The sequence below is a fragment of the Rana temporaria genome, chromosome 4 (genome assembly GCF_905171775.1).
Source record: "Rana temporaria chromosome 4, aRanTem1.1, whole genome shotgun sequence".
Classification (NCBI taxonomy): Eukaryota; Metazoa; Chordata; class Amphibia; order Anura; family Ranidae; genus Rana; species Rana temporaria.
The window spans coordinates 54,298,777-54,370,865 of record NC_053492.1 but is presented as its reverse complement, the minus strand read 5'-3'; the positions used below and the strand labels follow the sequence as shown (position 1 = coordinate 54,370,865).

General features: G+C 46.3%; 9 non-coding genes across 9 annotated transcripts; all 9 read right to left on the bottom strand.

Moving 5' to 3' along the window:
- Positions 1–2,675: 2,675 nt before the first annotated feature.
- Positions 2,676–2,858, bottom strand: LOC120938617. The gene has a single exon (XR_005749174.1). It is a non-coding gene; the product is annotated as a U2 spliceosomal RNA (small nuclear RNA).
- Positions 2,859–16,429: 13,571 nt separating this feature from the next.
- On the bottom strand, positions 16,430–16,623 carry LOC120938581. Its single transcript, XR_005749147.1, has one exon. It is a non-coding gene; the product is annotated as a U2 spliceosomal RNA (small nuclear RNA).
- Positions 16,624–22,956: 6,333 nt separating this feature from the next.
- On the bottom strand, positions 22,957–23,151 carry LOC120938606. Its single transcript, XR_005749166.1, has one exon. It is a non-coding gene; the product is annotated as a U2 spliceosomal RNA (small nuclear RNA).
- Positions 23,152–29,330: 6,179 nt separating this feature from the next.
- On the bottom strand, positions 29,331–29,516 carry LOC120938619. Its single transcript, XR_005749175.1, has one exon. It is a non-coding gene; the product is annotated as a U2 spliceosomal RNA (small nuclear RNA).
- A 6,036-nt stretch (positions 29,517–35,552) lies between these two features.
- Positions 35,553–35,745, bottom strand: LOC120938559. The gene has a single exon (XR_005749132.1). It is a non-coding gene; the product is annotated as a U2 spliceosomal RNA (small nuclear RNA).
- Positions 35,746–47,719: 11,974 nt separating this feature from the next.
- Positions 47,720–47,903, bottom strand: LOC120938583. Its single transcript, XR_005749148.1, has one exon. It is a non-coding gene; the product is annotated as a U2 spliceosomal RNA (small nuclear RNA).
- A 7,021-nt stretch (positions 47,904–54,924) lies between these two features.
- On the bottom strand, positions 54,925–55,121 carry LOC120938605. The gene has a single exon (XR_005749165.1). It is a non-coding gene; the product is annotated as a U2 spliceosomal RNA (small nuclear RNA).
- A 6,177-nt stretch (positions 55,122–61,298) lies between these two features.
- Positions 61,299–61,485, bottom strand: LOC120938602. Its single transcript, XR_005749163.1, has one exon. It is a non-coding gene; the product is annotated as a U2 spliceosomal RNA (small nuclear RNA).
- A 7,669-nt stretch (positions 61,486–69,154) lies between these two features.
- LOC120938577 lies at positions 69,155–69,340 on the bottom strand. The gene has a single exon (XR_005749144.1). It is a non-coding gene; the product is annotated as a U2 spliceosomal RNA (small nuclear RNA).
- Between the last annotated feature and the right edge of the window lie 2,749 nt (positions 69,341–72,089).

Sequence of the window (72,089 nt, the reverse complement as noted above, 5' to 3'; positions counted from 1 at the left end):
CAGCCTTGTCATGTAAGGCACCTTATTTATTATTGCATAAGGACAGGGTCGTTTTGCGGCCGCTTCCGTCCTTCCTGCCTAAGGTGGTATCAAATTTTCACCTTAATCAAGATGTGATTCTTCCATCATTTTTTCCAAAGCCTTCTTCTAAGGAAGAGAGGTTACTACATTCCTTGGATGTAGTTAGAGCTGTAAAGATTTACTTGGAAGCTACAGCCCAGATTCGTAAGACGGACGTCTTATTCATTCTGCCGGAAGGGCCCAAGAAGGGCCAGGCAGCGTCTAAGGCCACTATTGCTAAGTGGATTAGACAGACGATTATTCAGGCCTATGGCCTGAAGGGGAAGAGTCCACCCTTATCGGTTAAGGCTCATTCCACTAGAGCTATAAGTGCCTCTTGGGCAGCGTATCACCAGGTCCCTATGGCTCAGGTCTGCAGGGCAGCAACCTGGTCATCTGTCCACACATTTGCAAAATTTTATCAAATGGACGTTAGGAGGAACGCTGATTCAGCCTTTGGGCAGGCGGTACTGCGGGCCGCAGTTTAATCTCCTCTTGTCCGGTGGCACCTCTTGTTTGGTTTTTTCTGGTTGTCTCCCTCCCCTCATGGAGCATTGCTTGGGGACATCCCATATGTAATGGCTATGCTGCTCTGTGTCCCGTGATGTACGATAAAGAAAAAGGGATTTTTATTAACAGCTTACCTGTAAAATCCTTTTCTTGTAGTACATCACGGGACACAGAGCTCCCACCCCTCTTATGGGGAATTTTGGGATGCATATTGCTTGCTACAAAACTGAGGTACTCCCACTATGGGTGGGGGTTATATAGGGAGGGAACTTCCTGTCGGAGAGTGCCAGTGTCCATCACCTGAAGGTACACTATATAACCCATATGTAATGGCTATGCTGCTCTGTGTCCCGTGATGTACTACAAGAAAAGGATTTTACAGGTAAGCTGTTAATAAAAATCCCTTTTTTTCCCAACTTTGCAATCCGATGTCTTGTGCCCAGCCTTGTAACAGTTCCGGCATACCAGTCCTGCCTCGCAATGATCCCTTGTATGTCCAAAGGAAAAACAGTTGCGGCAATACTGCGGCTGTCCAGGGTACCACAAAACCCCACGATTGGGACCGATGGAGAAGGCCTGTGGTGGATGATCAACACCATCAACTGCACCAACTCTGAACTCCACATAGTACTTTCTTTGCCCATTAAATGTTCCGAAAACATTTTGTTGCTTAACTCCAGCAGACACAGTTAGGCAGTAGCGATGGAGAAAAGCCTGAATTTCTTCCTCTCCCACAAAGGGGTTGTACATCTGTACTGTTAGAGGGATCCTTTTCTTCGGTTCCGTGCTTTGCAAGAAATTGATTCCCAACAGGGATGGGTCCTCCGACTTCTCATATCTTCTCATAAGGCAGGTCTGCAAGTCGTTTTGTTTGAAGAAGGTCACATCAAAAAATCCACTGGTTGGAAAGGACTGGACACAAAAAATGCTCTCGATAGGCATCCCGAAAAGTTCCATGATGACTTTCTTCTGAACAAAATGAAGTCCGCACTCAGCCCTCCGGGGCTCGGGAATGACCACCCTGATGGTGTTTGGAGCACTAGGGGGCACCGCTGCCATCCCTCCAACAAAAGCAAACCAGGCTTCCACCAACCCCGAAGGGAAGGCTTAGCAAGGCGATCGCAACTCGCTAACGTCAGGTAGCGTCCCACCCAATAGCAGCAGGGGATGCACCAGTTAAGGAAACACCCCCAGGCCGAGTGGGACTGGTACCGTCTGAGACCTCAAGGCTCCGACCCGAAGATCTTTGCCAAAAGGCCGAGAAGCGATAACCCAATTATTCTCTGTTCCGAGCGAGCGGCTTTCTGGCCCCACCGGAGGGCTCGCTGAGAGTTGCCCGTTTGCCTGTACCCGGCAAGCGCCCTTCCCCCCAGTCTAGGCTGTCAGGAGGTGTGAATCCTCAGCCAGACGGGTGTCGCTGGTCTACAGGCCTGACCCCCTGTCTACTGGACAATCCACCCTTTTCTGACACCTGCCCAACACTGCTGGAGCCCAGTCATGACCCTCAGTCATCCCAAAATAAGAATTGCACACGTTCAGGTGCTTCTCGTTCACGTTCAACAAGGAAAATCATTTGCATGGGCCGGCCTCCTAGTTAGCATAACGTGGACTTAGTTAACATAACGTGGAAGAAAATCGAGGGCCACTAGAGGGAGTCAAAGACTAAGGGATCCTCCGGATAAAAATAAAAAACCCTTGCCACAGCAGACTTTTCTAGCTAGCTGCTGCATGCAGCAAGGCACACAGGAATGGAGCAAATTCAGCCCCCTGGTTTGTCAGCAGAGTAGTCACTGCTTATCGAAGGCTTCATTTTGGGCCTTTGGAAAGAGAGAGCGAGGAGCAGAACACTAGCTGACTTGTCGAAAATTGGATGCCCTGACTAAAATCTAGGTGTTGCTGTACAGGTAACTTGATAAAGTAGTGGCTATTGTCAAGAAAGTGACAAGAAGCAATGAAGACAAAGACACAAGGGTTAAATGCCAGTTTATTGGAGCACGGAACCGAGTTTAAGCAAGAAACATTGTCAGCAGCAAGCAACAAGAACACACAAGACAAACAAGTTGGATGATGTTCCAGTTAAATCTATTTTTTGACACTGCGTAAGAGAGGGGTGCACCGGTCCTGGAGGTACTGCAATACCAGGTCGATGCGTGGAGTGGACAGAGCAAGCTCTTCTTCCATCTCCCTGTTCTAAAAATCCATTTAATATATGGTCCCCAGATAGGGGACGTATCAGATATTAAACTGATAAGAACAGATTTTTTTTTTTTTTTTTTTTCCATACCTATCAGTTTACCTGCATGCAACTTTTCTTTCAAAAAGAACCGCACAAAGATTCTCTCGTGCATCATGCTTTACACATCATCTAGGTATATATTTTTTTTAAATTTTTTGCAAAAAAACAACACATACATATACACATCATAAAATACATTTCAACCCCACCCTCCCCCACCCGTCCGTCTCCCCCAACCCCAATACGTATCTGCCTCCACTTTCCCCATCCACCTCCTATCCACCAACAATACTACATAGAGTCTTGAAAAAAACAAATTGGTACAGTCCTCTACTGATAAGGTGCATTTTCGTCGCACCTCCCAACATCTGGCATCCCACAACACCTCTTTGAGGATGCTGACCATTATCCAAAGTTTTCTTTCCTTGGTTTTATCTCCTTCAAACAAACCAAAATACCAAATCAAAATGTTCACACCTTTAACCTCCACCACATTCTCCATAAAGGGTATCAGTTTCTGCCGAACTCTTTTGGCAAAAGAACAACTGAACAGGGCATGTTGGGCCACTTCTATTTCTTGGCATCCTTCTCTTGGACAGATTTCATCTCTTGCCAAGTCTCTTGCCTTCAAGAAGTTTTTAGTCAGCAACACACCATGAAATGCCATCCATGTTATTTCTTTTTGTCTATTAGACACACCTTTTATAAAAACCTTCTTCCAGCAGTTATCCGTGTGTCTAGGTCCCAGACCAAAGATATTGGCTCTGACCTCCTCCTTCCGTAGCCACTTGACCAGAATGACTTTTCCGACTGCACCAACACCCAACTCTGTCAACTTAAATTTTTTAAAAAACTCATTCAATTGGCGATAAAACAAGGGGGTCACTAGGGCTGTGGGTTTTAAAAGATCTCGCCCACACCATCCCCATTTCACCAGGGACCATCCAGCCAAATATCGCATCAGGTGCGCCTTCAAACCTCCAGCTACAAACACTTTGTAGTGTGTCAACCATAAGTGCATGGCCATAAATGTCCCTATATCTGGGAATCCATAGCCACCATGTTCCGGGCTCATCAGCACTATCTTCCGTTGTAATCTCTCCATCTTGGAGCCCCAAAAGAAAGTAAAAAGAACGCGTGTAATCTTCTGGGTCCATTTTACACCAGGGGGAAAACATGATCCAAAGTATAATAGTAACGGTAAAATAACAGATTTTACAATAAGGACTTTTCCTGTCAGTGTTAAGCGTCTGAGTTTCCAAAACTCCACTTTTTTTTGTACTTTCTCCAACATTTTTTCTGCATTCTTCTGGTTCAATAAATTTCTTTCAAAATGGGTACCCAAAATAACTAAGGACTCGGTTTGTTTCACCTTTACCTCTTCTAGATTACATGTCCCGCTCATGATACAAATTTGGCTCTTCTGCCAATTCACGTTTAGCCCTGACATGCTTCCAAATAGACTTAACTGTAATTCCGCCCTTTTTGCGTCTTTTACAGAGGAACACATAAAGGTTATGTCGTCCATATAACCAACAGATTTAGCATGACTCCCGTCACTTCCAGGCACAAATATTCCTTTAAAACATTTATCGTTCTGTACATGTTGTAACAAAGGTTCGATAGCAAAAACAAACATTAAAGGGGACAGAGGGCATCCCTGTCTTACCCCCGACAAAACAGAAAAGGTTTCCGACAAATTGCCATTCACCAGCACCTGGCTCTTAATTCCACAATATAGTCCCTTTAGGGTTTTCAAAAAGGGTTCAGGCAAGCCCATCTCGGTCAATACTCTAAACAAGTATGTATGAGAGACCTTGTCATAGGCCTTCTCAAGGTCTATGCCCATCAGGGCTAATGGCATATTGTTCATTTGACCATAACAGACCAGATCTCTGAGAAATACCAGAATATCGGATATTCTGCGTCCTGGTACCGCACAAACCTGTGAGTCCCCTATCATTTTACCAACCACCCTACTCAACCTGCTAGCCAACACTTTTGCCACTAGTTTATAATCTGCGTTCAGCAGGGTAATCGGGCGCCAGTTCTTGATATCTTTTCGGTCTCCTTTTTTGAAAATCAAAGTTATCACCCCCTCTCTCATAGAAGGGGAGACTGTCCCTTCATTGACGCAATATTTCACCACCTCCACCAAATGCTCCTTGAGTATAGGCCAAAGTTTAAGATACACCTCCACCGGGAGGCCATCCTTTCCGGGTGTTTTATTTTTCTGCATACACCCAAGGACATCCTCAATCTCTTTCTCAGACACTGGGTCACATAAGCATTTCATCTCTTCTTCGCTCACACCCTTACCGACCACCGCACAATATTCTTTCAATTCTTTCTTTGGTACCTCCTTCTGTGCACCATACAAATTTTTATAGAAATTAACCACCTCCTCCATCATTTTTCCACCTTCCACCTCCTCATCACCTGATATCACAGATCTCATCATTTTATTGTTGGAAAAAACTTTCTTGAAAAAAAACCGGGTACACTGTTCCCCCTCCTCCATCTCACGTACTTTAGCATTAAATATTATGCTTTTCCCTTTCTCTTTTAACATTTTAGTTCTCTCTTCCTTTACTTCCTCCAATTCTTTTGACACCTCCACTCCACACCTCTGGCACTTATAAAGAAAATGCAATCTTTGTATAAGCCTGTCATCGTTCCTTTTTTTTTCCGCTGCTCTGGCTCTGCAAGCTCTTTGACAAAAAGCAGTAATCCGTTCCTTTGCCCAGTCCCACCATAGTAATACATTGGGGAACTTTGACTTTCTTGCCACCACTTCCTCCCAATACATATACAATTGTTGAATCACCTCCTCCTCCTCCAGCACAGATACATTTAGTTTCCACACCCCGGGGCCAAACTTTACCCCTACCCCTAAATCCAGTTTGCAGGAAATCACCTTGTGGTCAGAAAAAAGAACCGGGGTCACCACATACTCCTCCACCTCCAAAAACTCAGATAAAAATAAAAAATCAATTCTTGAAGAGACAGTTCCTTTGTCTGAAAAAAAGGTATGTGTAATCCTACTTTTTTCTTTTTCCATCGCGGCGTCTTTCATTCTAAAGTCACTCACCAAATCGTTTAGTATTTTGGACGTTACGTCCACACTGCCCTCACCTCCAGCCCCTTGTCTTTCATTTCTCTTCCTTACACAATTGAAGTCACCTGCAACCACCGTCGCCATCCTCCCAGGCAAGTACAATCTTAAAACACTAAGGAATTCCTTTCTTGCGTTTTTGTCCGCAGGTGCGTAACAATTAATAATTCTCAATTGTTCGCCCAGATAGTCCAGTGTCACCAACAAGCATCTCCCAGGTACTATTTCTTCATAGGACACGATTTTCAAATTAGGGTTTTTTATTAGTACCCCCACCCCCTCGGATCTGGAGGTGCTACTTGGGGCCCACACTGCAACTCCCTTCTGCCATTCTTTAATACCGCTCACGTTTTCAATACCGCATTCTTGTAGACATATAATGTCTGCTTTAACGGAACACATGTGTTCCATGATTACTGCATTCCTGTGTCCAGATTTCATGCTTCTCACATTAAGTGAGCTGATGATCAGCGCCATCAAAAAATAGAAATACACTGCCATCGTAATTCTTAGTTGGTATTTTCCTTCAGCTCAGTCTCCTCTTGCATCCTCTGTTTCCTCCAGGTTACTGGTGAACTGGCAGATTCTTCAGAATCCCCAGGTATATCAATTTGTAATACTCCCTCATCATCGCCTTCGATGCGAGGTCGTTTCACACCTGTCTCTGATGATGGGAGCAGTTGTTGTCCATCTTCTATACTGCCAATGCTATCCACACTGTCCATTTCTTCTTCTCCGTCGCTTGACGACAAGTTGCCAATCAAGGCCTGTCTTGAGTACTGGCTAGGGTCAGCCTCCACACCGCCCATCTTGTGCCTACCCTCTTCCTCTTTCTCCGCTTCTCCTCCGGACTCTGGGAACTCCTCTTCCGATACGCCCACATCCATATTGTCCTCTTCACGGGGGGGACTTGCAACCATGTCAAGACCACCCGCGTGATCCGCCTTCTCGCCCTCTGCAGGTCCGGGGGTAACCGCGTCAGGGTCACCAAAGATGGCAGCTTCCGCCGCCTTCCTGCTGATGTCCCACACGCTATCACACTTCCCATCTGCGTCCTTGGGCTGGTCGCCAAATACCACTGCAGTGGGGAGCACGCCGTCTGAACGCCCCTTTTCAGGGGGTCCTCCAGCCCCCTCCCGCGTACCGCTGGTACCAGCTTCCTGTTGTTGCTCACCCCCCGACTTTGCCTTAGAGTTAGTACCCCAAAATTGTCTCTTCTGGGATGTGTAGAGCGGGCATTGGTTGGCCAGGTGGCCAGCTTCTTGACAAATGTCACATGTCCTAACGGCAGTGCAATCTTTGGCCTTATGTCCAATCTGTTTGCAGAAACGACATTTTTCTGTCATTTCGCATTCTGTTGCAATATGTCCGTAGGAAAAGCATTTGCGGCAGTATCTGGGTTGCCCTTGGTAGTATAAATACCCTCTTTCACCACCAATGGAAAACACCGCAGGTGGGCGTTTAACTCCCCCAACACAACTTTTGTCCAACTTAAATTTACCAAAAAAACGGTATTTCCCAGTCCAGATCTTAAATTTATTTAGAACCTTTTCTCCCCCCTTCAACTCCTCACAATAATTTTTTAAGAAGGCTCTTACCTTTAGGACATCCGAGAATGGACTATACATATGGACAATAATCATCTTGTCCTCCTCCATAAATAGAGGGATAACTCCTATACCTTTCAGGATACCGGTCTCAGCTTTCTCCTTTGCCAACTCAAAAACATTCCAGCAAACCTCGGTAGAAAGAAACGTAACATCATAAATTCCTTGTCCAGGAAAATCCTGCAGACACAATATCTGACTCACCGCCAGGTTGAAGGTATCAATCAGGACATCCACAACGATCGTCTTCAAGTTGATCTTCTCCTTCAAATCTGGTCGCACCAGAAATCGCAGGGAATCACGAAGCCCCCGATTCGCCATCTCCAAAAAGAACGTCCAAACCCGATTGGTTTGGACTGGATCCCAGCTCGTGAACGTCTGGCAGTTCCTTACCCAATAGCAGCAGGGGGTGTACCAATAAAGGAAACACCCCCAGGCCGAGTAAGGTTAGTGCCTTCTGATACCTCTTGGCTTAGACTTTTAAATCTTCGCCAAAAGGCCGAGAAGCGATAACCCAATTATTCTCTGTTCCGAGCGAGCGGCTTTCTGGCCCCACCGGAGGGCTCGCTGAGAGTTGCCCGTTTGCCTGTACCCGGCAAGCGCCCTTCCCCCCAGTCTAGGCTGTCCGGAGGTGTGAATCTTCAGCCAGACGGGTGTCGCTGGTCTACAGGCCTGACCCCCTGTCTACTGGACAATCCACCCTTTTCTGACACCTGCCCAACACTGCTGGAGCCCAGTCATGACCCTCAGTCATCCCAAAATAAGAATTGCACACGTTCAGGTGCTTCTCGTTGCTCCTCGTTCACGTTCAACAAGGAAAATCATTTGCATGGGCCGGCCTCCTAGTTAGCATAACGTGGACTTAGTTAACATAACGTGGAAGAAAATCGAGGGCCACTAGAGGGAGTCAAAGACTAAGGGATCCTCCGGATAAAAATAAAAAACCCTTGCCACAGCAGACTTTTCTTTTTTTTATAAATCTCTTTATTTAAATTTTCTCTCTTTTTTTTTCCATACAAAAAATAAAATCGTACACATACATTACATTCATATTTCACTTAGATTCCAATGGCATTGACATTGACCTTCCTCTATTTCTTCAAAGCATCCATACAATATCCTTCCATCCAATACCATACATTTCTCTTTCTCCCTCCCCCTCCTCCCCCAATGGTGTGATTAATTTCCCAATTCCCCCCTTTATCCTGATGCTGTTATAGGGTTCTCTATCCAATTTGCCCATACTCTACTATATTTCTCCCCATATCCTCTATTACAATATGTTTCTCTGTATAATATCAGATTGCTGTTTACTAGATTTTTCCACTGTGCTATTGAAGGAGCCTCTGTTTTTTTCCAATTTAGGACTATTACTTTCCTGGCATAGAACAGCAACAGGCCTATCTGCGTTTTCCTTTCTTTTGAAATAACATTACCCCCTATTAATCCTAAGAGACAAATCTCCACTTCTTGTTCCAACCTTACAGATGTCACTCTTGCTATCATTCTCAGAATCTCACTCCAGAACGCTGCTATTTTTGGACAAAGCCAGAATATATGCATAAAGTCTCCTGGAGCAACCACACACCTCCAGCAATTCTGCGAGTTGGTCGGTGAAATCCTATACAACTTGTATGGTGTATAATGGCTTCTATGTATAATTTTATATTGTATCAGTTTATCTCGGAGTGATACCAGTATCTGCAATGGGAACCTCCATACTTCCTCCCAGTTCTCCAAACCCGGAGCTTCTCTCTTCCAATTTTCTCTTAGTTTGCTTATATCATAAGGTGTAGTGTTTATCAAGTATCCATAGAAATTTGAGATTGTCCTCTTCCCGCTTTTTACCATTTGTTCTACATCTGATTCCATCAGTTGCGGGGTCCCCTCTGGGAACTGGGCTATTAAGGCATGGCTGAGCTGCCTATACCTGAACTCATAACTCTCGGGGATATTCCAAAGCTGTCTCATTTCCACATATGATAGAAACTTTCTTCCCTGTATCAACTGTGATAATTTCTTCACCCCATATTTAGTCCATGCTCCCGGGTCTTGGACCAAATCTATATGTGGTAATTCAGGGTTCCTCCACAGAGGGGTATTTGGAGATAAATTATTTTTTTTCCCCCTTCTCTTCCTATGACGGATTTCCATATTTTGACTGTTGTTCTCATCGCTGGTGTCAAATCTCTCCTTGTTTTAATACCCCTATACAGCAGTCCCTGTAGTGCTTCTACCGATTGGACCACTGTTGCTTCCAACATAGTGGCCGAATCGTATCCATCCGGGTCTAACCATCTCCCTGCTGTCACTAACTGTGCCGCTGTATAATATTTATGGAAGTCTGGGAATGCTAATCCCCCCTGCACTTCCGGTCTCATAAGTGTGCTTAATTTAATTCTAGCTGGTTTATTGGCCCATATAAATGCAGAGAGCATTCCATGTAGTTTTACAAAAAAACTTTTTGGGAGCCACTGTGGAGAGTTTCTGAAGACATATAAAAATTTAGGCAATACCTTCATCTTCACTAGGTTTATACGTCCCAGTAAAGACAGAGGCAGTGTCGCCCAGATCTTTATTTTCCTCCCAAGCTCCTGTACCTCCGGATCTAAATTTAATTTCCGAAAATCTTCAACCTGTCTAGATATTCTAATGCCTAAATATTTAAATTCCAGTACCCATTTCAACGGCGTATTTGGGGCAGCGGTTTCCTGTGCTCCTTGATCTATAGGGAATAATATTGACTTACCCCAGTTTACTTTAAGCCCTGTATATACCGAATAAACATTCAGCAATTCCAGAGCTCCTTCCAAAGATGGACCCGCATCTCTCAAAAATAGAAGCATGTCGTCGGCATACAGGGCTACTCTCTCTTCCAGCCCCCCCACCCGGAGTCCCTGAATATTGGGTGTGGTCCTAAGAGCCTCTGCCACTGGCTCTATTGCAATTGCAAAGAGCGCTGGAGAGAGAGGGCAGCCCTGCCTCGTGCCTCTATGTAATTGAAAAAAAGACGATAATCTTCCCCCTAATTTCACTGCAGACATTGGCCTTTCGTATATTGTTTGAATCCACTTAATAAATACTAGAGGGAATCCCATCCTCCTAAGTATTTCCCAGAGAAATGGCCATTCCACCGTATCGAAGGCTTTCTCAATATCTAAAGAGGCCACTGTCCTTGATCCCTCATGCATATGATGTGTATGTATGTTCGTGTAAAGCCTACGTAAATTAATATCTGTTGTCCTTTGTGGCATGAATCCTGTTTGATCTGAATCTATTATATTTCTAAGCAGGGGCTGTACTCTAAGTGTCAGTATTTTTGTCAATATTTTTACATCTATATTTAATAATGCAATTGGCCTATATGATGAACATAACTTTGGATCTTTTGTTTCCTTATATATTAGTGTTATGTGTGCCTCTCTCATAGATTCTGGCAGGGCTCCTTGCATTAACCCGCTTGTAAATACTTCTACTAATTTAGGGGCTATTAATGCTCCATACCTTTTATAAAATTCTACAGGAATTCCATCTGGGCCTGGTGCCTTTCCTCCCGAAAACGTACGTATAACCTCCATAATCTCTTCCACCCCAATGGGCCGAACCAATTCTCTCCTCTCCCCGTCTGACAGCCACCCCAAGGCTATCCGGTCCAAAAGGTCCGTCATATCCTCTGGGCAGGGGCCAGACGGGAGAGAGGAGGTATAAAGCAAACTATAATACTCTCTAAAGGCCTCCAATATTTCTTTGGGTTCTTTTACTATCTGTCCATTAAAGTCCTCAATCTCTGATATAATTGTGGCTTGATGTTCTTGTTGCGCCAGCCTTGCCAGAAATCTGCCCCCCCTATCTCCCTGTTCAAAAATATTCTGTCTATTTTTATGCATTTCCAATCTAGTTGTTTCTTCCATATGTAGGTGAAGATCTCTCTGTGCTGCCATCATTTCATCAAAATTAATGCTGCTGGAATCCTGCCCATACCTCTCCCTTTGTATTTCAATCTGTATTTTCAGCTCTTGTTCCTTCACCTTCTGTTTTTTGTTAACTGTTGAAATATTTGATATATATTGCCCTCGTGTGTAGGCTTTGAACGCATCCCATACCGTTTCTACCGAGGCTGATCCTGCGTTATTCTCCCAATATTCCATCATTATTGATTCCATTTTCTCTACTATTTCTGGGTGATCCACCCATTGCGGAGTTAATTTCCACAGAGACGCATTTTTAGGAGTTGGAATACGTACTGACAGATATAAAGGAGAATGATCTGAAAGACCACTCGGCAGATATTTGGCCTCCACGATATCTGCTAACATCGTGGAGTCAGTAAACGCTAAATCTATTCTAGATGCCGTCTTATAGGAAGTGGAAAAACATGAGTATCCCCTTTCTCCTGGATTCCTCCACCGCCAAACTTCCGTTACCCCCATTACCTGAGCCCAGTTATACAATTCTGTTGAATGTTGTTTAGGGGGTTTTGGTCTGTCCAACTCTGGTGATAAGACCGCATTAAAATCTCCTATTAATATCAATCTCGCTGGCATATACTGAATGATTTTTTCCATTATCTCATTCAGTACTGCCACCGAGAATGGAGGTGGAATATACACAGCAGCTATAACATATCTCTGTTTACCCATCCTATATACTAGAATAACATATTTTCCATTCGCATCTATATGAGCCTTTTCTATTTCTCCTGTAAAAGATTTATTCACCAAGATCGACACCCCTCTAGCATATGAAGAATACGTAGAGTGATATGTTTTCTGTATCCAGGCTTTTTTTAGTGTGATTAATTTTTTCCCCATTAAATGTGTCTCCTGTAGTATAATCAGTTGGGGAGAATATTTTTTTATATACTGAAACATTAATGCACGTTTAAACTTTGAATTCAATCCTCTAACATTCCAAGATAAAATCGAAAAACAATTATCCTTTCCGGGCATGATATCTAGAATATGTAAGGAATTTATACTTCGATTGTTCACTATACCACTCCATTCTTCTGGGTGGTATCTCTTGGGTACCTAAATCACACCATTGACTTCCCCATTCTCTCTTCACTCTCACACTCATTCCCCCTCCCCCCACCCTACCCGCCCTACCCCTCCCCACTCCCCTCTCTTGTATCTTCCCCCATCCATTCTGGGATGGGAGTGGAGAGGAATTTCTTCTACCCCCTATTTTACTGACCATAATCTCTTTTTTAGGTCTAGTATCTAACATAACCCACCCTTCTTTCCTAATCCCTAGAAAAAACGACCACCTATCTCCCATTCACTTATGCGGCAGGCTCCTCTACTCAGCTGCATATTTCACCTACACACCTGTATTTATATTGTTCCATATTTTAGGACCTTCCCCAAAAGAAGAAAAAAATAAATAAAAATAATAATAATAATAATAATAATAATAATTATAAATTAACCCCATCTCCACCCTTAAACAAACAGCAGAGTGAACGAAAGGAGAGAGAGAGCGAGAGAACAATTTCTCTCCGCTTCCCTCCCCCCCATCATTCACATGTTTTTAAACACCTAGGTGCCCACGTGCTTATTATTAATTAATTATAACCAATATACTTAATCATACTCATAATCCATCTCTTATTCATCATACATATCCCCTTCTTCCCTAGGGGAATAACAAACATTGTACCATATTATCCTATATATTCCCATTTATACCTTCCCCCCCCCCCAAAAAAAAAAAAAAAAAAAAAAAACTCAACCCCCTCCCCATCCCCCATTGTACCTCTTCTTCCCTCTTATTACATAGCTTTATATTACTTCATAACTACAAAATGAACCGTTAGTGTTTGTGTATTCCTTATTTAACTTTAGCTTAGTTTTAACATAATTTTGCAATTCCTTATATCTTCTATCCAAAAAAAAAAAAAAAAAAAAAAAAAAAAAAAAAAAAAAAAATAAAACATTTCCACCCTCAACCAGATAGCAGAGTGAGCGGAGGAAGAGAGGAACAATTTCTCTCCACCTCCCATCACTCATGTGTTAAGTGCCCAAGTGCTTATTGTTAATTAATTATACCCAATAGATCAATTTATACTCATGATCAATCACTCATTCAAAATACATATTCCCTTCTTCCCTAAGGGAATAAAATAACACTATATAATATTATCCTATACACTCCAATTTATACCTTCACCCTCCCCCCTATCCCTCCCCCCCCCCCCCCCCCAAAAAAAAAAAAAAAAAAAAAAAAAAAAATTATTATTATACGGAGAGGAAGTCTCATATATCAAATTTATACATTGGGTCAGTCCTGACCGTCCCCCTATCATGGGAAACATTCTCTACCACCAATCTGTCTATTTGGTATCTAACCACTCCACCGCTTGGGTAGGTGTTTCAAAAAAAAGGGTGCGTGCCCCGTCCGTCACTCGTAGTTTACTAGGGTATAAGATACTGTACTTTAACCCTTTCTCCCTCAGTCTTCTACGGATTTCTGTATATTCTCTTCTTTGCTGCTGAATCTCAATCGGGTAATCGGGAAAAAATAGTAGCTTAACATTTTCATATTTAATATCTGCCCTTTCCCTGGCTGTTGACAGAATTTGATCTCGATCTCTGTAGTTCAATAAACGTATCAAAAAAGGGCGGGGAGGTGCCCCTGGTTTAGGGAGGCGAAAAGAAATTCTGTGTGCCCTCTCCACCACAAACGTTGTAGATGCTTCCGTCAAATTCAATATTTCCGTTAATAATTTTCCTGCAAACTTGACTGGATTATCTCCCTCCGCTCGTTCTGGCAAACCCAGTATACGCACATTGTTTCTCCTTAGGCGGCTCTCTGTATCTACCGCCCTGTCCTGTAGCTCTTTTATTTGTTTTTTCAATATGTGCCATCCTTTATTATCCTTTTTTAGATCCTCTTCCAGTTTGGATACACGAATTTCGATTTCTGCCGTTTTTTTTTGTATTTTGTCAAACTCATGTTTTATTGAGCACACATCTACAGCCAGGGCATCAATTTTGTTTAACAACACCTCACTGCTTACTTTAATCGCCTCCAAGATATCTTTGCCAGATGGACCACACTCCACCTCCCCTCCTCTCCCAGTTTGAGTCTCTGCTGTTACCCCTTTTGTTGGGGATTTTTGAGGGGATTGTGAGGGTTTCGCTGCTGTCCCTGTTACCTTCACTGTTTTAGCTGCCATAGCTGTAGGGGAGGAGCTGGGGGTCACCTGTTGCGGTTTTACACGGGGTTTGGTCGGTGCCATTGACTTGTTGTTTCCCTCTGATTCTTCCCTTTGTATACCTTTATATTTCCCCTCCCTTGACAGTATTGCTCATACAAAGGCTTATGGGTCGTTGTACACACTTTATAATTACAGGGATTATCTCTCCAAATGTTGCAAGCAATTGTGGATCAGGTAACAGCGATTTATTCACCTTTTTCTCTGCTCAGTAAATTATTATCTCCCTGCTCAGCCTTTCTCCTCCTCCACACAGTTCTCTTTATCCAAAAAGAAATATTGACAATTTTAAAGCCTACCGTTCTCCAATGTAGGACTCTGCAGGTAGCTCTGCCAGGTGTTTCAGCTCGAGGTCTGTGGGGCTGTCAGCGTGTCAGGCTCTTGGCAGGGGTTTCTTGCTGTCTTCCTTCTTTTTTCCCCGCTGGAACAGTGCTCAAAAGAAGTTCATAAGAGCCACAAACAGTATTGGGACTCAGTGCTTCACAAGTTTACACCAGGAGGGTCTCATCCGAAGGTATGCAGCTTAGAAGAGTGCTCATAATAAAATTCAAAGAGACACAGAACGGGGATGCTGGGGATGCCGAACTTCTGTTTTCAGTAGCAGAGCTATGCAAGTGTGTAGATAAGCCGTATCCCATAGAAAAGAGACACGCTGGAGTCCAACTACTTCTCTCCTCTCTGCTCAACAGCTGCTGCCCACCAGAGATTGTTCACTGCAGCCTTGTAGCTGTCTGATCCGGAGCTTATCCGTGCCAGGTAAGAGTTCAAGCTGGAGATCCAGCTGACCGACCGTGTCCTTCGCCGGGGGCTAGGATTAATCTATCTGCACTGGCACAGTGAGTCGTCCGGTCCCTCAGCTGCGCTGTGCAGAGCAGGAAGGGGGAGAGATACACAAGCCGTCACCCGTCCACTGTCCGCATGTCAGCACTTTAGCAGAGGGGGAAGGAAAAGGCAAGCTCTCCACGCTGGAGAGAAAGGTTGTCAGCCCCTGTATCCACCTATATAAAAGGCAGGCTGTCCAGCGCTGGGGTAAAGAAATGGAAAGGGAGCCCTCCGTCCACACTTGAGGGGAGAATCAAGCCAGCTACGCCGTGGCTATGTTTTGCTGGTATAATCCGTCGGTTCTAGTGGGGGGGAAGGCCGGTCCATTATCAGACCTGGAGCTAGGCGTCCCTCGCTGTTAGCATAGTGAGATCAGAGCCCGCCCTCTCTCACACCTCACACGCTCTCACGCATCACCTCACAGCAGCCACATGGTTACTTTAGTGAAAGCACAGCAGACTTTTCTAGCTAGCTGCTGCATGCAGCAAGGCACACAGCAATGGAGCAAATTCAGCCAGCCCCCTGGTTTGTCAGCAGAGTAGTCACTGCTTATCGAAGGCTTCATTTTGGGCCTTTGGAAAGAGAGAGCGAGGAGCAGAACACTAGCTGACTTGTCGAAAATTGGATGCCCTGACTAAAATCTAGGTGTTGCTGTACAGGTAACTTGATAAAGTAGTGGCATTTGGCAAGAAAGTGACAAGAAGCAATGAAGACAAAGACACAAGGGTTAAATGCCAGTTTATTGGAGCACGGAACCGAGTTTAAGCAAGAAACATTGTCAGCAGCAAGCAACAAGAACACACAAGACAAACAAGTTGGATGATGTTCCAGTTAAATCTATTTTTTGACACTGCGTAAGAGAGGGGTGCACCGGTCCTGGAGGTACTGCAATACCAGGTCGATGCGTGGAGTGGACAGAGCAAGCTCTTCTTCCATCTCCCTGTTCTAAAAATCCATTTAATATATGGTCCCCAGATAGGGGACGTATCAGATATTAAACTGATAAGAACAGATTTTTTTTTAATTCTTTTATTTAAAATTTCATAAATAAAATACATAGTAAACATTGACAAAAACAACAAAAAATATGTACAACAACGTATTGTACATACTGTACAAGAATAAAAACAAGAAATACAAAAAAAACTTTTGACAAACATTTCACAATACAAAATACAATATTTACATACATATAACACCCACATTCCTCCCACGAAACCCTCCCTCAAAACCCTCCCACAAAACCCCAAAGGCAAACAACAAACAAAGTATACAACATCAAAATATCCAACAAATAAAAATGGCAAAAAAACAAAAAAAAACAAACAAAAAAAAACAGGAAAATATTTACAGCAAAACCCCTTCCACCCATCAAAAATAGTACAATAAAAAACTACCCCTACAATATTCTATCCCTCAACCCTATCCCTACACAAACAAAAAACACTCCTCAACACTTGCTCCACACTTTCCCTTCACCACCGTCTGCACTCACCCTGAAAGACAAAAATGAAAAAGTTAGATACATCAAAAACCAAAAACCATAACCCTGAACACAACTTACACCCAATATTTCCACTGCCTAAAGCACCAGGTTTCCTGTGCTCTCGGCAACCCAAGCTGCTTAACGTCACACAGCCCATAGAAATATAGCCTTCCACGGATCATGGCAGCACACTCCTTCACACTTACCACTTCACTCCTAAAAACTAAAATGTTCCTAACATCCCACAAACACTCCTTCACACAGTTAACCAACAACCAAAACAACCTCATTTTTTCATCCCCTAAATCACACAATCCATACACAACCATCTCATACGTTAAATCTTCCACTCCAGTCAAACCTTTAATTAAACCACCCATTTTCCTCCACACTTTTTTTGCAAACACACATCTCCACAATAAATGAACCACATCCTCACACCCAATACACCCTTCCCTCGGACACACCTCACTGTCTACCAACCTCCTTCTCCGCTGAAACACCCTTGTCGGCAAACACCCATGCACAATCATCCAAGCCACATCCTTCTGCCTATTGGTCAGATCACTGACACACACATTCCGCCACACTCTTTCACTCTTAGCCTCACTCAAACCACCTATTATTTCCAAATCCTCCCTTCCGTCCATCATCTTCAATACTTTCTTACATTCACACCAAGCTTCCTTACTTACACTCTCCAAACCATACCTCCTAATACCTCTCTCAATCCTCACATAAAACCACGGTGGGTTAAAACACACAGGCTTCCTCAAATCACACTCCGCCAACTTATATCTCTTCAACACACCACCTCCCACATACCTCAGAAAACACCCTGCCAAACTCTCAGACTTACCAAGCTTCACACACATACTTATATACCTCACAACCAGAAACCTCTCAATGCACACCAACCCCTTCCCACCATTCAACTTACCTTTCACAACTTTATCTCTTTTGAGTTTCTCCATTTTGGACGACCAAAAAAAAGTAAAACATAACTTGATAATTTTTTTTAACACCCTGTCTGGCGCTGGAAAAACATAAAATAAAAACATTAATATTGGCAACAACACAGATTTAACCACTAGGGCTTTACCCTCCAAAGACATGGATCTTAAAGACCAGAATTGGATCTTCCTCTCCAGCTTCCCTCTCACATCTTCCCAACTTTCTCTACCATACAAATCACAGCCAAACTTTACACCAAGCACCCTCAAACCACCAACACATTCTTTCCATCCACAAGATGCCACATCGCTCCACACTCCAAACACCTTACACTCGCTCTTCTCCATATTCACCCTAAAACCACTAGCCATACAGAACACATCCACTAACAATTTCACCCTCCTTAAACCTGCCACACTCCTACATAATACAGTCACGTCGTCCATATACCCAATCACACTCAGACACTTACCCCCCCCCACCAGGCACTTCCACACCCCTCACAATTTTATCCTTTTTCAACATACGCAACAAAGGCTCAATCACACAAACAAACAACACAGGGGACAACGGACACCCCTGCCTCACACCCGCCTTAATCTGCACCTCCCCTGTTAACCATCCATTCACAAGCACCCTACTAACCATACCCTTATACATACTCCTAATCCACCCAATCATCCTCTCCGGCACACCCATCCTAAACAATACCTTAAACATAAAATCATGCACCACCCGATCATACGCTTTCTCAAAGTCAACTGCTAGCACAGCCACCCCCTGACACCTACTCTTACACCACCACAAAGCATCCCTCAAACTCACCAAACTCTCAGCAATCTTTCTTCCAGGCACTGCACACACTTGCTCTTCACCCACCATCTTCCCAATCACCTCCCTCATTCTATCAGCCATAACTTTCGCAATCATCTTGTAGTCTACATTCAAAAGTGAAATAGGCCTCCAATTTTTTAGATCACTCCTATCTCCCTTTTTATGCAACAAAACAATAACACTCTCACGCATAGACTCAGACAAACTTCCACTCGCCAACACCTCCTTACATACATCAAAAACACACCCCCCAATCACTTCCCAAAAAACACAATAAAAATCCACCGGCAGCCCATCGCCACCTGGTGATTTCCCTTTTTTTAAACTCCTCATACATTTCTCCACTTCCTCTTTCGTTACATCCGCCATCAACAACTCTCTATCCTCCATACTCAAACACGCCTCAACCTCACCCAAAACCTCTTTCTCCGCACTCACATCAATCTTACCAGCCGTATATAATTCAGAATAGAAACTTCTCACCACCTCACTTATACCCTTATTTCCAACCACTACCGCACCACTCTCATCCACCACATCCTTCATTTCCATCCTCCCTCCAAACACCTTCTTAAAGAAAAATTTAGTACACCTTTCATCCTTCTCTTTCACCTCCATTTTTGCCTGAAACACAATCTTTCTCCCTTTCGCCTCCAAAAACTCATTCAACTTCTCTCTCGCCTCTCCAATCTCCACAGACACATCCTCTCCCAACTCCCTCATTTCCTCCAAATAGTCAAACCTCTTTTGCCACATTTCATACATAAATCTTTCATTCCGCGCTCTCTCACACCCCTTCCTCACAAAAAACTCTTTTGTCCTAACTTTCACCCACTCCCACCATTCAACCATGCTTCCGAAATCATTCTTCCTACCTTTCAACCTCAAAAAAAACCTACCATACTCTTCTCTTATTTTCACATCCTCCAACACATCCACATTCAACTTCCACACCCCCTTCCCATACAAACCTTCAGCACATATACTTACTCCACAATCAATCCTACCATGATCCGTGAAAGGCATCTTCTCAATTTTAAAAAATTATTTTTTCATGTTCCTGGACAGAAAACAAAAGTCAATCCGTGAGGACACCTTCCCACCAGAACTAAAAAAGGTTGACCCCCCATCACACCCAGCATCAATAAAATGAAACGTCCTAACAATATCCCCAAGCTCCTTCCCCGACTTGTCCATTGTGCTACCACCACCACCAACCCCACCACTACTCACTCTATCCCCATCCCTAATAATACAATTAAAATCCCCAACCAAAAAAGTAGGTTCCCTCCCCCCCAAAAAAAATTTCAATTTTTCAAAAAGAGCAAGTCTTTCATTTTTCACAGCAGCCCCATATATACAAAACAAACGAAAAATAATACCCCCAAACTCAAAAAAAACCAGCAGACACCGGCCCTGGTCCACATGTACAACCCTTCGGACCTTAAAGTTTTTCTTTTTAAAGAGCACACACACCCCGCCACTCTTTCTATTATTCAGGGACCACACAGCAGGTCCCTGGGTCCAACCAGCAGCCCGGGGCTCCTCACTCAAGTTGCACTCCTGCAAGCACAAAATATCGCAGGGCAGGGCAGCAAAAAGTTGGTAAATAGCTGCCCTCCTGTATGCAGATCTTATACTCCTAACATTGAGTGAAGAGATCCTTAATTTCATCTAAGGGAAGTTTAGACAGCACACCGGTCCAAGACAAAAAAGAAAATTGACCGTCACTTCTTTTTCTTACTCGCCTTAGAACTCCGGGTCTTCACAGGAACCACCCCCCCTTTTTTTACCTCTGTTTTTTTCCTGGCCTTTGGTCTGTGGTAGCCGGTCACATCCTGCAGATGTTCCACCTTGTCAGTGCTGATGTAAGATTGGCCCGAGTCGTCTGAGTCAGCCGCCACGTCCTCCTTCGGAGAGCCCACATCGCTGTAGTCCTCGATGACCTGTGAGGGAGACAAAGGAGATTCTTCTTTTTTTCGCTTTAAAGAGTCGTGGCTGAGGTCCATTGCCTCCTGCGCAGGACTCTCCGCACTCGGGCCTGCCCCCCCCCCATCAGCCACCACTACCTCCCTTTCCTGCTCACCCTCCGCTGCCAGGGCCTCAGGCGCGCACTCAGCCCCACTGGAGCGCGCGTCCCCCACGGCAGCATCTAGAGGCTCGCGAGGAAGATCCTCAGTACGGGCTAGATCACACACAGGGGGAGGGGCAATGATATTACTGCCCTTCACCGCATCGGCGTAGGAGGCTCTGCCTCCCCCACTCTCCAGCGACTCTCCACCTCCAGCGTCTTTCCCCTGTGGGCCCGACTGCTGGCTTGGCTGACTCCCCCGGGCCACCTTCGGGCAATTCCGGGCAAGATGCTCCCGGCTACCACATATATGGCATTTCCTGCCCTCCCCACAGCCTGCGGTCTTATGACCAGGCTTAAAACAGTTCCTACAAACCTCGCCGACGACACACTCCTCCCTGGTGTGCCCGAAAGAATAACACAGCCGGCAAAATGTAGGCTGCCCTGGGTACCAAAGATACCCACGATTGGACCCAATAGAAAAAGTCTGGGGTGGGTGCCTTACCCCTCCAATTCCATCTGGATCCCGTTTCTGCTGGACCCAAAACTTACGTTTGCCATTGAATGTTCCAAAAATATTGGCCTGTTCCTGTCCAGCAGAAACGGAATCACAGTACATGGCCAAAAAGGCCACGATCTCCTCATTCTTCACGAAAGGGTTGTACATGTGGACAATGACCGGTATCTGCAGCTTGCTTTCCCGGCAATGAAAGCTTATGCCGTCCAGCAATGGGTCGCCCTCCTTCTCCGCCTGCCGTAGCCAACATGTTTGCAAGTCAGCTTTCTCCCAAAAGGTGACATCATAAACACCAGTGGAAGGAAAGCACTGTACGCAAAAAATACTCTCACGAGCCATTCCCAACAGTTCCTCGATTACGCGCTTCTGGATATGGTGCAGCCCAACGTCATCCCTCCTCTCCTCAACAACAGACAGCCGAACTGTGTTTGGTGCGTCAGGTGTAAACACCATGTTCACCTAGGGACTACTCCACATCCCACAAAGGGAAGTAAGTAGGCGATCGCTTCCCGTTGCCCGGGGACTAAGCCTAAGGCCAATAGCAGCAAGGGGGGGCCCCTCCGAAGAGGAACGATCCCCCCAGGGCCGACCGTCGGGTACCCCGGGCACCTTCTGACCAATCACCAGCACAGCAGAACTACACTGGATCTTAGCCAAAAGGCCGAGAAGCGATAACCCAATTATTCTCTGTTCCGAGCGAGCGGCTTTCTGGCCCCACCGGAGGGCTCGCTGAGAGTTGCCCGTTTGCCTGTACCCGGCAAGCGCCCTTCCCCCCAGTCTAGGCTGTCCGGAGGTGTGAATCTTCAGCCAGATGGGTGTCGCTGGTCTACAGGCCTGACCCCCCCTGTCTACTGGACAATCCACCCTTTTCTGACACCTGCCCAACACTGCTGGAGCCCAGTCATGACCCTCAGTCATCCCAAAATAAGAATTGCACACGTTCAGGTGCTTCTCGTTGCTCCTCGTTCACGTTCAACAAGGAAAATCATTTGCATGGGCCGGCCTCCTAGTTAGCATAACGTGGACTTAGTTAACATAACGTGGAAGAAAATCGAGGGCCACTAGAGGGAGTCAAAGACTAAGGGATCCTCCGGATAAAAATAAAAAACCCTTGCCACAGCAGACTTTTCTAGCTAGCTGCTGCATGCAGCAAGGCACACAGCAATGGAGCAAATTCAGCCAGCCCCCTGGTTTGTCAGCAGAGTAGTCACTGCTTATCGAAGGCTTCATTTTGGGCCTTTGGAAAGAGAGAGCGAGGAGCAGAACACTAGCTGACTTGTCGAAAATTGGATGCCCTGACTAAAATCTAGGTGTTGCTGTACAGGTAACTTGATAAAGTAGTGGCATTTGGCAAGAAAGTGACAAGAAGCAATGAAGACAAAGACACAAGGGTTAAATGCCAGTTTATTGGAGCACGGAACCGAGTTTAAGCAAGAAACATTGTCAGCAGCAAGCAACAAGAACACACAAGACAAACAAGTTGGATGATGTTCCAGTTAAATCTATTTTTTGACACTGCGTAAGAGAGGGGTGCACCGGTCCTGGAGGTACTGCAATACCAGGTCGATGCGTGGAGTGGACAGAGCAAGCTCTTCTTCCATCTCCCTGTTCTAAAAATCCATTTAATATATGGTCCCCAGATAGGGGACGTATCAGATATTAAACTGATAAGAACAGATTTATTTTTTTTTTTTTTTTTTTTCATCACATCTCAAGCAAGTCCAAGCTTTCAGCAAAATACTTCACCAAGAGCCTTCCGCACACGGTCTTTCAATGTACTCTGCTTTAATCATCATCTGGGCACAGCTTCACTTTACTAAAACAACTTTAACTTAAAAAATCACATAATCTACATTTTAAAATACAATATCTGCAACACCCTACCCCCACCCTCCACCCCTCTCCCACCTACTCCACCCCCAATACTCATTTGCTTCATCCACGCCCATCCATCTCCTATCCACCAACATCACCACATACAGCTTTGCCAAAATCATATTCACACAATCAGACTCAGATGCCACAAATTTTCTTCTCGCTTCCCAACACCTCACATCCCACATCACTTCTTTCACAATAGCAGAAAAGATCCAAATTTTTCTTTGTGTTGACCTCCGCCCCTCCACCAAACCAAAAAACCAAACCACCTTTTGCAAGCTTATGACCCCCAAAACCTTTTCCATAAAAGGCGCCAACCTCCTCCTAACTCCCTGAGCAAAGGAACAATAGAACAAGGCATGTTCCACCGATTCACGGTCATTACACCCTTCCCTAGGGCATATCTCGTCCCTGGCCAAGTCTCTATCTTTCAAAAACGTCTTTGTTAAAAGAGCTCCGTGGAATGCCAGCCAAGCAGTTTCCTTCTGCCTGTTCGAGGCACCCCTAGCAGGAACCGTCCCCAACAAGCCTCCGTTAATCTGGCCCCTAGACCATTTATGTTGGATACTACCTCCCCTCTCCGCATCCACTTCGCCAGACTATTTTTGTCCATGGCCTTCTCGCTCAACTCCTTAAGTCCATTCAGGTCAAAAAAAGAAACCAACTTCAAGTAAAAAGGTGAAGTTACTAAAGCCACCGGCTTTGACAGGTCCTTCCCGCACCAGCCCCACTTTATAAGGGCCCACCCAGCCAGATATCTCATTAAACAGGCGGTCTTGCCCCCCGCAATAAAGGCTTTATAATGCGCCAACCAAAAGTGCATCTTCAAAAAAGCTGTGGTATCAGGGAACCCACAGCCTCCATCTTCAGGGCTCTTCCTCACGGTATTCCGTCCCACCCTTTCCATCTTGCTTCCCCAGAAGAAAACAAACAGCACCCTCTCTATTTTCCGCATCCATCCTGCGTTGGGAGGGAAAACCAAACTGTAGTACAGCAGCAATGGGAGGATCACTGCTTTAACCACCAGCACCTTCCCTGTAAAGGACAACTTTCGTAACCTCCAAAAATCCACCTTCTTCCGGACCTTCTCCATGGCCTTCTCCGCGTTAACTTGACTCAACAAACTTCTCCCGAATTGCGTCCCCAAGATCACCACCGAATCCACCACCTTCACTCTCACCTCCTTCACAACTCCGGATCCACTCAGCATACTAATCTGACTCTTCTGCCAGTTGACTTTCAGCCCTGACACGCCACCAAACAAATTCAAGTGCAACTCTGCTCTCCGGGCATCAGCCTCCGAGGAACAAACAAAGGTCACATCGTCCATATAGCAGACCGATTTAATGCATTCTCCTCCACTTCCTGGAAGGAAGATTCCCTTAATTACCTTGTCCCTCTGTGCGTGTCGCAAAAGTGGTTCCATAGCACAAATAAATAATAAGGGCGACAAGGGACACCCCTGCCTAACCCCAGCCATAACTGGAAAGAAATCCGACAGATTGCCATTAACTACAACTTGGCTTACCACCCCATTATACAATCCTCTCAGGGTTTTCAAAAAGGGTGTTGGGATCCCCATTTTTTGCAGCACTTTGAACAGGAAGGAATGAGCCACCCTGTCATATGCCTTCTCCAGGTCTACCCCCATAAGGGCCACTGGCACATTGTTCATCTGAGCATATGAAACTACATCTCGTAGTAGGATCAAAATGTCCGAAATCCTCCGCCCTGGGACAGCACAGACCTGGCCCTCACCCACTAATTTGTGTATCACCAGGCTAAGCCGACTGGCTAAAACCTTGGCCACTACTTTATAGTCTACGTTCAGTAATGTAATCGGACGCCAGTTCTTAATTTCCCGCCGGTCCCCCTTCTTGAACAACAAAGTTATTGCCCCTTCCTTCATCGTAGCAGACAATTCCCCTTTGGAGACACAGTACCTGACAACTTCCGTCAGGTGCCCTTTCAGGACTGGCCAAAGCTTAATATACAGTTCCACTGGAAAACCATCCTTCCCTGGAGTCTTATTCTTGTGCATCCTCTTTAAAACACTTTCTACTTCCAGCTCGGTAACCTCGTCCAGCAACCCTTCCGCCTCTTCTTTCTCCAAACACTTCTCCAGCACGCAACAGTATTCCTCCTGTTCCTCCTCCTGCACTCCCTCTTGCACTTTATACAGGTTTTGGTAGAAAGAAAAAACCTCCTCCATCAACCTTACCCCCTTCACCTCCTCCTCTCCTGCCAATACTGTGGTCATAGCTTTTCTACTGGAAAAGGCTTTTTTAAAGAAATACCTTGAACATTGCTCCCCCTCCTCCAAATCTTTAATTTTAGCATTAAAAACAATAGTCTTCCCTTTCTCTTTCAAGAGCTTATCCCTTGTTTCTCTCACATCTTTCAGATCTTCATCCACGTCAATACCCAACTTTTTACATTTATACAGGAAGTGCAGCTTCTTCACCACAGCCATCTCTTTCTCTTTTCTTTCCACTGCTTTCATTCTACATATTCTCTGCAAAAAATTAGCTAAGCACACTTTGGCCCAATCCCACCATACAAGAACATTTGCAAACCTCCCCTTTTGTTCCACCAGCTCTTCTAGGTAAGTATTACATTTACCACACACCTCCTCATCCTCCAGTACTGTCACATTTAACTTCCACCAGCCATCACCAAACTTCACTCCATCTCCCATCATCAACTTGCAGCACAACATTTTGTGATCCGAAAAGAGAATCGGAATCGTCTCGTATGCCTCAATTCTCACAAATTCAGACACCAACAGCAAGTCAATCCGTGAGGATACAGTCCCCTTATCCGAAAAGTACGTATGTGCCGCCTGCTCCCCTTCCACCACCACCGCAACATCCTTAAGCCTAAAGTCTTCTATTAGCTCATTTAAGAGACGGGAAGTCACATCCACCCCTCCTCCCTCACTGGTTCCGTGCCTGTCACACCCCTTTCTCACACAGTTAAAGTCCCCGGTGACAATAGTTGGCACTCTACCCGGTAACTGCAGCTTCAAAGTATCCAAAAAAAACTTCCGACCTCTTTTATCCGCTGGTGCATAACAGTTAAATAACCGTAACTTTTCGTTTTCATATTCCAACATTACCGCCAAGCACCTTCCAGGCACTATTTCCTCAAATGAAAGAACTTTAATTCCATCATTTTTCAAAAGCACCCCTACTCCTTCTGCTCTGGACTCACAGCAGGGTGCCCACACAGCCACCCCCTTCCCCCACTCCGAGATGCCATACAGGTCCTCCACACCACACTCCTGTAAGCAAATAATGTCTGCTTTCACAGATCCTAAGAAATCCATCACTAAAGCCCTCCTGACACCGGCTTTCAGGCTCCTAACGTTCAGGGACGCCACAATAAGGGCCATGATCAAAAATAAAGAAAAATCAGCCATCATAAACAAAAACATTAATCCTTCTGTAGACCAGCCTTTTCCTGTCTCACTCTACGACTCCTTCTTAGCCTTGGTGAACTAGCGACCTCTTCTCCAGAGGCCCCAGGGGAAGCAATATGCAGGGAGCCCTCCTCCCCACTCTCCACCTTCTCAACCCGAGTCCGTTTCCCAGCAACCTGAGTCTCTGAACTGGGGGTATACATCACACGCTGCCCACACTCCAAGCTTTCGTCGCTACCATCCTCCTCACCGCCATCCTCACCGTCGTCCTCACCGTCGTCCTCATCACCATCCTCATCCTCCATTTCCTCCTCACTAGAGGAAATGTCTCCAATCAAGACTGCCGCCACACTCGGGCTACATGCTGGACTGGACACCTGCTCAGCCCTCTCAATAACCACTTCCACTCTTTCCGCCAAGTCCTGGGGTTGCTCCGCATCTCCACTCACCTCCATCTCCTCTTCACAGGGGGGATTAGCATCACTGTTAGGACCACCCGCGTGGTCTCCATCTATACCCTCTGCCATCTCGGGGGTAGCAGAGCCGTAGCCGTTGGCATCACCTGCAGCAGCAACGCCTCCTGGCTCCCTCGCTCCACCACCTGCCCCTGCAGCGTCCTCGGGTGGAACGTCACTGGGTGCTGGACCTGGGGTTCCGCTGGCAGGGCGCTCCTCAGGAGCCTTCCTCTGCTCTGCCCCCCCCTGTCTGCCCCTCTGTTCCTGCTCTCCCCCCAACCTGGTTGCATTGTACTTTTTCCTCTGCTGCATATAATCTGGGCATTGTTTGGCCAGGTGTCCAGCGCGTTTACATATATCGCATATTTTTCCAGCTTTACAGTCCTTGGCTTTATGCCCCGCCTGCTGACAAAATCTGCACCGCTCTGCCATCTCACACCCGTCGCTGGTATGGCCGTACATTAAACACTTCCGACAATATTTCGGCTGGCCTTGGTAGAACAAGAAACCCCGTTCTCCCGCAATTGTGAAAACAGGAGGCGGCCGCCTCACACCTCCTATACATTCACGGTCCAGCTTGAACCTTCCGAAAAACCGGTATTTACCTGTCCAGATCTTATACCGATTCAAAATCGGTTCTCCCCCTCTTAATGTCTCACAATAATTTTCCAAAAATGCTCTAACAAGAACAGGATCAGCAAAGGGGTTGTACATGTGCACTATTATCATCTTGTCTTCCTCCATGAACAACGGTATTACCTGTATCAGCTTCATCACTCCCTCACCTTTAATCTTTTCAGCTTCTTCGAAAACATTCCAGCAGATTGCTGTAGATGAAAACGTAACATCATAAATCCCCTGATTGGGGAAATCCTGCAGACATAACACATCTCTCACCCGTATATTGAAGATATCCGTCAAGAGATCCACCACCACCGTCTTTAACGAAACTTGCTCGTGAAAACCTGGCATGACCAGAAACCGCAGCGAGTCCTTCAGGCCACGGTTCGCCATCTTCAGATGCTTCAAGGGATCCGCCTACTCACCGGTGGGGGACCCACAAGGGGAACCCCCACGGCTTCACCGACCGCCCTCTCCACCTACGCCTTAGGAAAGGCGATCGCTTCCCGTTGCCCGGGGACTAAGCCTAAGGCCAATAGCAGCAAGGGGGGGCCCCTCCGAAGAGGAACGATCCCCCCAAGGCCGACCGTCGGGTACCCCGGGCACCTCTTGGCTAATCACCGAATGCAGCAGAACTACACTGGATCTTAGCCAAAAGGCCGAGAAGCGATAACCCAATTATTCTCTGTTCCGAGCGAGCGGCTTTCTGGCCCCACCGGAGGGCTCGCTGAGAGTTGCCCGTTTGCCTGTACCCGGCAAGCGCCCTTCCCCCCCCCAGTCTAGGCTGTCCGGAGGTGTGAATCTTCAGCCAGACGGGTGTCGCTGGTCTACAGGCCTGACCCCCTGTCTACTGGACAATCCACCCTTTTCTGACACCTGCCCAACACTGCTGGAGCCCAGTCATGACCCTCAGTCATTCCAAAATAAGAATTGCACACGTTCAGGTGCTTCTCGTTGCTCCTCGTTCACGTTCAACAAGGAAAATCATTTGCATGGGCCGGCCTCCTAGTTAGCATAACGTGGACTTAGTTAACATAACGTGGAAGAAAATCGAGGGCCACTAGAGGGAGTCAAAGACTAAGGGATCCTCCGGATAAAAATAAAAAACCCTTGCCACAGCAGACTTTTCTAGCTAGCTGCTGCATGCAGCAAGGCACACAGCAATGGAGCAAATTCAGCCAGCCCCCTGGTTTGTCAGCAGAGTAGTCACTGCTTATCGAAGGCTTCATTTTGGGCCTTTGGAAAGAGAGAGCGAGGAGCAGAACACTAGCTGACTTGTCGAAAATTGGATGCCCTGACTAAAATCTAGGTGTTGCTGTACAGGTAACTTGATAAAGTAGTGGCATTTGGCAAGAAAGTGACAAGAAGCAATGAAGACAAAGACACAAGGGTTAAATGCCAGTTTATTGGAGCATGGAACCGAGTTTAAGCAAGAAACATTGTCAGCAGCAAGCAACAAGAACACACAAGACAAACAAGTTGGATGATGTTCCAGTTAAATCTATTTTTTGACACTGCGTAAGAGAGGGGTGCACCGGTCCTGGAGGTACTGCAATACCAGGTCGATGCGTGGAGTGGACAGAGCAAGCTCTTCTTCCATCTCCCTGTTCTAAAAATCCATTTAATATATGGTCCCCAGATAGGGGACGTATCAGATATTAAACTGATAAGAACAGATTTTTTTTTTTTTTTTTTCCCATCAGACTGAATCACTCTCCTCAGCATAACTCACCCTGTACCTTCACTGACAGTGTTCTTTTCCTCATCTGGGCAAAAGGTTTTCATAAACAATATAATTTATATACACATTAAAAGAACTTTACAAAACCCCCCCCTCCCTCCATTTCTTAAAATTCCACACTTCATTCGCCTCCTCCTCCCCCAACCTCTCCCGATCCATCACCAACACATAATATAATTTGGCCACACACCACTCTACACAATCTCCTTCAGTCAGTACCATCTTATTTTTCCTCAAAGCACACCTCGCTTCCCACAACACTTCTTTAAAAACAGCAGAAAAAATACATATTTTCCTCCGTACCTCCTCTCCACCACCAGCCAATCCATATACACCAGAGACAAAGGTCACGTTTTCCACATTGAACACTCTGTTTAAAAAACCTCCCATCTTCCTCCATACCTCTTTCACAAATGCACATTCCCAGAACACATGTCTAATATTTTCTCTTCCTCCACAATCTTTTCTAGGACAGACCTCGCTTCGCACCAAATCTCTGGCTTTCAAAAACTCACAGGTAAGTAAGCAATTATGAAAAACCATCCATGCAATTTCTCTTTGTTTGTTCGTTATCCCTTTCATCGACATATTTTTCCAGCACTCTTCAGCCCGCTTTGCATTCAGTCCTGAAATATTCGACACTACCTCCTCCCTCCTCAACCATCTCCACATCAAACCTTATTAACAGCACTCAACCCTAGCCCAAGAAGTCCCCTCTGCTCAAAGAAGGACCTCATCCTAAGATAGTAGCTGGGTGGAACTAGAGCCATAGGCCTCCTTATATCCTTCTCGCACCACCCCCACTTCAGAAGTGGCCACCCCACTAAGTACCTTATTAGAGAAGCTACCTTTCCACCTGCCTGAAAGGCCTTATGATGAGTCAACCAAAACTGTACCTCGAGGAACTTTTCAATATTAGGGAAATTGTACCCACCCATCTGTTCCGTTTTCATGATCGTCTCTCTAGAAACTCTCTCCATTTTAGAACCCCAAAAAAAGATGAACAACATTCTCGTTACTTTCTGCGTCCATCGCTTGTTCATCGGGAAAATTACCCCAAAATAAAGTAGCAGAGGCACAATTATTGCCTTCACCACTAAGGTCTTCCCGGACAAAGACAGCCTCCTTAGTTTCCATAATTCCAGTTTCTTGGCGATTTTCTCCACTGCCTTCTCTGTATTAGCTTGGCTCATCAAGTTCCGTTCAAACTGAACCCCTAATACAGTAATCTTCTCCACCTCCTTCAATCTCCCTCGAGAGACATCACAAGTACCACTCAGGGCACAAACATTGCTCTTTTCCCAATTTACGCTTAATCCGGACATACTTCCAAAGATCTTTAATTGGAGTTCCGCTCTGTTCAGATCCCTCGCCGAACTACAGAGGAACGCAACATCGTCCATATAACACAACGTCTTCACATTATTGCCATCACATCCTGGGACAAACATCCCCTTAAACGATTTGTCTTGAGCTATATTTTTCATCAAAGGCTCCATCACACAGATAAAAATAATCGGGGATAAGGGACACCCCTGCCTTACTCCTGATCTCACTTTCACAGCATCAGTAAGACTCCCGTTAACCAGGATCCTACTACTAATGTCCCTATATAGACATTTTACCATTTTAACTAGGTCTTCAGGGAAACCCAGACTCTTCAAGACCGTCAACAAATAGCTGTGCGATACCCGGTCATACGCTTTTTCTAGGTCACATCCCGCGACAGCAAAAGGTAGGTTATTGCTTTGCGCATAAGCGACAAGGTCCCTCAGCAGGATAAGGTTGTCAGATATCCTCCTTCCCGGGACTGCACAGACCTGCCATTCCCCAATAACCCCGCTAATCACCTCCCTCATCCTGTTTGCCAACAGTTTAGCCAACACCTTATAGTCTGTATTCAGCAGAGTTATTGGCCTCCAGTTCTTGACCTCACGTGGATCCCCTTTTTTGTAAAGCAAGGTAATGATCCCCTCCTTCATGGATCTTGATAACGTCTTATTTTTTAAACAAAACAAAATAACTTCAAAAACTTGGTTTTTAATTACTGACCAAAAACGCAAATAAAATTCCACCGGGATTCCATCGCCCCCGGGCGTCTTATTCTTCTTCATGCTTTTCAGCACATCCTCCACTTCGGTCAGGGTCACGACATCCACAACGGACTCAGTCTCTTCCTTCTCCAGGTTCCCTTTCACCACCTGACAGTATTCTTCAATCTCCTCAGTTCGAGCATTCCCACCACCTCCATAAAGATCCTCATAAAAGGTTTTAATCACCTCCTTTACTTGATCTCCACATACCTCCTCCTCCCCCTTCAGGACTGTACATATAGCCTTCTTCGGCCCGAAGGCCTTTTTAAAAAAATACCTCGAACAGGTCTCCCCCTCCTCCATCTCTTGGATTTTAGCTCGAAACACAATCCCTTTCCCTTTCTCCTTTATCATCTTGTTCCTCTGTTCCCGTACCATTTTAATATCCTCCTCCACCTCCACTCCCATCTTTTTGCATTTAAACAAAAAATGTAGCCTATTTAACAAGCTCTCCTCCTCCTCCCGTCTCCTTCTCGCATTCTCCTTTCCCATCCTCCTAAAGAAACCACCAATTCCTCTCTTGGCCCAGTCCCACCACTCCAACACATTCGTAAAATCACGCTTCTTAAAAAGCAAAGTTTCATAAAAGGACTCAAACCTCTTACAGGCTACATCGTCTTCTAGCACAGAGCAGTTTAATTTCCATACACCTCTTCCAAATTCCACTCCCATCTCCATATTCACATGGCCAAATAATATAGAGTGATCTGAAAAGGTTACCGGAACTACCTCATACCCCTGTACCTCAAGGGAGGCGGAACAAAAAATAAAATCGATCCTTGACTTCACCGTCCCCTTATCTGAATGAAAAGTGCAGGATAATCCAGACCCTTCCACCACCGCCCCCACATCCTGAAGGTGAAAGTCAGACACGAGATCATTCAATAGTTTAGACGAACTATCTGTACCACCTCCCTCACCACCACCCTCTCTCTCCTCACTCTTCCTCACACAGTTAAAATCACCCATTAATATAGTAGGTATCCTCCCAGGCAACCACAACTTTAGTGTATTCAAGAAACCACATCTTTCTTTCTTATCAGCCGGTGCATAGCAGTTGATCACACGGAATTCCTTTTGAAAAAGTTCAAAAACAGCCACTTGCATCCTTCCAGGAATCACCACTTCATGGGACATACATTGTATATTTATATTCTTCACAAGGATCCCCACACCTTCACTCCTGGACTCACAAATTGGAGACCACAAAGACACCCCACACTTCCACTCATTAATGGGTATCCTCTCAATTCCGCACTCCTGTAAACAGATCACATCCGCTTTAAGCTGACTCAGGTGTTCAAAAATCATGGCTCGTCTCCACACAGAACAAATACTTCTCACATTCACAGAACTCAGAGTCAGCGCCATCATAAGGAGTGTAAAAAGAGTTAACACAGCCATATCGGATACTTAAAGGTAGTGCGCGTCCTCTCCTAATCCCTTACCCGCCACATTTGCATATGTGAGCCTCTTCCTTGCAAACGGAGAACTGGCAGACTCAGAACCTGAGCCTCCATTGTCGGGGTCAGCCACGCCTCCCCCTCCCCCTCCACCTCCAGCTCCTTCCTCCTGAGCTCTTTTGGAGGATTGAGCAGTCTCGTCCATAGAAATCACAAGTCTCTGACCACACTCAATAGACTCATCACTGTCCATCTCCTCATCTCCTTCCTCATCCTCCTCCTCAGCACTTGAAGATAGTCCACTCATCAAATCTGATATCCGCCCAGGGCTTGTAAAGGCCTGACTTCTTTGTTCCTCCTCCACACCACCATCCTGTTGACCCGCCGAGGATCCATCCTTCTCCACTTCCTGATAGTCCCGAACCACACCTGTTTCTTCCCCTACAGTAACCTTAAGGCTCCCTTCATCAGGCTTCTCACCAACCACTGTACCCATAGTGGCGGCACCAGCCCCTCCGTTCACCGCCTCAGATTGAACTGTAGGTCCAGCGTCATTGGCCTTATGCTCTGAGGACACAGCAGGCTGGCCCACTTTATCCGCAGGCCTACCCCTACTAGCCTGCCGAGCTAGATAATCAAGCCTCTGCTGCTCCTTTTCCTCTCTCGCAAGGTTCCTAGCTATCTTCCTATTCACCTCTGTCATCCTCTTTGCCGAAATATATTCATCACACTGTCTCGCCAAATGGCCAGGCTTTTTGCAAATATCGCACATTCTCTTTTGTCTACAGTCTTTGGAGGAGTGGTCCTCAGTTCCACAAAACCTGCACTTAACTCCTCGATCACAATCCCCACTAGTATGCCCATACACACAGCACTTTCTACAGTACACTGGCTGTCCTGGGTAAAAAAGAAATCCCCTCTCCCCACCAATATTGAAAACTGCAGGGGGCCTCCTCACCCCTCCAATACACTCTGGGTCAGGCCGGAACTTGCCAAAAAACCTGTATTTTCCAGTCCATATTCCATATTTGTTCAAAACTTTATCACCCCCACGCAAGTCTTCACAATAATTGTTCAGAAAAGCTTTAACCAGGTTCACATCCGCAAAGGGATTGTACATATGAACTACTATAGCCTTTTCTTCCTGCATGAAGAGAGGTGTAATCTCCATCTTCCTTAACAATTCATTATCTGCTTGTCTCACTTTTTCATAAATATTCCAACATATCTCGGTAGAAGAGAAAGTAATATCATATAACCTCTGCTGAGGAAAATCTTGTAGACACAATATATCTCTTACCCTTAGGCCCAGAAGATCCAACAAGACGTCGACCACGATCGTGTGCAAGCTGACCTCCTCCTTGAAGTCCGGCTTCACCAGGAAACGCAAAGAATCCCGCAATCCACGGGCAGCCATCTTCCTCCGTCAAAGGGCACCCCCAAGGGGGACCCCGAACTCCGCCAAAACCGCCTTCAGAAGGGCGATCGCTTCCCGTTGCCCGGGGACTAATCCTAAGGCCAATAGCAGCAAGGGGGGGCCTTCCTAAGAAGAACGTTCCCCCCAAGGCCGACCGTCGGGTACCCCGGGCACCTCTTGGCTAATCACCGAATGCAGCAGAACTACACTGGATCTTAGCCAAAAGGCCGAGAAGCGATAACCCAATTATTCTCTGTTCCGAGCGAGCGGCTTTCTGGCCCCACCGGAGGGCTCGCTGAGAGTTGCCCGTTTGCCTGTACCCGGCAAGCGCCCTTCCCCCCCCCAGTCTAGGCTGTCCGGAGGTGTGAATCTTCAGCCAGACGGGTGTCGCTGGTCTACAGGCCTGACCCCCTGTCTACTGGACAATCCACCCTTTTCTGACACCTGCCCAACACTGCTGGAGCCCAGTCATGACCCTCAGTCATCCCAAAATAAGAATTGCACACGTTCAGGTGCTTCTCGTTGCTCCTCGTTCACGTTCAACAAGGAAAATCATTTGCATGGGCCGGCCTCCTAGTTAGCATAACGTGGACTTAGTTAACATAACGTGGAAGAAAATCGAGGGCCACTAGAGGGAGTCAAAGACTAAGGGATCCTCCGGATAAAAATAAAAAACCCTTGCCACAGCAGACTTTTCTAGCTAGCTGCTGCATGCAGCAAGGCACACAGCAATGGAGCAAATTCAGCCAGCCCCCTGGTTTGTCAGCAGAGTAGTCACTGCTTATCGAAGGCTTCATTTTGGGCCTTTGGAAAGAGAGAGCGAGGAGCAGAACACTAGCTGACTTGTCGAAAATTGGATGCCCTGACTAAAATCTAGGTGTTGCTGTACAGGTAACTTGATAAAGTAGTGGCATTTGGCAAGAAAGTGACAAGAAGCAATGAAGACAAAGACACAAGGGTTAAATGCCAGTTTATTGGAGCACGGAACCGAGTTTAAGCAAGAAACATTGTCAGCAGCAAGCAACAAGAACACACAAGACAAACAAGTTGGATGATGTTCCAGTTAAATCTATTTTTTGACACTGCGTAAGAGAGGGGTGCACCGGTCCTGGAGGTACTGCAATACCAGGTCGATGCGTGGAGTGGACAGAGCAAGCTCTTCTTCCATCTCCCTGTTCTAAAAATCCATTTAATATATGGTCCCCAGATAGGGGACGTATCAGATATTAAACTGATAAGAACAGATTTTTTGATTGAAAATGTATACTTTATTTTTCAAAGAAAATATACAAAAAAACAAATACTTCAACAGGGTACATTCAGTTCCAAGCGTACAGATAATTTACATTCATTCACTCATTCTGCGGTATGATGCAACATGCATGACGCCGCATTACCCTGAAATCAGTACTTCCAAAAATCATGTCAAATTTTAAGTCATTAAACTGTCAAAAAGAAAATAGCGTTCAACTGGGCAACGGATGTGATGGGGGGGAGGGGGAGGGGGGGAGGGGGAGGTGGGGTGGGGGGGGAGGAAAGAGTTCACAGGCCCGAAGCTTTATTGAACTACCAATGGATACACACAATTGGGAGAGGGGGGGGGGAAGGGGAGATCTTTAGACGTCCTCTTCCTCCGTAAAGTCCATCAGGTGATAGTCTCTTAGTAGACTGAACGTCAGTCTGCGACAATCCGCGATGGACATCCTCTCCCTCTGGTGGATGAGGCGTTTTCTGGCACACCATACGGCGTCCTTGAAGCAGCACAGCACCCGCCAGGCACTGTCAATGTCCTCCTGTGAGTGAGTCCCACAGAAGAGTCCGTTTAACACACCAAAGTGTGTAATAGCAGTCTGTGGTACAAAGTCTTTAAGTTCAGGTTCCAAGGCCCTCAACAGGCTCTGTGCAAAGGGGCACTCCCAGAAAACATGAAAAGCAGTTTCCTCCTGGATGATACAAAAAGGGCAGTGCCTGTATCTGCACAGGTTTCTGGCATGCATGAATGTCCTCAGCGGCAAACCCCCTTGGATTGCCATCCATGCCAGATCTTTGTGCCTGTTGGTGAGTCTCTTTGAAGAAACATTCCTCCAGACCACTTTGCAAGTGGCTGAAGGGAGGCCTGGAATAGTCTCAATGATGTCCGATGCTCTAATCAACTTGTGGATAGTTTTTGGCTTCCACAAGTCGGGTTTAACTCCATGCAGCCCCAGCTCCTTGATGAACTTGAAAGTGTCCAAGTAATACCATGGAGTGTCCCAGTTGTAGGGGACGGAGCTGTCCCATTTGTCCCATCCGAGAGACCTCCAAAGAGGTAGGAGGAAAAAACGGGACATGGAGTTACCGCCAGAGTCCACTGTTCTGTCAACCAATGTCCTGCGGATACAGTTACAAGCAAAGAACACCCTCAGTAGTGTTGCGATGTCGGGCACTCCCTTACCGCCTTTGAGGGGTTCCTTGAACATAACCGCCCGCTTCACTCTGTCCATTTTGGAGCTCCAGATGAAGTGAAACACCGCCCTGGTGATGGCTTTGCAAGTGTTAACCCGGGGGGGCCAAGCCTGGGCGAGGTACTGCAACACAGGGAGAATCTCGCTGCGGAGTACCAGTGTTTTCCCTTCGATGGTGAGTTCTCTGAGGCTCCAAAGTCCAAACTTCTGTCTCATTTTCGCCAGTCTTTCCTCCCAGGACTTCAGGGCTGCGCCTTCCGCTCCAAACCAGACTCCGAGAATTTTGATGAAGTCCGCTTTGATATTGAACGGGATGGGCGCAGAAGAAGGCAGGAACCACTTTCCGAAGAGCATGACTTCCGACTTCCCGCAGTTGACCTTTGCCCCTGAAGCTTGGCCGAAGTCCTCACACGTCCGGACGAGTGTGTCGATGGAGCGCCGGTCGGCACAGAACACCGTCACGTCATCCATGTAGAGCGAGCACTTGACCTCCCGTCTTTCTGGTCCTGGTGCGGTGATCCCTCTGATCTCTGGGTTCTGTCTGATGCTTCGGGCGAATAGCTCTATACAGCAAACAAAAAGCAGAGGTGAGAGAGGGCAGCCTTGTCTGACCCCGGAGAAAATTGAAAAGGGGTCAGTTTTCCAGCCATTTACCAACACCAAACTACAAATGTCCTTATACATCACATTCACAAACGAACAAAACAGTTCCCCAAGACCAAACCTGCGCAGGGTTCTGCACATAAACTCATGGGAGACACGGTCAAAGGCCTTCTCCTGGTCAAGACTGACCAGGGCCGCGTGCACACGGCGGCCATGAATGTACTGGACCGTGTCCCGGACAAGCGCAAGGCTGTCCGCAATCCTGCGACCAGGAATGCCACAAGTTTGATCGGGGTGGATGATCTGTCCGATGACAGATTTCAGCCTGTTGGCTAAAACCTTGGCGAGGATTTTGTAGTCCACGTTCAAAAGAGAGATCGGACGCCAGTTTTTCAGGTCCGATCTCTCCCCTTTACGTTTATACAGAATCGTGATCATCCCCTCTCTCAGTGATGGAGGCATTCTACCCTCCACCACCATCTCCTCGTACAGCTCGAGCAGGTCCGGGCCCACGAGGTCCCACAGGGCTACATAGAGCTCAACTGGGAGACCATCGGAACCCGGGGTCCTGCCCCGCCTAAAGGATTTAGCGGCAGAGTGCAGCTCCTCCAACACCAGAGGGGCGTTGACGGCCGATGAACCTGCAGGATCAATTTGGTTAGTGATACCTGACAGGAACCTGTCGGCTGCCTCCGTGTTCGTTTCCTTCGGGGAGTAGAGGTTGGTGTAGTAGTCTGCGACCACTTGCATTACAGCCTCCTTTCCCTTCTGGAGCGTTCCAGTCTCGTCACGCAGTTCAGACAAGGGAGTGTGTCCTGAATGGAGTTTCCTGAAAAAGAAAGAGTTACACTTCTCACCTTTCTCAAGATTCTCCACCTTGGCACGGAAGACAATGTGCCTAGATTCTTCCTCAAAGTACCCTTTCAGGGTCTTCGCGGTGTCCTCCAGGTCCTGCCTAACGTCCCAGCCGCAGTGGTGAAGGTCCTGCAGGGACTGCAACTGACGTTGCAGTCTCCTGAGTTCCTTCTTCCTTGCACACACTTGCTGACGTCCCCTTGCCTGAAAGAAGCTGCGCAGCTTAACTTTCACAAACTCCCACCAATCACTTACCTTTCCGAAGAATCTCTTTTCCTCCGTCCAGGAGGCGTAGGCCTCCCGGAGTTCCCCCATCAATTCCTCATTTTCCAGCAGGGTGCTATTCAGTTTCCAGGAACCTGGTCCGCGGGCAAAGCCCTCGCCAAGTTCACCCCGAAAGTGAATAGCCCTGTGGTCAGAGAAACAGCAGGGGATCATGGAGAACTCACGATGCTTGACTGCTCTTGAAGTGAGCACGAAGTCAATCCTGGAACGCACAGATCCATCGGGACGGCACCATGAATAATTCACGGTACCTTTCCCTATGGATCCCACGGCGTCCTGCAGGGAAGCCTCCGAGATCATCTCCCTGAGCAGCCTAGAAGTAGCATCAAGTTTTGCGTATATGCTGGAGCTGCGCCCATCCTCCTCTATCGGACAGTTGAAATCACCGCCGATCACTACTGCTCTGGTGGTGACGAGTTGTGTCCTCAGGGTCTGGAAAAGTTCCAGCCGCGCACTCTTATCTGGGGGGGCGTACACGTTGATGAGCCTAATTGGCTCTCCCGCCCACGAGCCATCTATGACCAAAAGACGGCCACAGACTAGCTCGTGGATGGAGTCAACCGTGAAGCGCCCGCCCCTGATAAGAATGGCAACCCCTGCGGATTTACAATCGCCACCCCCGGACCAGTAGGAGGGACCAAGGGTCCACTGAGAGGTCAGATGTGTGTACCTTCTCAAGGGAGGAAGAGCGCACTCCTGGAGCATGTAGACATCACTCTGATGAGTTGAAAGAAAAGTCAGCACCGCTTGCCTTCTAGAGGTATCCTTGATACTCCTCACATTAATGGAAAAGATTGAGATCTCTGCCATAATGAAAAAGGGTATGAGGTCTAGTCAGCAAGGGGCCAAACTTACCTCCCCGCAGGGGGGGGTGACTCCTCCATTTGCTCAGCTACCTGTTCTGGGGTCTGGGTTAGGCCCAGTTCCACTAGGACATCATCAATCATCTGGCGGGTGTGGACGGTGGAGTTAGGCACAGTGTCGGCCATAATCTCCTCGTCTTCCTCTTCTTCAGACCCCAGGTCCTCCATTAACTGCCCTGGTCCAGCGCTTTCGTGCTGGACCCCATTGGGCCGTTTGATGGAGGTGGCGGTTTCCTCTGCCGATGGGCTCACAGTCTTCCGTTTCCGGCCTCCTGTTTGACCACCGGCAGGGGTGGAAGGGGGGAGGGAGGGGAAGTCCTTCAAGGAGGACAGGTCCGGGGTGGGCAGTGGGGCAGGAGGGGTCTCCTCTGACACAGAGGGGGTGGGGACAGGGGCAGGGGCTGGGGCAGTGACAGGGGCTGGGGCAGTGGCAGGGACAGGGACTGGGGCTGGGGCAGTGGCAGGGGCAGGGACAGGGACAGGGACTGGGGTAGTGACAGACTTACCTGTGGCCTTTCGAGGCTCACTCGGCTTCTTTACTGTTGGCTTGCTACCGGAGCTAGGGGCTGGCTTACCCTGGATCAGGGCTCCAGCGTAGGTCCGGGTCCTCTGGGGGCATTGCATGAAGACATGCTCTGCCAAACCACAGAGGTTGCAGGTTTTGGACCTCGGACAGTCCTTGGTCTCATGGCCTGAGACCCTACAGAACCTGCAAGAAAGCTCTCTGCAATCCTTACCTAGGTGCCCCGGATGGCCACACCTGTTACAGTTGATGGGCATCCCGGGGTAAAAAAGTGAGCCTGCAGAATATCCCAGGGAGAAGCACGGCTGCAGGTGCTGCATTTCCCCCGACGGGTCTTTCCTCAGCTTGCAAAGGACAGACCACTTACCTATCCAGAAGCCGTTGGCATCGAGGATTTGGACTGGGTCTTTCACCACTGTGCAGAACCTCTGGAGGTATGTGGCTATGTCTTTGCCTTGGGTATGGGGGTTCCTCATGGACACCTTCACCCACTTTTCGTCCCGTGTAATGGGGCAGTTCGCGCTGAACTTCCGGAAAGGGGATTCAGGGCCACTGGTCTTCACCATGTCCCAGTACCTTCTGCATGTTTTGAACGACACGAAGGTGATGAAGAAAATCCCTCTTGGGAAGGACTGTACTGAAAGCGTTTCTGCTTTGCTGAAACCTTGCTCCAGGATCATCTTCTTTCCGAAGATCTCCGGGGTCATGTCAGGGACTCTTCCGTCCACCTCCTTCAGCTGCAGCACGACCGTCTGCTTCATCCAGGGCTCCAGGATTGGCAGCCCGTCTGCAGGAGGGTTCGGCTTCACTGTTCTCGGTTGGCTGGTGCCGGCCGGGGTAGGAGTGGAGGTTGAGGCAGTGACATTCTCTGGGACTTCGGAGGAAGTGGCTGGTGCAGGGTTCTTCTTCATCATCGTTTCTTCTGTCTTCTTCTTCTGGTCTTTCTTCTTCTCGCTCTTCCCCATCGTCAAGGATTTAGGATGTCGCTTCAGGTGTTCTTAGGCGGCTTCCTTCTGGTTCCTCGACGTCTTCACTCTTTTCGTAGCCTTGAGAAAGGCTCTTGCATCTACTGCCCGAAGGTAGTAATGCGGAGTGTGGGGGGGAGAAGGGTAGATCGCAGACTCGTTCCAAGTGGGGGCTAAGCCTCTGCCCAATAGCAGCAAGTAGGTGAAGCTGAATTTAATCAACGATCCTACAAGGCCGAGCAGAGGGTACCCCACAAGGACCAATTGGCTTGGATAGATACAAGTGGTTCTCAACGTCCTAGCTGTGAAGCCTAGACACCCCTAAAGGCTATAGTCGATTTTTTTTTTTTTTAATTCTTTTATTTAAAATTTCATAAATAAAATACATAGTAAACATTGACAAAAACAACAAAAAATATGTACAACAACGTATTGTACATACTGTACAAGAATAAAAACAAGAAATACAAAAAAAAACTTTTGACAAACATTTCACAATACAAAATACAATATTTACATAGTACAAAAAGTTTTTGACACATATTTACATATAACACCCACATTCCTCCCACGAAACCCTCCCTCAAAACCCTCCCACAAAACCCCAAAGGCAAACAACAAACAAAGCATATATCAACAAAATATCCAACAATAAAAATGGCAAAAAACAAGAAAATATTTACAGAAAACCCCTTCCACCCATCAAAAATAGTACAATAAAAAACTACCCCTACAATATTCTATCCCTCAACCCTATCCCTACACAAACAAAAAACACTCCTCAACACTTGCTCCACACTTTCCCTTCACCACCGTCTGCACTCACCCTGAAAGACAAAAATGAAAAAGTTAGATACATCAAAAACCAAAAACCATAACCCTGAACACAACTTACACCCAATATTTCCACTGCCTAAAGCACCAGGTTTCCTGTGCTCTCGGCAACCCAAGCTGCTTAACGTCACACAGCCCATAGAAGTATAGCCTTCCACGGATCATGGCGGCACACTCCTTCACACTTACCACTTCACTCCTAAAAACTAAAATGTTCCTAACATCCCACAAACACTCCTTCACACAGTTAACCAACAACCAAAACAACCTCATTTTTTCATCCCCTAAATCACACAATCCATACACAACCATCTCATACGTTAAATCTTCCACTCCAGTCAAACCTTTAATTAAACCACCCATTTTCCTCCACACTTTTTTTGCAAACACACATCTCCACAATAAATGAACCACATCCTCACACCCAATACACCCTTCCCTCGGACACACCTCACTGTCTACCAACCTCCTTCTCCGCTGAAACACCCTTGTCGGCAAACACCCATGCACAATCATCCAAGCCACATCCTTCTGCCTATTGGTCAGATCACTGACACACACATTCCGCCACACTCTTTCACTCTTAGCCTCACTCAAACCACCTATTATTTCCAAATCCTCCCTTCCGTCCATCATCTTCAATACTTTCTTACATTCACACCAAGCTTCCTTACTTACACTCTCCAAACCATACCTCCTAATACCTCTCTCAATCCTCACGTAAAACCACGGTGGGTTAAAACACACAGGCTTCCTCAAATCACACTCCACCAACTTATATCTCTTCAACACACCACCTCCCACATACCTCAGAAAACACCCTGCCAAACTCTCAGACTTACCAAGCTTCACACACATACTTATATACCTCACAATCAGAAACCTCTCAATGCACACCAACCCCTTCCCACCATTCAACTTACCTTTCACAACTTTGTCTCTTTTGAGTTTCTCCATTTTGGACGACCAAAAAAAAGTAAAACATAACTTGATAATTTTTTTTAACACCCTGTCTGGTGCTGGAAAAACATAAAATAAAAACATTAATATTGGCAACAACACAGATTTAACCACTAGGGCTTTACCCTCCAAAGACATGGATCTTAAAGACCAAAACTGGATCTTCCTCTCCAGCTTCCCTCTCACATCTTCCCAACTTTCTCTACCATACAAATCACAGCCAAACTTTACACCAAGCACCCTCAAACCACCAACACATTCTTTCCATCCACAAGATGCCACATCGCTCCACACTCCAAACACCTTACACTCGCTCTTCTCCATATTCACCCTAAAACCACTAGCCATACAGAACACATCCACTAACAATTTCACCCTCCTTAAACCTGCCACACTCCTACATAATACAGTCACGTCGTCCATATACCCAATCACACTCAGACACTTACCCCCCCCACCAGGCACTTCCACACCCCTCACAATTTTATCCTTTTTCAACATACGCAACAAAGGCTCAATCACACAAACAAACAACACAGGGGACAACGGACACCCCTGCCTCACACCCGCCTTAATCTGCACCTCCCCTGTTAACCATCCATTCACAAGCACTCTACTAACCATACCCTTATACATACTCCTAATCCACCCAATCATCCTCTCCGGCACACCCATCCTAGACAATACCTTAAACATAAAATCATGCACCACCCGATCATACGCTTTCTCAAAGTCAACTGCTAGCACAGCCACCCCCTGACACCTACTCTTACACCACCACAAAGCATCCCTCAAACTCACCAAACTCTCAGCAATCTTTCTTCCAGGCACTGCACACACTTGCTCTTCACCCACCATCTTCCCAATCACCTCCCTCATTCTATCAGCCATAACTTTCGCAATCATCTTGTAGTCTACATTCAAAAGTGAAATAGGCCTCCAATTTTTGAGATCACTCCTATCTCCCTTTTTGTGCAACAAAACAATAACACTCTCACGCATAGACTCAGACAAACTTCCACTCGCCAACACCTCCTTACATACATCAAAAACACACCCCCCAATCACTTCCCAAAAAACACAATAAAAATCCACCGGCAGCCCATCGCCACCTGGTGATTTCCCTTTTTTTAAACTCCTCATACATTTCTCCACTTCCTCTTTCGTTACATCCGCCATCAACAACTCTCTATCCTCCATACTTAAACACGCCTCAACCTCACCCAAAACCTCTTTCTCCGCACTCACATCAATCTTACCAGCCGTATATAATTCAGAATAGAAACTTCTCACCACCTCACTTATACCCTTATTTCCAACCACTACCGCACCACTCTCATCCACCACATCCTTCATTTCCATCCTCCCTCCAAACACCTTCTTAAAGAATGTAAGAAAGAATTTAGTACACCTTTCATCCTTCTCTTTCACCTCCATTTTCGCCTGAAACACAATCTTTCTCCCTTTCGCCTCCAAAAACTCATTCAACTTCTCTCTCGCCTCTCCAATCTCCACAGACACATCCTCTCCCAACTCCCTCATTTCCTCCAAATAGTCAAACCTCTTTTGCCACATTTCATACATAAATCTTTCATTCCGCGCTCTCTCACACCCCTTCCTCACAAAAAACTCTTTTGTCCTAACTTTCACCCACTCCCACCATTCAACCATGCTTCCGAAATCATTCTTCCTACCTTTCAACCTCAAAAAAAACCTACCATACTCTTCTCTTATTTTCACATCCTCCAACACATCCACATTCAACTTCCACACCCCCTTCCCATACAAACCTTCAGCACATATACTTACTCCACAATCAATCCTACCATGATCCGTGAAAGGCATCTTCTCAATTTTAAAAAATTCTTTTTTCATGTTCCTGGATAGAAAACAAAAGTCAATCCGTGAGGACACCTTCCCACCAGAACTAAAAAAGGTTGACCCCCCATCACACCCAGCATCAATAAAATTAAACGTCCTAACAATATCCCCAAGCTCCTTCCCCGACTTGTCCATTGTGCTACCACCACCACCAACCCCACCACTACTCACTCTATCCCCATCCCTAATAATACAATTAAAATCCCCAACCAAAAAAGTAGGTTCCCTCCCCCCCAAAAAAAATTTCAACTTTTCAAAAAGAGCAAGTCTTTCATTTTTCACAGCAGCCCCATATATACAAAACAAACGAAAAATAATACCCCCAAACTCAAAAAAAACCAGCAGACACCGGCCCTGGTCCACATGTACAACCCTTCGGACCTTAAAGTTTTTATTTTTAAAGAGCACACACACCCCGCCACTCCTTCTATTATTCAGGGACCACACAGCAGGTCCCTGGGTCCAACCAGCAGCCCGGGGCTCCTCACTCAAGTTGCACTCCTGCAAGCACAAAATATCGCAGGGCAGGGCAGCAAAAAGTTGGAAAATAGCTGCCCTCCTGTATGCAGATCTTATACTCCTAACATTGAGTGAAGAGATCCTTAATTTCATCTAAGGGAAGTTTTAGACAGCACACCGGTCCAAGACAAAAAAGAAAATTGACCGTCACTTCTTTTTCTTACTCGCCTTAGAACTCCGGGTCTTCACAGGAACCACCCCCCCTTTTTTTACCTCTGTTTTTTTCCTGGCCTTTGGTCTGTGGTAGCCGGTCACATCCTGCAGATGTTCCACTTTGTCAGCACTGATGTAAGATTGGCCCGAGTCGTCTGAGTCAGCCGCCACGTCCTCCTTCGGAGAGCCCACATCGCTGTAGTCCTCGATGACCTGTGAGGGAGACAAAGGAGATATTTCTTTTTTCCGCTTCAGCGAGTCATGGCTGAGGTCCATTGCCTCCTGCGCAGGACACTCAGCACTCGGGCCTGCCCCCCCCCCATCAGCCACCACTACCTCCCTTTCCTGCTCACCCTCCGCTGCCAGGGCCTCAGGCGCGCACTCAGCCCCACTGGAGTGCGCGTCCCCCACGGCAGCATCTAGAGGCTCGCGAGGAAGATCCTCAGCACGGGCTAGATCACACACAGGGGGAGGGGCACAGATGTTACTTCCCTTTACTGCATCGGCGTAGGAGGCTTTGCCTCCCCCACTCTCCAGTGACTCTCCACCTCCAGCGTCTTTCCCCTGTGGGCCCGACTGCTGGCTTGGCTGACTCCCCCGGGCCACCTTCGGGCAATTCCGGGCAAGATGCTCCCGGCTACCACAAATATGGCATTTCCTGCCCTCCCCACAGCCTGCGGTCTTATGGCCAGGTTTGAAGCAGTTCCTGCAGACCTCGCCAGTTACACACTCCTCCTTGGTGTGTCCGAAGGAATAACACAGCCGGCAAAATGTAGGCTGCCCTGGGTACCAAAGATACCCACGATTGGACCCAATAGAAAAAGTCTGGGGTGGGTGCCTTACTCCTCCAATTCCATCTGGATCCCGTTTCTGCTGGACCCAAAACTTACGTTTTCCGTTGAAAGTCCCAAAAATATTTGCCTGTTCCTGTCCAGCAGAAACGGAATCACAGTACATGGCCAAAAAGGCCACAATCTCCTCGTTCTTCACGAAAGGGTTGTACATGTGGACAATGACCGGTATCTGCAACTTGCTTTCCCGGCAATGAAAAGTTATGCCGTCTAATAAAGGGTCGCCCTCCTTCTCCGCCTGCCGTAGCCAACATGTTTGCAAGTCAGCTTTCTCCCAAAAGGTGACATCGTAAACACCAGTGGAAGGAAAGCACTGTACGCAAAAAATACTCTCACGAGCCATTCCCAACAGTTCCTCGATTACGCGCTTCTGGATATGGTGCAGCCCAACGTCATCCCTCCTCTCCTCAACAACAGACAGCCGAACTGTATTTGGTGCGTCAGGTGTAAACACCATGTTCACCTAGGGACTACTCCACATCCCACAAAGGGAAGTAAGTAGGCGATCGCTTCCCGTTGCCCGGGGACTAAGCCTAAGGCCAATAGCAGCAAGGGGGGGCCCCTCCGAAGAGGAACGATCCCCCCAGGGCCGACCGTCGGGTACCCCGGGCACCTTCTGACCAATCACCAGCACAGCAGAACTACACTGGATCTTAGCCAAAAGGCCGAGAAGCGATAACCCAATTATTCTCTGTTCCGAGCGAGCGGCTTTCTGGCCCCACCGGAGGGCTCGCTGAGAGTTGCCCATTTGCCTGTACCCGGCAAGCGCCCTTCCCCCCAGTCTAGGCTGTCCGGAGGTGTGAATCTTCAGCCAGACGGGTGTCGCTGGTCTACAGGCCTGACCCCCTGTCTACTGGACAATCCACCCTTTTCTGACACCTGCCCAACACTGCTGGAGCCCAGTCATGACCCTCAGTCATCCCAAAATAAGAATTGCACACGTTCAGGTGCTTCTCGTTGCTCCTCGTTCACGTTCAACAAGGAAAATCATTTGCATGGGCCGGCCTCCTAGTTAGCATAACGTGGACTTAGTTAACATACCGTGGAAGAAAATCGAGGGCCACTAGAGGGAGTCAAAGACTAAGGGATCCTCCGGATAAAAATGAAAAACCCTTGCCACAGCTGACTTTTCGAGCTAGCTGCTGCATGCAGCAAGGCAGACAGCAATGGAGCAAATTCAGCCCCCTTTTTTGTCAGCAGAGTAGTCACTGCTTATCGAAGGCTTCATTTTGGGCCTTAGGAAAGAGAGAGCGAGGAGTAGAACACTAGCTGACTTGTCGAAAATTGGATGCCCTGACTAAATCTAGGTGTTGCTGTATAGGTAACTTCATCAAGTAGTGGCATTTGGCAAGAAAGTGACAGACAAGAAGCAATGAAGACAAAGACACAAGGGTTAAATGCCAGTTTATTATAGCACGGAACCGAGTTTAAGCAAGAAACATTGTCAGCAAGCAACAAGAAGACACAAGACAAACAAGTTGGATGATGTTCCAGTTAAATCTATTTTTTGACACTGCGTAAGAGAGGGGTGCACCGGTCCTGGAGGTACTGCAATACCAGGTCGATGCGTGGAGTGGACAGAGCAAGCTCTTCTTCCATCTCCCTGTTCTAAAAATCCATTTAATATATGGTCCCCAGATAGGGGACGTATCAGATATTAAACTGATAAGAACAGATTTTTTTTTTTTTTTTCTGTTGAAAAGCCTGTGGCGTGCAAAACACAGCCCAAAAACTCCACCCGGTGCAGGAAAAATGTGCACACACATAAAGAGGTGCAACAAAAAACTGTGACGGGTGCATCGTCAAGTGGTCCTCCGAAGAGGACCCAGCTCTGATCCCCCGGGGCGTTAGGCTCCTGGCAGGGAAAAGAGTAAACTGTGGTCCATACAGCCGAAGCCATATGGACCCATCTTGGTCCAAGCAGCCGAAGCCACAAGGACCCAACATCCTCAGAGGGACTGCCGAAACAGAACCCTCCTCGGTGAGGCTCCCCCGAAGGGAGACCCCATGAGAGCCGGCGAACTTAGCCAGAAGGCCGGGTCCACCAACTCCCAAGACTTTCAGAGCGGGTCCGAGGACCTGCACCCTACTCATCACACATAAAGTGCAGTGCACCAACAAAAAAGTGACAAAACAGACAAACACGGGGAAAATAAAAAAAGAAAGTGGGGAGAAGGAAGATGGGAGAGTGAGGAAAAGTGACCAATGTGCTATACATTGGCCGGCCCTCCGGCCAGGAAACAAAAATTCCACTGGTCCTAGCCAAAAGGCCGGGCCCTAGCGGCAGGTGTCAAAAAGGTGTGTGTGGAGATCAGTGACCTGAAGGTGCCACACGGTGAGTGCCCCTCAAACACTCGTGCAATGTATGGCACCCCTGGACTGCCACTCCAGGGGCACAATCTCCACGGGCTTTTCAACGGTCCCTAGCCCCCGGTCCGGACCGGCAGCACCCTTCCCAGCCAGGAAGGTGGGAGAAGAGGTCGGGGAGAGCCTACTGACGCAGACTCCACCCACAACCCCTATCTCTCCCACCTAATCACATTCTGGAAGTACTACCCGCTCCATCCCGGTTAAAGGAGAAGCAAGGGTTCCCTCCAGAACAACTGACTGGGGCAGTTACCACCAAATCCAGGCCAACGGCCAGGGACCCGGCCTCTTGGCTTCGACCTCATGCCTCTCTGTCCAAATCAGAAGGCTTCCACCTCCACACCAACAGGCTTAGCGTCCGCCGACTGCCATCCCTTTCCCCCTGCCACAGGGTACCGGGGACAGTCAGCTTAGCACCACCTATTGGCAACTGATAAGAACAGATTTTTTTTTTTTTTTTTTTTTTTTTTTTTTTTTTTTTTTTACCATCAGTTAAACTGCATAAAGTATCCGACTTAAATGCCTTCACAAATATCGTCAGGCTTTGCAGTATTCACATCATTGGTAATTTCTTATAAAATAACTAAAGGGATATCAGTAAAAAACTGTCCCAAAAAAAAAACATTTTAACTCGACTCAAAAACGAACCAGTGCACCCCATCTCTCCACTTTCCACAAGGTGTCAGCATCTTGTTTTCCGCTCTTATAGACATCGTACTTATAGACTGTATATAGTCTTGCCAAGATTAATCTTGCAACGTCCTCTGGAGTTAATTCTTCTTTTTTGTAAAACAATAAGTTTCTTGCATCCCATATAGCTTCTCGAAAAACAGTAAAGAAAATCCAAGAAATCCTTATCTCTCCACCTTCCATCCAAGCAGACACAAATTGCTTTATGTCAGGTCTGGTTATTTTTAGGACTGCTGGGAAAAAAAGCAAAAATATCTTCCGAACTTTAACTGTGAAAGGACAGGAAAAAAATAAATGGCTCAAATGTTCTGAACTTCCACATCCCACTCTTGGACATTTGTCTGTACTACTCAAATCCCGGTTTTTCATAAATACCCTTGTTGGGAGACACTCATGCAACATCATCCAAGTAGTATCTTTTTGTTTATTTGAGATCCCTGTTATTTCAAATCTCTTCCAAGTTATTCTTGCCTGATTTGAGTTCAAGTACGTTATTGCACGTTCAGTTTCTTTTTCTTTTAGCTTCCTTATGATTGCACCTTTCACCAAATCTTTAGGTTCTGTTTCCTCCACTCCCAACTGTTTCCTAATTGTTTCAAAACATAAATAGAACTGCGGAACCACTTGAGCATGTGGTTTAGTCAAATCCTTCTCCACCCACTTCCATCTCACAAAACACCACCCTCCCAGGTATTTTGCCAAGAAGGCTGCTCTACTTCCTCCATGGATCATCCTGTTGACTAATAGTAAATAATGGAGCTTCAAAAATCGGTCAATATTAGGAAAATGAAGTCCACCGTTCTTTTCGTCTTTCATCACAGCCTCCCGAGCTGTTTTCTCCATGCGTGATCCCCAAAAAAAACTAAAAAGTTCCTTCGTGACGATCTGCGTCCATCTTTTACCAGGAGGTAACACCACACATGTATACAAAAGCAAAGGCAAGATTATAGCTTTAATTATGAGTACTTTCCCTCGCAAAGATAAATCTCTCAACTTCCAAAACCCCATCTTGTTTTTGATCTTTGCAAGTAGGTCCTTATAACTTGTTTTGCCACTCAATTTTTTGTCAAAGTGTATTCCCAGAACTTTTATTTCTTCCACCTCTTGAAATTCATCAGCCTTAATAGGAATTGTCCGTCCCAACTGGCATCGTTGACATTTCCCCCAGTTAACTCCCATCCCGGTAATACTACAAAAGATCCTTAGATGCAAATTGGCTCTGTCCAGGTCCCTTTGTGACATTCCAACAATCACAATGTCATCCATGTAGGCCATTGTTTTGACACTTAAGGCACCACTTCCAGGTATAACAAACCCCTTGTGTAATTTATCCTCTTGAATCCTCTGTAGCAAAGGCTCCACAACAGAAATAAAGGCTAGGGGGGACAGTGGACACCCCTGCCTTACCCCAGACCTGATCTTAAAGGGTTCACTCAAATTTCCATTGACAAGAACTTGACTAGATATGTCATTGTAAAGACCTTTGATGGCATTGATCATGGGTACAGGGAGACCCATGCTCTTCAAAACCTGGAGTAGAAAGGTGTGAGAAACCCTATCAAAGGCTTTCTCCAGGTCTATACTTTCTACTACTAAAGGACTATTATGTGAGTTTGCAAAATAAATCATATCTCTTAAAAGGATTAAATTATCAACAATTCTTCTGCCAGGAACTGCACATACTTGATGATCCCGAATAATTTTAGCAGCTACTCCCTTTAACCGATTTGTGATGACTTTGGATAAAATTTTGTAGTCAGAATTCAGCAAAGAGATAGGTCTCCAATTCCGTATTTCCCTCTTATCACCCTTTTTGGGTATTAGGGTGATAACTCCTTCCGTCATAGTTTGACTCATTTTACCTCCAGCATAGGCGTACCGTATAACCTCACACACATGTTTTCCAACCACATGCCATAGTTTGTTATAAAATTCGGCGGGAAGACCATCCTTCCCTGGTGTCTTATTACACGCCAGATTTTTTGTAGCAAAGAGTATCTCTTCATCATCCACCGGAGTTACAAGACTTCTGGCATCTTCAGATCCCAACCTTCCCTTAACCACACTACAGTACTCCTCCATCTCCTCCTTTTCCACCCTTTGATCTCCTCGGAAAAGTTTATCATAAAAGGATCTCACTTCCTTGATGACCTCATCCCCCTCCACCTCTCCGTGGGGACCTAGTACTGTTTCCATTGGTTCCCTCTTCTGAAAAGCCTTTTTAAAAAAGAATCTCGTACATTTTTCTCCTTGGTCCAGTTGTTCCACTCTCGAATGATAAATGATTCTTTTCCCTCTTTCACTCAAGGCTTTCTTTCGTTCCTCCCGCACTTTAGCCAGTTCACCACCCACCTCCACCCCAGCTTCTTTAAATTTGTATAACATCTGCATCCTTTCCATCAGTTCCTTATTTCTCCTCCTTTCTTCACGAGCTAAAGTAGCACTCCATCCCAAAAAATATCTTTTGGTTTCTTTTTTAACCTAGTCCCACCAACTTAGGATATCAACAAAATCTCCCTTACATTTGATCAGGGAATCAAAAAAAACTCCAAAACGTTCTGTTACCCTTTTTTCTTCCAAAAGGCGAGTGTTCAGTTTCCACACCCCACGTCCATATTTTAGCCTGGGATTAGGTTCTACATCTGCCTTAATAACACAGTGGTCTGAAAAAAGGACTGTTTCAGTTTTAAAGGACAAAGGAATGACCGTCTCCGTGGTCAACAAAAAATCAATCCGGGATTTGACTGTCCCTTTATCTGAAAAAAAAGTATACTTGCTGTCTTCGGTCCCCATCTCTTGTCCCACATCATAAAGTTTAAAATCTGAAACTAAATTATTCAAAAGAACCGAAGTGCTGTCTAGGGATATTGCAGACCTGCTCTTTCTATCACCCACACTTCTTATACAATTTAAGTCCCCCACAATCATTGTGGGGCATCTTCCTGGTAGGTGCAGTGCTAAAGTTTCCAAAAAGTCCTGTCTTTCACTCCTTGTGGCGGGGGCATAACAATTAAACAGGCGGAGTTCAAATCCCAAACCTGTCAAATGTACTTGTAATAATCTGCCGGGAATTATTATTTTATAGCTTGTAATTTTGACTTTATTCCCCTTAATCAGCACACCAACACCTTCATTCTTATTTGTACATGCCGTTGACCATATTGATTCTCCATATGCCCATTCATCTTGTTTAGGAGTATTATTAATCATACATTCCTGAACACATGTCACATCTCCTCCAATCTTGCTTAGTTCATCCAAAACAGCAGTCCTTCTAATTAAGGAGCCAATGCCCCTAACATTCACTGAGGCTATACAGAACATTTAAGTAATGGCCGAACCATCTCCTCCTCCTCCTATATCCTTTCTTTGGAACGTTTCCTTTTCAGATTCCTCCGAGTCCGAAACGGCCAAATCGCTTGAGATCATTAGATCCGTGCTATACGGACTATCAGGTAAGGATTCAGTCCTACACCTCTTGTTGGCACACTCCTCATCACTCTCCTCTCTCACTGCACTTTTCTGCGCTGCTGTAGGAGGGCGATCTGATAGGGAAGCATCCTCCCCCCCACCTTCCTCCATCTTGCTCTCTTCTTCCTCTTCCTCTACTTCCATATTAAGGTCATACTCTTTAACTTTAGCTTCAATTTCCTCTCCAGCTGCCACGACTCCAAGGGTCCCACCTTCCACACCTCCACTGGGCCCTGCCACCACTATCTGCTCCTCTCTGTTTTCTTTCTGCACAGCTCTTTCACCACTATCTTGGGGTTCCTGCATTTCCTCCCCTTCTACCGCAGCCTCCCCCTCATCTTCAGCCTGGGCAGTTGGTTTCTTCCTGGATATAGCTGCAGCTGGGCGTTGTACAAATACAAACCTTTCCTCTGATGGGGTGTTTTTCTTTGCCGCATCGGCGTAGGTAAAAACCTTAGCCCCATTTGTCAAAGGACAGTCTTTTGTTTTATGACCTTCTTGTGCACACAAGTCACACGTTACAGGCTTAGTGCATTGGGCAGCCTGATGGCCTGACTCCCCACACAACCTGCAACATACTCCAGCCCCACATTCTTCCTTTACATGTCCATATTGGTGACACTGTCTGCAGAACTGCGGTTGTCCAATGTAAAAACACGAGCAACGCTGTCCCGCGATGGTAAAGATGGCCGGGGGGTGTTTAAAACCCCCGTAGCCTTTTGGGTCTTTCTCAAATCTCACTTTAAATTTTACTTTGCTTCGGTAGATACCATAATTATTTTTTAATTTTTGTCCTGGTCCAACCTCATAGCAATAGCGTCTCAAAAAAGTACGTACCAGATTTGTCTCCAAGAAAGGATTATAAAGATGTACCGTCACATACTTGACTTCCGGATCGAACTGTAGTTCAAAGATGAATTTTTGCAGCAGGTAATGTCCTTCAAGTTTCTTCAAGTTGGCATTCTCGTAGACTTCCAGGCATTTTTTCTCGGAACAAAAGGTGATATCGTAAGTTCCAGTTGCAGGAAAATCTTGTAGAGCAAATATCTCACTCACCTCTACTTTTAGAGCTCCGCCCAAAGCATCCACAATGACTTCTCTTAGACCGACTTCTCTCAAGAAAACTGGCTTAACCAGAAAACGGACGGTGTTCTTCACCTCCCGACGTGCCATCTCCAAATCCGGTGAGTATGGACTCACCAAGCGCCCACTCGTTAACCTTGGATAGCGTCAAACCCAATAGCAGCATGACCTGCACCCCGAAGGGAAACAGGTCAAGGCCGAGCAAGACTGGTATCCTCAGAAACCTCTTGACCGCAACCAATGATCGCAGCCAAAAGGCCGAGAAGCGATAACCCAATTATTCTCTGTTCCGAGCGAGCGGCTTTCTGGCCCCACCGGAGGGCTCGCTGAGAGTTGCCCGTTTGCCTGTACCCGGCAAGCGCCCTTCCCCCCAGTCTAGGCTGTCCGGAGGTGTGAATCTTCAGCCAGACGGGTGTCGCTGGTCTACAGGCCTGACCCCCCTGTCTACTGGACAATCCACCCTTTTCTGACACCTGCCCAACACTGCTGGAGCCCAGTCATGACCCTCAGTCATCCCAAAATAAGAATTGCACACGTTCAGGTGCTTCTCGTTGCTCCTCGTTCACGTTCAACAAGGAAAATCATTTGCATGGGCCGGCCTCCTAGTTAGCATAACGTGGACTTAGTTAACATAGCGTGGAAGAAAATCGAGGGCCACTAGAGGGAGTCAAAGACTAAGGGATCCTCCGGATAAAAATGAAAAACCCTTGCCACAGCTGACTTTTCGAGCTAGCTGCTGCATGCAGCAAGGCAGACAGCAATGGAGCAAATTCAGCCCCCTTTTTTGTCAGCAGAGTAGTCACTGCTTATCGAAGGCTTCATTTTGGGCCTTAGGAAAGAGAGAGCGAGGAGTAGAACACTAGCTGACTTGTCGAAAATTGGATGCCCTGACTAAATCTAGGTGTTGCTGTATAGGTAACTTCATCAAGTAGTGGCATTTGGCAAGAAAGTGACAGACAAGAAGCAATGAAGACAAAGACACAAGGGTTAAATGCCAGTTTATTATAGCACGGAACCGAGTTTAAGCAAGAAACATTGTCAGCAAGCAACAAGAAGACACAAGACAAACAAGTTGGATGATGTTCCAGTTAAATCTATTTTTTGACACTGCGTAAGAGAGGGGTGCACCGGTCCTGGAGGTACTGCAATACCAGGTCGATGCGTGGAGTGGACAGAGCAAGCTCTTCTTCCATCTCCCTGTTCTAAAAATCCATTTAATATATGGTCCCCAGATAGGGGACGTATCAGATATTAAACTGATAAGAACAGATTTTTTTTTTTTTTTTTTTTTTTTTCCATCAGATCTCAAGCAAGTCCAAGCTTTCAGCAAAATACTTCACCAAGAGCCTTCCGCACACGGTCTTTCAATGTACTCTGCTTTAATCATCATCTGGGCACAGCTTCACTTTACTAAAACAACTTTAACTTAAAAAATCACATAATCTACATTTTAAAATACAATATCTGCAACACCCTACCCCCACCCTCCACCCCTCTCCCACCTACTCCACCCCCAATACTCATTTGCTTCATCCACGCCCATCCATCTCCTATCCACCAACATCACCACATACAGCTTTGCCAAAATCATATTCACACAATCAGACTCAGATGCCACAAATTTTCTTCTCGCTTCCCAACACCTCACATCCCACATCACTTCTTTCACAATAGCAGAAAAGATCCAAATTTTTCTTTGTGTTGACCTCCGCCCCTCCACCAAACCAAAAAACCAAACCACCTTTTGCAAGCTTATGACCCCCAAAACCTTTTCCATAAAAGGCGCCAACCTCCTCCTAACTCCCTGAGCAAAGGAACAATAGAACAAGGCATGTTCCACCGATTCACGGTCATTACACCCTTCCCTAGGGCATATCTCGTCCCTGGCCAAGTCTCTACCTTTCAAAAACGTCTTTGTTAAAAGAGCTCCGTGGAATGCCAGCCAAGCAGTTTCCTTCTGCCTGTTCGAGGCACCCCCTAGCAGGAACCGTCCCCAACAAGCCTCCGTTAATCTGGCCCCTAGACCATTTATGTTGGATACTACCTCCCCTCTCCGCATCCACTTCGCCAGACTATTTTTGTCCATGGCCTTCTCGCTCAACTCCTTAAGTCCATTCAGGTCAAAAAAAGAAACCAACTTCAAGTAAAAAGGTGAAGTTACTAAAGCCACCGGTTTTGACAGGTCCTTCCCGCACCAGCCCCACTTTATAAGGGCCCACCCAGCCAGATATCTCATTAAACAGGCGGTCTTGCCCCCCGCAATAAAGGCTTTATAATGCGCCAACCAAAAGTGCATCTTCAAAAAAGCTGTGGTATCAGGGAACCCACAGCCTCCATCTTCAGGGCTCTTCCTCACGGTATTCCGTCCCACCCTTTCCATCTTGCTTCCCCAGAAGAAAACAAACAGCACCCTCTCTATTTTCCGCATCCATCCTGCGTTGGGAGGGAAAACCAAACTGTAGTACAGCAGCAATGGGAGGATCACTGCTTTAACCACCAGCACCTTCCCTGTAAAGGACAACTTTCGTAACCTCCAAAAATCCACCTTCTTCCGGAGCTTCTCCATGGCCTTCTCCGCGTTAACTTGACTCAACAAACTTCTCCCGAATTGCGTCCCCAAGATCACCACCGAGTCCACCACCTTCACTCTCACCTCCTTCACAACTCCGGATCCACTCAGCATACTAATCTGACTCTTCTGCCAGTTGACTTTCAGCCCTGACACGCCACCAAACAAATTCAAGTGCAACTCTGCTCTCCGGGCGTCAGCCTCCGAGGAACAAACAAAGGTCACATCGTCCATATAGCAGACCGATTTAATGCATTCTCCTCCACTTCCTGGAAGGAAGATTCCCTTAATTACCTTGTCCCTCTGTGCGTGTCGCAAAAGTGGTTCCATAGCACAAATAAATAATAAGGGCGACAAGGGACACCCCTGCCTAACCCCAGCCATAACTGGAAAGAAATCCGACAGATTGCCATTAACTACAACTTGGCTTACCACCCCATTATACAATCGTCTCAGGGTTTTCAAAAAGGGTGTTGGGATCCCCATTTTTTGCAGCACTTTGAACAGGAAGGAATGAGCCACCCTGGCATATGCCTTCTCCAGGTCTACCCCCATAAGGGCCACTGGCACATTGTTCATCTGAGCATATGAAACTACATCTCGTAGTAGGATCAAAATGTCCGAAATCCTCCGCCCTGGGACAGCACAGACCTGGCCCTCACCCACTAATTTGTGTATCACCAGGCTAAGCCGACTGGCTAAAACCTTGGCCACTACTTTATAGTCTACGTTCAGTAATGTAATCGGACGCCAGTTCTTAATTTCCCGCCGGTCCCCCTTCTTGAACAACAAAGTTATTGCCCCTTCCTTCATCGTAGCAGACAATTCCCCTTTGGAGACACAGTACCTGACAACTTCCGTCAGGTGCCCTTTCAGGACTGGCCAAAGCTTAATATACAGTTCCACTGGAAAACCATCCTTCCCTGGAGTCTTATTCTTGTGCATCCTCTTTAAAACACTTTCTACTTCCAGCTCGGTAACCTCGTCCAGCAACCCTTCCGCCTCTTCTTTCTCCAAACACTTCTCCAGCACGCAACAGTATTCCTCCTGTTCCTCCTCCTGCACTCCCTCTTGCACTTTATACAGGTTTTGGTAGAAAGAAAAAACCTCCTCCATCAACCTTACCCCCTTCACCTCCTCCTCTCCTGCCAATACTGTGGTCATAGCTTTTCTACTGGAAAAGGCTTTTTTAAAGAAATACCTTGAACATTGCTCCCCCTCCTCCAAATCTTTAATTTTAGCATTAAAAACAATAGTCTTCCCTTTCTCTTTCAAGAGCTTATCCCTTGTTTCTCTCACATCTTTCAGATCTTCATCCACGTCAATACCCAACTTTTTACATTTATACAGGAAGTGCAGCTTCTTCACCACAGCCATCTCTTTCTCTTTTCTTTCCACTGCTTTCATTCTACATATTCTCTGCAAAAAATTAGCTAAGCACACTTTGGCCCAATCCCACCATACAAGAACATTTGCAAACCTCCCCTTTTGTTCCACCAGCTCTTCTAGGTAAGTATTACATTTACCACACACCTCCTCATCCTCCAGTACTGTCACATTTAACTTCCACCAGCCATCACCAAACTTCACTCCATCTCCCATCATCAACTTGCAGCACAACATTTTGTGATCCGAAAAGAGAATCGGAATCGTCTCGTATGCCTCAATTCTCACAAATTCAGACACCAACAGCAAGTCAATCCGTGAGGATACAGTCCCCTTATCCGAAAAGTACGTATGTGCCGCCTGCTCCCCTTCCACCACCACCGCAACATCCTTAAGCCTAAAGTCTTCTATTAGCTCATTTAAGAGACGGGAAGTCACATCCACCCCTCCTCCCTCACTGGTTCCGTGCCTGTCACACCCCTTTCTCACACAGTTAAAGTCCCCGGTGACAATAGTTGGCACTCTACCCGGTAACTGCAGCTTCAAAGTATCCAAAAAAAACTTCCGACCTCTTTTATCCGCTGGTGCATAACAGTTAAATAACCGTAACTTTTCGTTTTCATATTCCAACATTACCGCCAAGCACCTTCCAGGCACTATTTCCTCAAATGAAAGAACTTTAATTCCATCATTTTTCAAAAGCACCCCTACTCCTTCTGCTCTGGACTCACAGCAGGGTGCCCACACAGCCACCCCCTTCCCCCACTCCGAGATGCCATACAGGTCCTCCACACCGCACTCCTGTAAGCAAATAATGTCTGCTTTCACAGATCCTAAGAAATCCATCACTAAAGCCCTCCTGACACCGGCTTTCAGGCTCCTAACGTTCAGGGACGCCACAATAAGGGCCATGATCAAAAAAAAAGAAAAATCAGCCATCATAAACAAAAACATTAATCCTTCTGTAGACCAGCCTTTTCCTGTCTCACTCTACGACTCCTTCTTAGCCTTGGTGAACTAGCGACCTCTTCTCCAGAGGCCCCAGGGGAAGCAATATGCAGGGAGCCCTCCTCCCCACTCTCCACCTTCTCAACCCGAGTCCGTTTCCCAGCAACCTGAGTCTCTGAACTGGGGGTATACATCACACGCTGCCCGCACTCCAAGCTTTCGTCGCTACCATCCTCCTCACCGCCGTCCTCACCGTCGTCCTCACCGTCGTCCTCATCACCATCCTCATCCTCCATTTCCTCCTCACTAGAGGAAATGTCTCCAATCAAGACTGCCGCCACACTCGGGCTACATGCTGGACTGGACACCTGCTCAGCCCTCTCAATAACCACTTCCACTCTTTCCGCCAAGTCCTGGGGTTGCTCCGCATCTCCACTCACCTCCATCTCCTCTTCACAGGGGGGATTAGCATCACTGTTAGGACCACCCGCGTGGTCTCCACCTATACCCTCTGCCATCTCGGGGGTAGCAGAGCCGTAGCCGTTGGCATCACCTGCAGCAGCAACGCCTCCTGGCTCCCTCGCTCCACCACCTGCCCCTGCAGCGTCCTCGGGTGGAACGTCACTGGGTGCTGAACCTGGGGTTCCGCTGGCAGGGCGCTCCTCAGGAGCCTTCCTCTGCTCTGCCCCCCCCCCTGTCTGCCCCTCTGTTCCTGCTCTCCCCCCAACCTGGTTGCATTGTACTTTTTCCTCTGCTGCATATAATCTGGGCATTGTTTGGCCAGGTGTCCAGCGCGTTTACATATATCGCATATTTTTCCAGCTTTACAGTCCTTGGCTTTATGCCCCGCCTGCTGACAAAATCTGCACCGCTCTGCCATCTCACAGCCGTCGCTGGTATGGCCGTACATTAAACACTTCCGACAATATTTCGGCTGGCCTTGGTAGAACAAGAAACCCCGTTCTCCCGCAATTGTGAAAACAGGAGGCGGCCGCCTCACACCTCCTATACATTCACGGTCCAGCTTGAACCTTCCGAAAAACCGGTATTTACCTGTCCAGATCTTATACCGATTCAAAATCAGTTCTCCCCCTCTTAATGTCTCACAATAATTTTCCAAAAATGCTCTAACAAGAACAGGATCAGCAAAGGGGTTGTACATGTGCACTATTATCATCTTGTCTTCCTCCATGAACAACGGTATTACCTGTATCAGCTTCATCACTCCCTCACCTTTAATCTTTTCAGCTTCTTCGAAAACATTCCAGCAGATTGCTGTAGATGAAAACGTAACATCATAAATCCCCTGATTGGGGAAATCCTGCAGACATAACACATCTCTCACCCGTATATTGAAGATATCCGTCAAGAGATCCACCACCACCGTCTTTAACGAAACTTGCTCGTGAAAACCTGGCATGACCAGAAACCGCAGCGAGTCCTTCAGGCCACGGTTCGCCATCTTCAGATGCTTCAAGGGATCCGCCTACTCACCGGTGGGGGACCCACAAGGGGAACCCCCACGGCTTCACCGACCGCCCTCTCCACCTACGCCTTAGGAAAGGCGATCGCTTCCCGTTGCCCGGGGACTAAGCCTAAGGCCAATAGCAGCAAGGGGGGGCCCCTCCGAAGAGGAACGATCCCCCCAAGGCCGACCGTCGGGTACCCCGGGCACCTCTTGGCTAATCACCGAATGCAGCAGAACTACACTGGATCTTAGCCAAAAGGCCGAGAAGCGATAACCCAATTATTCTCTGTTCCGAGCGAGCGGCTTTCTGGCCCCACCGGAGGGCTCGCTGAGAGTTGCCCGTTTGCCTGTACCCGGCAAGCGCCCTTCCCCCCAGTCTAGGCTGTCCGGAGGTGTGAATCTTCAGCCAGACGGGTGTCGCTGGTCTACAGGCCTGACCCCCCCTGTCTACTGGACAATCCACCCTTTTCTGACACCTGCCCAACACTGCTGGAGCCCAGTCATGACCCTCAGTCATCCCAAAATAAGAATTGCACACGTTCAGGTGCTTCTCGTTGCTCCTCGTTCACGTTCAACAAGGGAAATCATTTGCATGGGCCGGCCTCCTAGTTAGCATAACGTGGACTTAGTTAACATAGCGTTGAAGAAAATCGAGGGCCACTAGAGGGAGTCAAAGACTAAGGGATCCTCCGGATAAAAATGAAAAACCCTTGCCACAGCTGACTTTTCGAGCTAGCTGCTGCATGCAGCAAGGCAGACAGCAATGGAGCAAATTCAGCCCCCTTTTTTGTCAGCAGAGTAGTCACTGCTTATCGAAGGCTTCATTTTGGGCCTTAGGAAAGAGAGAGCGAGGAGTAGAACACTAGCTGACTTGTCGAAAATTGGATGCCCTGACTAAATCTAGGTGTTGCTGTATAGGTAACTTCATCAAGTAGTGGCATTTGGCAAGAAAGTGACAGACAAGAAGCAATGAAGACAAAGACACAAGGGTTAAATGCCAGTTTATTATAGCACGGAACCGAGTTTAAGCAAGAAACATTGTCAGCAAGCAACAAGAAGACACAAGACAAACAAGTTGGATGATGTTCCAGTTAAATCTATTTTTTGACACTGCGTAAGAGAGGGGTGCACCGGTCCTGGAGGTACTGCAATACCAGGTCGATGCGTGGAGTGGACAGAGCAAGCTCTTCTTCCATCTCCCTGTTCTAAAAATCCATTTAATATATGGTCCCCAGATAGGGGACGTATCAGATATTAAACTGATAAGAACAGATTTTTTTTTTTTTCGAACTTTTCAGACTGAGTATCTCCGCCAAACTTTGTATCTCACTAGTTCTCCAATGAAAACTTTAGAAAACACCTCCGGCTTTAACTCCGTCATCATTATAGTTCTTTTGTAAAAAATCTTTAAACAAACTGCTGAAGGAATGTGCCGACATCCTGGCACCACCCATCACACAGCTTATAAACCAGTCATTTAAGGAAGGCACAGTGCCATCCCTGTTGAAAGAGGGCACAATCCAGCCCATCTTGAAAAAACCTAACCTGGATCCCAAGGACCCAACTCACCGCCGTCCCATAACAGGCCTAAATGTTCTCTCCAAGATAATGGAGAAAGTAGTGGTACAACAGCTGCAACAGCATCTAGATACCCACAATCTACTAGATCCATTACAATCAGGCTTCCGTCCCGGACACGGGACAGAAACGGCCTTACTCAAAATATGGGACGATGCCCTCGAGGCCGCAGACGAAGGAGAATCTTGTCTCCTGGTTCTGCTGGACCTAAGCGCAGCCTTTGACACGGTAGACCACAAACTGTTACTAATGCGACTAGCCAAGGTAGCAGAAGTCGCAGAAGGTGATTTACCATGGTTTTCTTCCTTTCTTGAAAACCGATCACAAACAGTTAAATTGGGTTGTTTCACGTCGGAAAAGCGCACGGTGTCATGTGGAGTTCCCCAAGGATCCCCCCTGTCACCGGTGCTATTCAACATCTATCTTCGCCCTCTCTTTGATATTATCAGTAGCCAAGAACTACTCTATCACTCTTATGCAGACGATACGCAACTGTATTTTCGCATCTGCAACAAAAAGGATCATCATCTCAGTTTAGAGAAATGTCTCTCTTTGATAGAAAACTGGATGACTAAGAGTTATCTTAAACTCAACAGTTCAAAAACAGAACTCCTTATGTTTCACGCCAGCCGAAAGAGTCAACTGGCAACAACCTGGACACCCCCGCCCATTCTGGGCCAAATCATCACCCCTAGCTCCAAAGTCAAAAGTCTCGGGGTCATCTTCGACACCTTCATGACAATGGACGCACAAATAGGGTCAGTAGTCAGCGGAGCGCACCATCTGTTGCGCCTACTACGCAGACTTATTCCATTTATCCCCAAAGAAGACGTAGCAGTCGTGGTGGGAACAATCGTGAATTCCAGACTGGACTATGCTAACGCCCTGTACCTCGGACTCCCAAAGTACCAAATCTCCCGTCTGCAAGTCGTTCAGAATACGGCCGCCAGACTGGTGACTGGGAAAAAAAAATGGGAATCAATCTCACCTTCGTTGAGAACCCTTCACTGGCTGCCAGTAAAAGACAGAATTGCATTTAAAGCACTCTGCCTGACACATAAGTGCATCCATGGGAAGGCTCCGCAATATCTTTGCGACAAGATAGAACCTCACACTTCGAATCGCGTTCTGCGATCCACCGACCAAAATCTGGTCAGGGTACCAAAAACCAAATACAAGTCCAAAGGAGAAAGAAGGTTTGCTTTTCAGGGTCCTAGACTATGGAACGCTTTACCAACCAGCATTCGGTTGGAGGAAAACCACCTGACTTTCAGAAGACGGATCAAAACTCTGCTCTTTTGATGTCATGAGACACGAACAACTAGCGCCCAGAAGCGATTCAGTTCGCATGCGCCGCGCTTTATAAGTTTTTCATTCATTCATTCATTCACACATAAAATAACATATATGCATCTAACACTCCTATTTCCATACAATTATCAACTATTCTATCCTACTCTTTTAACCTTCCACCACCTACACCTTCCATCTACTCCTTCTCCAAAAATCAGAAGCCTCCTCCGCCCCCATTAACTTCACATCCCATAGATACACAACATGCAGTTTTGCCAAACATAAATTCACACAATCATCTGCGGATAAACGTACATTTTTCCTCACATATAAACATCTTGCGTCCCAAATCACTTCTTTCATTATACAGGAAAACACCCATACTCTTCTTTGAGTTCTCTTACATCCTTTTATTTCACCAAACATCCATATTTCTAAGGAATTTAATCCTACTCCCAGAACTTCTTTGAAAAAGGGATCAAGCTTCCTTCTTAATTTGGTTACAAACTTGCAGTCCCAAAAAACATGATATACTGACTCCATTGAAGCACATCCATCCCTCGGGCACGTCTCTTCTCTACTTAAATCTCGTGTTTTTAGGAAATATTTAGTCATCAAACATTCGTGGAAAGTTTGCCAAGCAATTTCTTTTTGTCTATTAGACACGCCTCCCCAACTCATTTTGCTCCAAACTCCTTGTGCTACTTTAGAAGGAAAATTAAAGATATTGCAAACCGTCTCATCCTTTCTCAACCATCTCAGAAGCTTAACTTTATCTGTAGATCCATCATCCATCTGGTTTAACCTATTCTTCTCAAAAAAACTTTTCAATTTTAAATAAAAAATAGGTACAATAAAAGCCTTTGGTTTGGTCAAATCGATTTTGCACCAGCCCCACTTTGCCATTTCCCAGCCAGCCAAGTATTTCATCATTTTTGCGGTTCTATTTCCACTCCTAAATATTTTGAAACAGTTTAACCAATAATGCATATCCAGAAATATTCTCAAGTCAGGGACATTGTATCCTCCGTTTTTACATTCTTTTTTGATTATTTCTCTCCGCACCCTCTCCATTTTAGAGCCCCAAAAAAATCTACACATGTGCATTTCAAATCTTTTACACCATGCGTTATTTGGTGGGAATACTACTGAAAAAAAGAGCATCAGAGGAAGCAATACTGCCTTAGAAATCAACACTTTTCCTGTTAATGTCAATCTTCTCAGTTTCCAAAACTCAATTTTCTTCTGTACTTTTTCAAGAGCCTTCTCAGCATTAACTGTATTTACAAGATTTTTTTCAAAGTGAACACCCAATACTGTTATCGATTCCGTTTTTGGGATCTTCTCAGATCGCACATTATCCATCCCACTTAAGTTACACAGCTGGCTCTTCTGCCAATTTACTTTTAGACCAGACACATTTGAAAATAACCTCAGTAACAAATCCACTCTATTCATGTCAGACTGATTCCCACACAGGAATCCCATATCGTCCATGTAACATAATGATTTTATTTTAGTACCATCTCCTCCTGGTAGAAAAAAACCTTTCATCACTTTGTCTGTCTGGACATATCTCAACAAAGGCTCAACAACGCAAATAAACAAAATAGGGGACAAGGGGCATCCTTGTCTAACCCCAGACAAAATATCAACCGTTGGTGACAATCTTCCATTCACCAATATCTGACTTGTAATCCCAGTGTATAGGCTCCTTAGAGTGTTCACCACTGCACTCGGGATCCCAAGACTCAGCAAGCAAGAAAACAAAAATTTATGAGAAACCTTATCATAGGCCTTCTCCAGATCAATTCCAGCCACTGTCAGAGCTTCATTATTCGATTGTAAATGGGATATTAAATCTCTCAACAAAATTAGACCATCAGACATCCTGCGTCCTGGGACCGCACATGTTTGCCATTCTCCAACCATCTTCCCTATTACTTGTCTCATCCGATTTGCAAATATCTTGGCATAGATCTTGTAGTCACTATTCAATAAGGTAATTGGACGCCAATTTTTAATTTCTCTTCGATCCCCTTTCTTCTTAAAAATTAAAGTAATCAAACCTTCTTTCATAGATTGTGATATACAATTCTTCTGTCTGCAAAATTTTAATACTTCGAGGAAATGCTTTCCTAGCACGGGCCATCCAAATTCAAAAAATTCTACCGGCAAACCATCTCTTCCCGGGGTTTTGTTTCTCTGCATACTTTTGACTGCATCCAAAAGTTCAGGTTCGGTAATCTCATAATCCAACATTTCTTTATCCTCTGGGTTTAAGGCATCTTCCAGCACTTGACAGTATTCTTTTATTTCACTAATTTTTGTATCTTCTTTACCACTATATAAGTCAGTATAGAAATCTTTTACTGCTTCTTCAATTCTTGTTCCTGTTTCCACCTTCCCCTCCACCAACACGGCCGCCATGGTACTCTTTGGACTAAGCACCTTTTTGAAAAAATACCTTGTGCATTTTTCTCCTTCTTCCATATCTTTAATTTTGGCTTTAAACAGTATTTCTTTGCCTTTTTCTTTTTAGTTCTTCATTCCTCTTTCCCCGAACTTTTTGTATTTCTTCGTCCACTTCCAGTCCCAACCTTTTACATTTATATAGGAAGTGTAGTTGTTTTACAGTTTTAACATTTTCTTCTCTCCTCTCCCGGGCTTTCCTCATTCCTATCTTTTTAAAGAACTCCGCCATCTGTTTTTTAACTTCATCCCACCAGATTAGCACATTATTAAAATTCTTCTTCTTGGCCACCAATTTTTCAAAAAACACTACAAACTCATTATATATCTCTGGGTCTTGTAACAGTAAAGTATTCAATTTCCAGACTCCTTTACCAAAAGCCATTTGTTGATCCACCTCCACTCTACAGCTTAAAGCCACATGGTCAGAAAAAGACACCTTATAACTCTTGCATCTATGAATGTTCACATTTCCAGTCACCAGTATATAATCTATTCGTGATTTACATGTTCCCTTATCAGAGAAGTAAGAAAAGGCTTCTTCTTCACCTCCCACCTCCACCACCACATCTTTCAACTTGAAATCAGTTACAATTTCATTTAGGTTTTTTGACGTCACATCCAATTTTTGTTCACCAATTCCTTCTCTATCTTTCACAAACCGAATTAAATTAAAGTCACCTGCCACAATTGTAGGGGTTCTCCCAACTAAATGTATTCTTAGTAAGTTCAATAATTCTTTTCTCTCATTTTTATCAGCATGAGCATATACGTTAAATAATCTAAATTTAGTCCCATGATGTTCCATATGGCACAACAGCAGTCTCCCAGGTATAATACATTCATATGATAGTATCTTTATATCTCTATTTTTGCACAATACACCCACTCCTTCATTGCGGGACACACACAGTGGAGACCACACACAACTTCCAAACCCCCATTCTGATTGTTCAGGATCATATTCCACACAACATTCTTGAAGACAAAACACATCCACATCAAGATTTTTTAGCTCGTCAAACACAGCCCTTCTCCTCCATGCTGAATTTATACTTCTTACATTAATAGTACTTATTGTAAGCACCATTATTAACCAAAAAAATATGTCAGCCATAATACTTTCTTAAAGAAAAACTACGGTCTTTGCTCTCTTGCATTGAAGTATCTCCTTACATCCATAGGAGAACCGGCAGAATCAGGAGCAAACTCCGATCCCCCGTGAGTGGGTATTACTAGGTTCCCACTTTCCTCCCCTCCTTCTTCACCTCTAAACCTTTTAGAGGACAACTCCTCATCTTCTCCAGATGATCGCACCACACCTTGACCACATGCAAGGCTTCCACTTTCTTCATCCATCTCCTCTTCATCCTCTTCTTCATATTCCTCATCTTCATCCTCTGCCTCGCTGGAAGATAGTCCACTTAGAGGACCTGGTAAGGGGACTGAGGCTGCATCTGTATCACAGCTCCCCACCACTACATCCTGATCAGTTGTTGTACCTGTGTCCATTCCATCTTCTCCAGTTTGACCCACACCTTGCTCAGTGTCCACGATAGGAGGGGCAGTACCACCAACAACCACTCCTTCTGCTGAAGTGGCTCTGTCGGCTTCCTGCTCCACTCTCGCTTCATCCACATCCTTGCAAGATTCAGAACTCACATTTTTTGGTTTTTCAGGCTTGCCAACAGGACCCACACTGTCACTAGATCCTGAACTAGCTCCCCCTTTTCCCTGCGATGTTGTAGCTTGCTCCTTTTGGCCACCCGCCTTATCTCTGTCATTCATCATGTCCGAAAAAGCATAAGCCTTTTTAACATTTACGTATGTCTCACATTGGCGCGCTAAGTGACCTGACTTTTGGCAAATGTCACACACCCTAGATGCCCGACATTGTGCTGCTTGATGCTCTCCTCCACAAAATCTGCATCTCATTCCGAGTTTACATTCAGCCTTAGTGTGGCCATACTTTAAACAGTTCCTACAGTACATGGGTTGACCAGAGTAGAACAGGAACCCTCTTTCTCCTCCTACTGTAAATACAGCCGGAGGTCTCTTTACACCTCCAATGCAGCTGGGATCATCTTTAAGACGTCCTACAAACCGGTATTTACCAGACCAAATCCCATACTTGTTTTTCACTTTTTCTCCTCCTCTTAGTTCATCACAATATGTGAGTAAAAAAGCTCTTACCAAAGAGATGTCCGCAAACGGATTATAAAGATGTACCGTTATTACTTTCTCTTCCTTCTGAAACATTGGAAACGACTTAAACTTCTTCACCACTTTATCTTCACTTCTTGCTCTCAATCCTTCGTACACATTCCAGCAAACCTCAGAGGAAGTGAAAGTAACATCATAAATGCCTTGAGAAGGGAAATCCTGAAGACACAATATCTCGCTCACCTCTATATTAAGAGTCTCCTTCAACAGATCCACGACAACCTCATGAAGAGTCACTTCAGCTCCATCTTTTACTCTCAAACGAACTGTATCCCGTAGCCCGTAGTTGGCCATTCTGCCCACGGCAGGAAGACGATTTCTCCGATCCCGGAGCCCGGAGGACCCGGACTCCGAATATGCAAAATAGGAACGCCCTTAAAGTTCAGATCCGAATCCGCATTCAAATCCAGCCGATCTCCACTCGTACACACTAGACAGCGACCTACCCAATAGCAGCAAAAAATGCAACCCTAGGGAAGCATCTTAAGGCCGAGTAGGTCTGGTGCCAGATGTTACCTAATGGCTCAGACACAAGATCTTCGCCAAAAGGCCGAGAAGCGATAACCCAATTATTCTCTGTTCCGAGCGAGCGGCTTTCTGGCCCCACCGGAGGGCTCGCTGAGAGTTGCCCGTTTGCCTGTACCCGGCAAGCGCCCTTCCCCCCAGTCTAGGCTGTCCGGAGGTGTGAATCTTCAGCCAGACGGGTGTCGCTGGTCTACAGGCCTGACCCCCCCTGTCTACTGGACAATCCACCCTTTTCTGACACCTGCCCAACACTGCTGGAGCCCAGTCATGACCCTCAGTCATCCCAAAATAAGAATTGCACACGTTCAGGTGCTTCTCGTTGCTCCTCGTTCACGTTCAACAAGGGAAATCATTTGCATGGGCCGGCCTCCTAGTTAGCATAACGTGGACTTAGTTAACATAGCGTTGAAGAAAATCGAGGGCCACTAGAGGGAGTCAAAGACTAAGGGATCCTCCGGATAAAAATGAAAAACCCTTGCCACAGCTGACTTTTCGAGCTAGCTGCTGCATGCAGCAAGGCAGACAGCAATGGAGCAAATTCAGCCCCCTTTTTTGTCAGCAGAGTAGTCACTGCTTATCGAAGGCTTCATTTTGGGCCTTAGGAAAGAGAGAGCGAGGAGTAGAACACTAGCTGACTTGTCGAAAATTGGATGCCCTGACTAAATCTAGGTGTTGCTGTATAGGTAACTTCATCAAGTAGTGGCATTTGGCAAGAAAGTGACAGACAAGAAGCAATGAAGACAAAGACACAAGGGTTAAATGCCAGTTTATTATAGCACGGAACCGAGTTTAAGCAAGAAACATTGTCAGCAAGCAACAAGAAGACACAAGACAAACAAGTTGGATGATGTTCCAGTTAAATCTATTTTTTGACACTGCGTAAGAGAGGGGTGCACCGGTCCTGGAGGTACTGCAATACCAGGTCGATGCGTGGAGTGGACAGAGCAAGCTCTTCTTCCATCTCCCTGTTCTAAAAATCCATTTAATATATGGTCCCCAGATAGGGGACGTATCAGATATTAAACTGATAAGAACAGATTTTTTTTTTTTTTTTTTTTATTGAAAAGCCTGTGGCGTGCAAAACACAACCCAAAAACTTCACCCGGTGCAGGGAAAAAGTGCACACACATAAGGAGGTGCAACAAAAACCTGTGACGGGTGCATCGTCAATAGGCCCTCCGAAGAGGGCCTGACCCTGATCCCCCGGGGCGCAAGGCTCCTGACAGGGACTGAGGTTGTCAGTGGTCCATGCAGCCGAAGCCACATGAACCCATCCAAGGCCCATGTAGCCGAAGCCAGCACGGACACAACAGTGAGGCTCCCCCGAAGGGAGACCCCATGAGAGCAGGCGAACTAAGCCAGAAGGCCATGTCCACCCACTCCCAAGACGTTCAGGGCAGGCCCGAGGACCAGCACCCTACTTATCACACATAAAGTGCAGTGCACCAAACAAAAATAAGTGACAAACTAGACAAACACGGGGAAAAATAAAAAGAAAGTGGGGAAGAAGGAAGATGGGAGAGTGAGGTAAAGTGACCAATGTGCAATACATTGGCCGGCCCTCCGGCCAGGAATCAAAAATTCCTCTGGTCCTAGCCAAAAGGCCTGGCCCTAGAGGCAGGTGCTAAAAAAGTGTGTGTGGAGATAAGTGACCAAAAAGGTGCCACACGTTGAGTGTCCCTCACACACTCAGTGCAATGTATGGCACCCCTGGACTGCCACTCCAGGGGCACTATCTCCACAGGCTTTTCAATGGACCCTGGTCCACGGCCCGGACAGTCACGGCCCCCTTCCCACCTCCACCAGAAAGGATCAGGAGCTACCGGAGGCGCACCTCTTTCGCTCCCTACCTAATTAAACCCGAGAGGTACTAGCTGCGCAGCTCCGCTTTCCCTCTCAAGGAAACTGGTAAGGCGGGTTAGGAACCGCATCAAATCCAGGCCAGAAGGCCAGGGCCCCGGCCTTCCGCTAAGATCTCATGCCTCTCTGCTCTCAATCAGGAGCACCCTTCCAGATGGCTCAGACTCGACCAGTGGCCTGCCCCCAGTACTGTCGGGTAGCAAAAGCATAGCCCCTGCTGAAACCATCCTTCCAGGTGCCTATCACATCTTTGGATTGCTTCAGCCCTCTACTAAAGAAGTGCTTCAGCGCTCCTCCGAAAACTGATAAGAACAGATTTTTTTCTATTGAAAAGCCTGTGGCGTGCAAAACACAACCCAAAAACTCCACCCGGTGCAGGGAAAAATGTGCACACACATAAAGAGTGACATCACAAAAAACTGCGACGGGTGCAAACATCAGTGGTCCTCCGAAAAGGACCCGTCTCTGATCCCCCGGGGCGTTAGGCTCCTGGCAGGGAAAAGAGTAAACTGTGGTCCAAGCAGCCGAAGCCACAAGGACCCATCTTGGTCCAAGCAGCCGAAGCCATAAGGACCCAACATCCTCAGAGGGACTGCCGAAACAGAGCCCTCCTCGGTGAGGCTCCCCCGAAGGGAGACCCCATGAGAGCCGGTGAACCTAACCAGAAGGCCGAGTCCACCAACTCCCAAGACTTTCAGAGACCGGCCCGAGGACCAGCACCCTACTCGCCACACATAAAGTGCAAGCACCAACAAAAAGAGTGACAAACAAAACAACACACGGGGAAAAATAATAAAAGAAAGTGGGGAAAAGGAAGATGGGAAGGTGAGGAAAGTGACCAATGTGAAATACATTGGCCGGCCCTCCGGCCAGGAAACAAAAATTCCACTGGTCCTAGCCAAAAGGCCCGGCCCAAGCGGCAGGTGTGAAAAGTGTGTTGTGGAGATCAGTGACCTGAAGGTGCCACACGATGAGTGCCCCTCAAACACTCGTGCAATGTATGGCACCCCTGGACTGCCACTCCAGGGGCACAGTCTCCACGGGCTTTTCAACGGTCCCTAGCCCCCGGTCCGGACCGGCAGCACCCTTCCCAGCCAGGAAGGTGGGAGAAGAGGTTGGGGAGAGCCTACTGACGCAGACTCCACCCACAACCCCTAACTCTCCCACCTAATCACATTCTGGAAGTACTACCCGCTCCTTCCCGGTTAAAGGAGAAGCAAGGGTTCCCTCCAGAACAACTGACTGGGGCAGTTACCACCAAATCCAGGCCAACGGCCAGGGACCCGGCCTCTTGGCTTCGACCTCATGCCTCTCTGTCCAAATCAGAAGGCTTCCACCTCCACACCAACAGACTTAGCGTCCGCCGACTGCCATCCCTTTCCCCCTGCCACAGGGTACCGGGGACAGTCAGCTTAGCACCACCTATTGGCAACTGATAAGAACAGATTTTTTTTTAATTCTTTTATTTAAAATTTCACAAGTAAAATACAAAGTAACATTTGACAAAATATGTACAAAAATAAGATCTTATAACATTTGTACAAAAAATAAAATACAAGAAATAACAAAACGGTTTACAATAAAGTACAGAAAAATAAAATACAAAGAATACAAAAAGGTTTACAATATTTACATAAAAACACCCACATCCCTCCCACAAAACCCTCCCACAAAACCCTCCCACAAAACCCTCCCACAAAACCCCAATGGTACATAGCAAAATAACAAGAAAATATATAACGACAAAAAAAAATATAGCAACAAAAAATATATAACAACAAAATACAAGAATACAGCAAATAAAGTTCACAAGAAAAATATTGTACAAAGGAACCCCTTCCACCCATCAATTAGCACAAACTACCCCTACAATATACTATCCCTCAACCCTATCCCTACACAAACAAAAAACACTCCTGTACACTTTCTCCACACTGTCCCTTCACCACCACCTGCACTC